This window comes from Oryza glaberrima, chromosome 6 (assembly GCF_000147395.1).
Source record: "Oryza glaberrima chromosome 6, OglaRS2, whole genome shotgun sequence".
NCBI lineage: Eukaryota > Viridiplantae > Streptophyta > Magnoliopsida > Poales > Poaceae > Oryza > Oryza glaberrima.
This window is the reverse complement of record NC_068331.1, coordinates 25,955,979-26,008,822: the sequence shown is the minus strand read 5'-3', so window position 1 is coordinate 26,008,822 and position 52,844 is coordinate 25,955,979. Positions and strand designations below refer to the sequence as shown.

General features: G+C 40.3%; 7 protein-coding genes and 1 long non-coding RNA gene across 12 annotated transcripts; 6 read left to right on the top strand and 2 right to left on the bottom strand.

Moving 5' to 3' along the window:
- Positions 1 to 1,265: 1,265 nt before the first annotated feature.
- On the top strand, positions 1,266 to 4,631 carry LOC127776041 (uncharacterized). The gene is made up of 4 exons (XM_052302357.1): positions 1,266 to 2,189; positions 2,297 to 2,440; positions 3,431 to 3,616; positions 4,390 to 4,631. The coding sequence occupies exons 1-4, from the start codon at positions 1,281 to 1,283 to the stop codon at positions 4,468 to 4,470; spliced, it is 1,320 nt and encodes a 439-aa protein (XP_052158317.1). The 5' UTR covers positions 1,266 to 1,280; the 3' UTR covers positions 4,471 to 4,631.
- A 525-nt stretch (positions 4,632 to 5,156) lies between these two features.
- LOC127776040 (vacuolar-sorting receptor 6-like) lies at positions 5,157 to 12,278 on the bottom strand. Its single transcript, XM_052302355.1, has 14 exons — positions 11,541 to 12,278; positions 9,499 to 9,988; positions 8,764 to 8,981; positions 7,772 to 7,860; positions 7,526 to 7,595; positions 7,247 to 7,330; positions 7,067 to 7,143; positions 6,875 to 6,956; positions 6,670 to 6,752; positions 6,523 to 6,586; positions 6,221 to 6,349; positions 5,846 to 5,949; positions 5,643 to 5,748; positions 5,157 to 5,538 (listed from the first exon to the last, which is right to left on the bottom strand). The coding sequence occupies exons 1-13, from the start codon at positions 11,857 to 11,859 to the stop codon at positions 5,644 to 5,646; spliced, it is 1,914 nt and encodes a 637-aa protein (XP_052158315.1). The 5' UTR covers positions 11,860 to 12,278; the 3' UTR covers positions 5,157 to 5,538; position 5,643.
- Positions 12,279 to 14,349: 2,071 nt separating this feature from the next.
- On the top strand, positions 14,350 to 16,582 carry LOC127776042 (fructose-1,6-bisphosphatase, chloroplastic). The gene is made up of 3 exons (XM_052302358.1): positions 14,350 to 14,778; positions 15,199 to 15,595; positions 15,911 to 16,582. The coding sequence occupies exons 1-3, from the start codon at positions 14,389 to 14,391 to the stop codon at positions 16,309 to 16,311; spliced, it is 1,188 nt and encodes a 395-aa protein (XP_052158318.1). The 5' UTR covers positions 14,350 to 14,388; the 3' UTR covers positions 16,312 to 16,582.
- Positions 16,583 to 17,621: 1,039 nt separating this feature from the next.
- Positions 17,622 to 26,005, top strand: LOC127777749 (aminopeptidase P1-like). Its single transcript, XM_052304365.1, has 16 exons — positions 17,622 to 17,897; positions 18,070 to 18,133; positions 18,759 to 18,898; positions 19,547 to 19,831; positions 19,955 to 20,077; positions 20,190 to 20,444; positions 20,767 to 20,853; positions 20,996 to 21,063; positions 22,243 to 22,306; positions 23,346 to 23,480; positions 23,564 to 23,644; positions 24,273 to 24,327; positions 24,862 to 24,966; positions 25,072 to 25,143; positions 25,294 to 25,418; positions 25,694 to 26,005. The coding sequence occupies exons 1-16, from the start codon at positions 17,634 to 17,636 to the stop codon at positions 25,859 to 25,861; spliced, it is 2,091 nt and encodes a 696-aa protein (XP_052160325.1). The 5' UTR covers positions 17,622 to 17,633; the 3' UTR covers positions 25,862 to 26,005.
- A 2,028-nt stretch (positions 26,006 to 28,033) lies between these two features.
- Positions 28,034 to 32,818, bottom strand: LOC127776793 (receptor-like cytosolic serine/threonine-protein kinase RBK1). Its single transcript, XM_052303342.1, has 9 exons — positions 32,286 to 32,818; positions 32,042 to 32,089; positions 30,550 to 31,185; positions 29,834 to 30,088; positions 29,220 to 29,374; positions 29,042 to 29,121; positions 28,799 to 28,934; positions 28,448 to 28,597; positions 28,034 to 28,351 (listed from the first exon to the last, which is right to left on the bottom strand). The coding sequence occupies exons 1-9, from the start codon at positions 32,308 to 32,310 to the stop codon at positions 28,184 to 28,186; spliced, it is 1,653 nt and encodes a 550-aa protein (XP_052159302.1). The 5' UTR covers positions 32,311 to 32,818; the 3' UTR covers positions 28,034 to 28,183.
- Positions 28,237 to 28,749, top strand: LOC127776795 (uncharacterized). The gene is made up of 2 exons (XR_008018232.1): positions 28,237 to 28,372; positions 28,462 to 28,749. It is a non-coding gene; the product is annotated as an uncharacterized LOC127776795 (long non-coding RNA).
- Positions 32,819 to 42,459: 9,641 nt separating the features above from the next.
- Positions 42,460 to 43,735, top strand: LOC127775990 (peptidyl-prolyl cis-trans isomerase FKBP13, chloroplastic-like). The gene is made up of 4 exons (XM_052302304.1): positions 42,460 to 42,878; positions 42,992 to 43,084; positions 43,239 to 43,299; positions 43,442 to 43,735. Exons 1-4 carry the CDS (start codon positions 42,537 to 42,539, stop codon positions 43,588 to 43,590), a joined length of 645 nt encoding a protein of 214 aa, XP_052158264.1. The 5' UTR covers positions 42,460 to 42,536; the 3' UTR covers positions 43,591 to 43,735.
- Positions 43,736 to 45,628: 1,893 nt separating this feature from the next.
- Positions 45,629 to 49,099, top strand: LOC127776197 (uncharacterized). Of its 5 annotated transcripts, none has more exons than XM_052302555.1 (9): positions 45,629 to 45,744; positions 45,875 to 46,044; positions 46,119 to 46,395; positions 46,798 to 46,860; positions 47,159 to 47,198; positions 47,463 to 47,527; positions 47,671 to 47,787; positions 47,901 to 48,029; positions 48,123 to 48,947. In XM_052302555.1, exons 2-9 carry the CDS (start codon positions 45,971 to 45,973, stop codon positions 48,174 to 48,176), a joined length of 819 nt encoding a protein of 272 aa, XP_052158515.1. In that variant the 5' UTR covers positions 45,629 to 45,744; positions 45,875 to 45,970; the 3' UTR covers positions 48,177 to 48,947. The 5 variants fall into 5 exon arrangements, 3 of the variants coding, with proteins under 3 accessions (XP_052158515.1, XP_052158517.1, XP_052158514.1); XR_008018113.1 differs by adding an exon at positions 48,972 to 49,099 and having other exon boundaries at positions 45,638 to 46,044; positions 48,123 to 48,235; XR_008018114.1 differs by adding an exon at positions 48,955 to 48,970 and having other exon boundaries at positions 45,638 to 46,044; positions 48,123 to 48,235.
- Positions 49,100 to 52,844: the final 3,745 nt, after the last annotated feature.

Sequence of the window (52,844 nt, the reverse complement as noted above, 5' to 3'; positions counted from 1 at the left end):
GGCTGACGCGGATGAAAGGAAGGCCGTCGACAAAGCGCGATACCCATGCTATAGTGGCGCTTGAGCTCACTGTCGTCCCGTACACTCCCCAACCCTGTCGTTGCCGTGGGCTTCCTCCATGCCAGCGGAGGCAAAGGCTGTAAAAATCGCCGTTGAGAGGAGACGACGAGAGCTGAGGGCCCCCGAGTCCATGCAGGGATGGAGGCTGTGAAGGTCGTGTGGGGTTGAAGACGGCAACGGCAGAGTAGAGGCCACGGTGGTGAGGAGGTATGTGTAGGGCGTGACGGTGGAGTAGAGGGGGAGGTGCGGGATGTGGCGGTGACGATGGCGGTGGCAAACGATGAAGACAATGATTGTCTCGTTGGGGGGATTGCGAGCGGGAAACCATGGTGGCGAGGAGGCGCGCAGCAGCAAAGTTCCACTTAATCTGCATCGCAAGTGGGAGGAAAGATAATAGGAGGTAGTTAGACCCACATATGGCAAGTGTAGTTGGCTTACCAAGTCTGGTAAGTGAGGGAAGGAGTTTGTCCAGTCGGATAGCTTGAAGAGTGGGATGAAGAGAATATAATTTTTATCCACAGTTGCTAAACTTTGGTTTGAAGAGTAAAATAGAAAGGCCGTTGAAGATGTTCTTACGCTGTTACGCGTCCATGCCCATTTTTCTCTCTGTCAAGATTCACTAGTATGCTTACATCAATACACTTTTTCTTGTTATATGTTTGTTACCTTATTAGCTATAGCCAATATTTATTTTTTTAATTTAATTTTGAGTTTTTTTACCATAATTTATTTTCTTCTTTGGCTTTTAAATCAACAAAGAAACATATACATAAAATTGCTATAAATCATTTTAGTTTCTTTTCACTTTGTTCATTTTTGCAGGTAAAACGATCATAACAATGGAAAAATCATAGGGGAAAAAAAGAAAAAGTAGAGTCGTGAGTGCATGATTCTATCCACGAAGATTGAAATTTTGGTGCTTACGAATATTACACACGTATAGATGATTTTTTAACAGGATTTTCATCTTTAGAGCATATGTTACGAGACGTATTCACGGGTGTGAGTGTGGTGTTATGCGTCTGCCATACAATCCAAAAAAATAATAATCATGGAGTAAAAACCTGATTCACGAATCAACGGTGATGATAACGCGCAAGAACAATCCGTACGATCCAACGGCCCAGAAACCACCGGATCGCACCGGACCAGCCCAACCATTTCGTCGAGCACCTCACGCACGCGCTCCACTCCAAGCCCTAAACCCATTCCCCACCACCATGCGAGCCATCGGCGCCGCCGCCGCCGCCGCGAGGCGGCACGCGCACCTCCCCACCTCCTACGCCGCCGCCTTCGCCTCCTTCTCCGGCATCGGCGGCGGCGGCGGCGGCGCCGGGCGCGGGCGCGGGCGCGGCCTCCCGCCCTCCGCGACGCCGCCGCGCGCCCCCGGTAGCCCCGTCCCGGACGACGACGACGGCGGCGGCGCGGATCCCTTCTCCTCCCCGGCCCCCATCGGCCGCGGCCGCGGGGAGGCCGTGATCCCGTCGGTCTCGTCGCCGCCGCTTCCCGGCGCCGGCCGCGGCCGTGGATCGCCGCCGCCCCTCGGTGAGGTCGCCCCCAAGCAACCGGTCCCCGCCAAGCTGTTCGACGCGCCGGCCGCCGAGGCCTCGTCCTCCGAGCCACCGCCACCGCCGTCGCCGCGCACGCTCCCTTCCGCTGGCGCTGGCCGCGGCGTGCCGCGGATGCAGCAGCCGCCAGTGGAGATGCCGCAGGAGGAGAACCGATTCATCCGACGCCGCGAGGAGAAGAAGAAGGCCGCGTCGGCGGCGCGTCCCGCTCCCAGCGGGCAGCCGAAGCTGTCGCCCGAGGACGCCGTGAAGCGCGCCATGGAGCTCCTGGGCGGTGGCGGCGACGACGATGGCGGGCGTGGCGGCAGGGGTCGTGGTGCCCGTGGTAGGGAGCGTGGGCGCGGCAGGGGACGTGATGGCGGCCGCGGCCGCCGCTCTGCTGATATGGAGGAGAAGCATGGGATCTACTTGGGGGACAATGCCGATGGCGACAGACTCCAGAAGCGGCTCGGCGAGGACAAGATGAAGATTTTTAACGAAGCGTTTGATGAGGCCGCAGATAACGCGCTGCCAGACCCGAAGCAGGATGCATATCTGGAGGCTTGTCACACCAATAACATGGTCTGTGCAGCAATGCGGTTGAATCCGCAAAATTGTTAGAGTTGTTAGATCTGGCCGTTCATGCAAGGTTCCTGAATTATTTGTTTCCTGTGGGTTTATGTATGCAGATCGAGTTTGAGCCAGAGTATCATGTGAATTTCAATAATCCAGATATCGAAGAGAAGCCACCTATGTCATTGGAGGATATGCTACAGAAGGTGAAGCCATTCATAGTTGCGTATGAGGGCATCCAGAACCAGGAGGAATGGGAGGTGATTTCTTTGATGGACCTTGTACTATATTATTTTTCTCCACAGAAATGTTTGTGCGAGTAGATGTTTTGGTACATATGTTCTCTTGCAGCATTGAGGAACCAGATTGCATTAGAAAATGCCGGAGAAAGCCTGCATAAATAGTGTAAATGATACTTTGTTTTTCCAGCAATAGGATTATAGCATGCTCAACGGGTGCAACGCTGCAAGTCTATAGTTGGATGGCATTAGAATCCTAGCTGCATTATCAAGTTTTCATAAATAAACTGATGAACTCGAGCATGTTAATAGACTTGTTCCCTGTTTGGAATAATCATTCAGCCTGATTGAGGCTTCAGAAATAATTCTAATGAGTTTGCAGATGCATATTGCCATGGTACGTAAGTATGTTCACAGCCAGATTGGCCTAGTTTTGCACTGATATACCTATATCGGGCTGAAAATGATATTAGTAGATTTTGTGTTGTTTCACCTTTCAGAACATGTTATTCGGTAAGCTGATTTATGCATTACAAATGGAGCGGATATAAGGTTTATACAAAGGATTTATTATTTTTGTTGCATGAACGCTGTCCAGCTGATTACTTAGTAATTGTGCCTGCTCCTTTCTGATGAGGTTAAACTGTAATCTCCAGATAAGTTTCAACTTGTTCTAAAATCCAAGTAAAGAGCGACTGTTGGCTACGTTAGATTAGAGATTTTAACAGGATTGGGTCATTCTAGCTTTTATGTATATCCTGCAGTTCTGGACTTATTGAACTAAAAGAATATCTATTATTCCGCTTCCATGTTTCTGCTAATCAGCTTTAAGTCCCTGTTTGGAAATTCCTGTATGACACCACATTAGACACTTGTCTCATAGGCTTCTACTATTACATGAACCAGTACATGCTTGAACTTGCAGCTGTATTCGCCTTGCTGCTAAAATGAGTTTTTTTTTTTTGGGGATGTATACAACTGACCCAGTATAATGTACTGTATCACTAATAGGAAGCTGTGAAAGATGTAATGGCAAGGGCACCCCATATGAAGGAGCTGATAGATATGTACAGTGGCCCTGATGTTGTAACTGCAAAGCAACAAGAAGAAGAGCTGCAAAGAGTGGCCAACACTCTCCCAGGAAATATACCCTCTTCAGTAAAGCGGTTTACTGATAAAACTCTACTGTCTCTTAAGGTTTGTTTTCTTGTTATAATTGATGCTCTGAACAGTATACACATTTTTATAGAGAACATTATTCATAATATTAATGGTCTGATATTTGAATGTTGTCATCTTTATAATTCAACTTCTGATTTCTGAATCTCCAGTGGTGATAGAATAACACAATTCCTGTCTAATTTTCTAACTTGATAGACATGTGAAATTATAGTATCAACCTTTCTAAGCTTGCTTTCAAAAATAGAGCTGTATTCAATTAGCATTTGAAATTTGAATTCTAGCTACACAAATGATCAATTTAGCTTTTTTTAATGCAACGTATCTACAATTTAATGGTTCGTTCCAACCATCAAGGCATAAAGTCCCTCTGTAGTCTGACATGCCCTGTGGTCTGGTCTTACTAAGCTAGTTCTATAACATGTCTGTGTTTATCATCACTTGCCATCTGAGATGATATATTTGATAGTTTCTTATCCTATTGCTCTCAAAGATGGCGAAGTGCACATGCTTTAAGTTGGCTAGTTCACCTGACTGAAGTACTCTACATGTTGGAGATTCTGTTATCATCACATGTGCAAAATTTACCATACTGGTTGTCATCATCTTGTTTGATAAAATATTTTCATAGCCATTAGAACTTTTTACCTGTATTCATATTACAAAAAGAAGTCTGGAGACCCTGTTCAGTGTGTTTATGTATTCCTATTAGTTTCACCTTCCTTTGAAGAAACGCAAGGTGCTGCTTATTGAGATGAATTCGTTCTTGTTTCTCCTTATATCTTTTGCAGAACAATCCAGGCTGGGGTTTTGACAAGAAATGCCAATTCATGGACAAGTTTGCTCGTGAAGTTTCAGAGCTATACAAATAGAAAACTCCCATACACTGTTGTAAGATCTCACTTAGCCCCAGGAAGATTTTGTGGTTTATTTTTTCTATTTTGAGAAAAGTGAGGTTTTCTTTAGTCTCTGCACTTCTTTTCCTTTGTATTGGTATGCTAATTAGATAAATAAAATCACTGATAAACATGTACATTTCTTTTGGGAGATGTTTACTTGGGTGCTCTAGTATGAGATCTGCTATGATCTCAGCCCTTCAATTCCTGGGCCATCCAAACAATGCTGATTGCAACTCCCCTACCCTTTTTGTTAATGTTTTAAGTTCTTAAGGTGCTATATCGACTGGTCATATTTTGAATTGACCATGGGGTTGATCTGATTCCTGCCTCATTTTTATATTTGGGGTAGTCTAGCAATAGATGGAATTTTGTGCTCAAGGCCAGCTCTCTGCAGGGAGTGCTCCTTCAGTTAGCAAGTAATGGAAATGTTTCCAACAAAACCTAATCTGGTAATATTGTCCTGCCCAATAAGTGCCACTGAAGAAGGAGGTTTTATGATCACTCCACATGGCCCTGATCAAGAATCTTTTATTAGATACTTGGCCGTCGGCCGATATCATAGCCCACAAGAAAACCAGCAAGTGATCAACTCTCTTATCATGGATTTCTGAAAACAAGAGCCTGGTGTTTTCAGGAAAGCATGCCAAAACAACTCCAAATAGACAGAAACACCTTATTTTATGGTTTTTGATACACCGCCATCCATATTTTTCTTAATATGGTTATCTATGACTATGATACACCGCCACCTGTATTTTTCTTTTCTAAAAATTCTGTGTGTATTGTATTGTATGTCGTTCCACATGAGAGCAGAAATGCCTACCTAGCTACTTCTCTATTGCTCAATCACTGTGGCTCGGTACAAACCATTTCTTTTACTATACAAAAATGAAGCTAAAATCATTGGAAGCACACTTAAGTATCTGCTGAGTATGGTCTGGGATCACCATAACTAGTTCCCTTGAACTCATAGCCCATCTTTGTATCAATCTCTTCACAAGGTATATAGCTAACCAAATTCTCCATCAAATGGCCAGGTCCCTAGATCACAGACATTTTAAGAGATCACTTATTAGCTTATCTGGTATTAAATTTAGGGCACAATTGTGCAATTGTATTGGTTGGGAGTAAATTGCTGGAGTTACCTTAAGCCTCTGAATCATGCTGTCGAAGGGGTTGGTTCTCGTTGTTCTGGCTGTCAAGCGGCATGTACTGGGACATGATGGCCATGATCTCCGAGTCCATGTACGACTGCACAAATCACATCAAACATTTTTCTTTTTCAACATCACATACTTGCAACAGTTTCAGTTTAATTATATTCCTTTTCTTGTTAGAAAAAACATACCCTGAGTCTGTACTTGTAGAACACATAGCCGGCAATCCCCACGCCGGCTACGCACGACACCACCAATATAGTGATGAACCAGCCGAACCTTGACATGCTGTTGGCTGCATTATAAACCCAAAATTTAGCTATGTTTCATATTTTCATGTCGAAAAGCAACGTGTTTCATGCCATCGTCACATGAAATTGGAACTATCTTACTTTATCCGTTTCATAATATAAGACTTTTTAACATTACTCACATTCGTATAGATGTTAATAAATTTAGACACGTGTGTGTCTAGATTCATTAACATCCATATAAATGTGGGTAAAAGCTAGAAAGTCTTGCATTATGAAATAGAGGGAGTAGATTTTTATGTGATGTATTATCACCTATGCATGTGTCCTCTCCTCTTATGTAGATCTGGTTGCCCTTGCACTTGCACTCGTAGTTGCCCCAGGTGTTCTTGCAGTGGCAGTCAGGGCAAGTGCACGCAAGCTTCTCCTTGCATTCATCCAAATCTGAAAGGGTAACACATGGAGCACAGAATTTTGTTCAGTATTTCATCAGTTCTGTTAATCTACACCCACCACTACTAGCCCATCAATCACTTGATAGTCCAGTAGTAATTGTATGCCAATATGTCAGTTTCAGAAGTTATTTTTCTTCAGAGAAGTTTCAGAAATATGTTTACCTTCACATTTGTGGCCATCTCCTTGGAAACCCGGGGGGCATCGGCATCCAGTCAATGCAGTGTCCTATGAAATTGTGCAGAGAGTGATTAGCAAAGATCATAACAAACAACGAGAGGTTTTTCTGCAAGTGAAGGCTAGAGAGTTACAGAGCAAGCAGAGAACGTCTGATGACCCCTAGTCTCTGACCAGCAGCCTCCGTTGTCCACCGTACACCTGCCTGGCCCAACAGCTGAAACAAAAAGAACAAACATGCAATTACATTAAAATTCAAAACATGGTGAGCCTGAAATCGAGGTTCCTTTGGAATGCATGAATTTTACAGAATTTTCATGGCCTATCGACCAATTATACCTTTGCAACCGATGTACCCGTCGCCCTCGTACTGGACGCCATTCACCACTGGGCACTCGCACACCCTACCCCTGAACGTGTCCTGCGCATTGTTGTGAACACGACGCCAAAAAAAATCAGATTAAAAAAGCTTTATCAATATCAGACAATTACATCGAGATGATACAATTAATCTATAAAACCATGTAGTACCTTGCAAGCCGTAACGTTGGTTTTCTCGTCTCTCCAGCAACCGCCGTTCCTGTGCAGGCACTCGTTCGTCTCGATATCTACAGTTGAAGAAATGAAAACAGAGATTTCATTAGAATTTCATTCCAATTTTTCAGAATTCCACGAAACAAAACAATATGTTTCTCTGCGTTTTCTACGCACCATTGCTCAAGCAGACGCGAGGTTCAGTGCCCTCCTTGAAGCCCGCACAGACAGCTTTCAGCACGGCCGTCCTCTCCAGTTTCCCTTCATTTTTCACAACCATTTTTGTTTTTTTAGATAATGGAATATAACATCTCGATCTTTACTCAAAGAGCTACAGTCAATTATTACAGAAAGCTATTTTTGTTGTTGTTAGGAATCTCTAATCAGCTTCAGTGTTTGCAAGTAACTAATTTGTTCTTAATTATCATTCTTGGCGAAAGAGATGTGCCAACCAACCTCTGTACTGGACGTTGTTGATGACGAGAGTAGGCAAGATGGTCACATCCCCTCGCGATCCACGGCCAATCTGATCAAAGGCACCAAAACCACCGACGTTAATGGCTTAACACATCATGTAATGCAAGAGATCTGCGAGATTGTGACTGGCCAACATCTCTGACACCTGAAGATTAAAACGCTAAAAAAAATTCTTCTCCTAATGACACCATGAACAGTATAGTTTCAGTCACTTTGCATATATACCTGATCTTCCTGCTCTTTGGCCAAGACGGCGTTGTCGGTGTCGGCCTCTGGATCGCCCATACATTCCAGCACCTTGTCAAGCGACAGACCTAAGGAAAGAAAAAGGTCAAGAACAAAAGAACATTTGCTATTATAAAAGCACCAAATTCAAATCATAGTGTCTACAGATAATACGCATGTGCGGATATGTTTTTAATACGGAGTTAGGAAAGTGGATCTTTTTTAAAAGTTACATATGCACAATTGCACATATGTTTTTAATATGGAGTTAGGAAAGCGGATCTTTTGGAAAAGTTGCATATGCAGTATGTTTTTAATATGGAGTTAGGAAAGTGGATCTTTTCTAAAAGTTACATATGCACATACTACATCCGTTCTAAAATATAGTAACCGACGCATCCTAGTATTCATATTTATCCAGATTTATAGTAGTAAGATGTGTTCAATTCAGCTTTAGTTTGATACACGAAACGATTTGTCTATTTTTTGATGAAAAATATGACGTCATAAATATAAACCACTCCCATTAGTGAATTTAAGTACTTTTTGCTGGCCTCTATATCTTTGTAGACATACTCAAGGTACATGCCTGTGATATGTATAATACTCCCTCCTTTCCAAATTGATCATCATATAAAGAAATCTAAATTATCTTAAATTGATCATCATATAATTGCATGGACATGAATTTCTCGGAATACAATTAATGTAGCATGGGAGAATCTGTACATACTAGGGTGTAATTGACATGGTGTTTTAATTGATACATACATTGTGAGAGAATGTGTATATGATGTCTTGATTGATGCAATTTAAATTATCCTTGGTCTTGATGCATAAACATATATGATGATCATTTTGGGATGGAGGGAGTATAATACTCAAGGTGCGTCTTTCGTGTAATGGCAAATTAGAGCAAGTAACGAAGAACGATGAACTGATCGATGAGCATATGCACACTGAATGTATGGTACCATGGATCTCATTCTCACCTAGGGCCTTGACGACGTCCTCGGCGCAGCCCTTGCTGTACTTCTTCTCCTTCATGGAGCACCTGATCTTGTAGTCCATGACGTAGTCCCACCACGCCCATGGCCGCCCGGTCTCGTTGGCCACCCGGTGCACGCACAGCTGCCTCAGGTTCTCCACCACCACGTCCTTCCCCTCGTACCCCTCCCCGAAATCCTGCTCCGGGTCCGGCGCACAATACCTGCACGCACCCATCCTCACCGGAGCTCGATCAACCACTCCATCGATCCATGGCGCATGATGGTGTCCCCACCGGAGACGAAGAAGAGGATACTATGATATTCTTTCCGTTTTTTTTATGACGTCGTTAACTTTTTTTTATATGTTTTTGGCCATTGAAAAAAAATGTAATCACCATTTATTTCATTGTAACTTAATTTGTCGTCAAATGTTTTGTAATTAAGCATGTCTTATTTTTTTTATTTGCATAAATTTTTTTTGATAAAATGAATGGTCAAAAGTTTGTAAAAAAAAAGTAACAACGTCCAATATTTTTTAAAAAAGAGGTACTTCATATTATAAGTAGACTAAGTTTAACCAAATTTATAGAAAATTTAGCAACATTTCCAACAAAAAGAAAGATATAAGAAAAGTGAAAACGACTTAATAATAATATAAAATGAAGGAAGTATGATTTTAAAAAAAAGAAATTGAACCGATTTATAATCTGAAAGGAAGGAAGTAGCATGTTCACTTGCCTGCCATGGTTGATGCACTGGGACTTGCACTGCTGGGTGAGCTTGAAGGCCTCGGGGCAGTACCAGGTGATGTAGTGCGGGGTGAAGAGGGCGTAGCCACCTCTCTCCATGATCTGGGCGTGGCCGCGGAAGCCGCGGACGAACTCCATCTGCTCGTCGCACCGGGCGCCGCACTCGTCGTTGCTGTTGGTCCACAGCTCGTACTCCACCCGCTCGTCGGGGTGGGGCATCGACTCGCGCCAGTCCAGCTTCACCACCACCTCCACCGCCGCCTCTGACGACGGCGACGGCGACGACATCTTCTTGAGGGACTCGCCGAACGCGCGGTTGACCAGCGCGGACGGGATGCTGATCCGGTCGATGTACTCCGTCTCCGGCGACTCCTCCGGCGTGTCCATCGTCAGCAGCTGCTCGTCCACGTTGTCCGCGATCAGCACCGCCGCCGCGCCCGCCTGCTGCGCGTTCCACGCCTTCAGCGCGAAGTAGCACTCTGAATATCAACAAACGGAACAGTTTGTCAGGCTCACATACATACAGGGGCGTAAGTGGCTAACCCGGCGTAAGCCCACTTATAGGACAAAATAAACGGGCTCGTGGTTTACTTTGATTTACTACAGGTGGGTTTCGCGGGTTGGTCACTTACATCCCACATAGTCATAGTATGTAAGGTTATTACTGACAAAAGAAATTAAACCATAATGTTTATTAGCGATTAAAAAATAATTTATTGGTAAATTTTTTATATACATGTTCTTAGCGATTTAAAAGTTAATGCTGAAAAATAAATTACGGTAAAAAATAACCAAAATATACTTAAAATAAAGATTTAAAATTCAAATAGTTGACCGATAAGTTAAAGAATAAAAATTCAAACGATGAAGCTGATTATCTGCATTAAAAATATTAAAATTGCTTCTTCTTTATTGCAACTAAAATGAACTGAATTGAGTGAGAATTTCAGTATATTAGTACAGAATAAGTGGGTCAATTTGCAATTCCTATTTCATAATCTGATGGTAAAAGTGTCCTGGTGCAAAGTTCAGAATCTGATGGAGAGTGGCTTGGAAACGAAGGATGAACAGGTTGTTCAGTGCTGCCTTTGGCTTGAAGGAATTGAGAGACACCTACTAATTGGTAGTGGAGGAGTTGTGATCAAGTGCGTTGCAGTGGTTGGATCAAATACCGAATCAGGTATGAGATTCAAAATTCAAAGTTGCAATGGATAAATGTACGGCATATGTATCAAGAACCTATTCTCGCTTTCCTTGGTTCAGAGTTATCTGAAACTCTGACGGAAAGAAAGGAACAAACTCGTCGAAATGCTTAAAGTTGAGCCGAATCCCGAAAGTAATTAAACTAAGTGTGTGTTTGAATCTTATAAGTAGTGAATAAGAAGTGGTTAACATGTCTTCAATAATGGCTCTGAACTAAGATTCCGTCCTAGTTATTGATATTATGTTAGGTAGTATTCTGCAATATTGGACTTGTTTTCCAGGCGAAACAAACAAAACAATTTGATTCGGAGTAAGTGATCTCAGTTCTCAAACAATTTCAAAAATAAATTAAAAAGTTTTGGTCTACCATCGTTCAACTCTGCTTTCAGAACTGAATTATAAATTCCCTTCCCTCGCCACAATAAAAAAAATATATATGAATGCAATCTTTCAGACTTCTAAAGTTGGACAACAATCCACATCAAAGAATTAAAATACTATACAACTTAACCATCATGCCTACCTTGATACTCTCTTACTAACCATTTCTTTTGTTGTTTTTTTAATCAGTGGACTAGCTAACCATTGGATTGACACAATCCATTAACAGAACAAAAATTGGCATGACTTAGAACATTGGAATCAAATCATCACCAAACCAAACTCTCAAAATCCAAATAATCATCAAAAACTAATACTACTTCTCAAGTTTGTTCAGTTCAGACTTGCAGACTTTGGAACACAAATTTCTTGAAAAATACTTATGCAAATCAAAACAAGCACAAACTAATTGAATCAATCATTGGAAGTTTGAAATCAATCTCCTACCTCCACGGTCGAGCAGGAGGATGACCGGGCGGCGAGACTTGGACTTGAACTTGGCGTCGAACTCGGCGCAGCCGGTGGCCTTCTTGTCGGGGTAGACGACGACGCCGGTGAGCGTGCCGCCGTAGTCCGGCACGCCGAAGTTGCCGATGGCGGCGTCGTGGTGCCCCCGGATGTGCTCCGGCGAGAGCACCCTCACGCTGCTCTTCTCCACCACGAACCTCCCCATCGCCGGCACGGCGGCGCCCACCACCGCCACCACGACGATGATCAAGAACGGCACGGCCCCAATCCCGGCGAGCCATGGCGCCCTCCTCGCCATTGCTGCAACTCGATCACCTCTCTCTCTCTCTCTTTCCAAGAGGCGACGAGAGGAGGAGGGAAGAAGACGACTTCAAAGAAGAAGAAGAAGATGATGAAGCTTATGCTTGGTGGGCACCAAGATTAGGTGGCTCTCGCTCGCAAGTAGTAGAAATTAAATAGAAATTTAAGGAAAAAAATGTTCTTGTGCTGTTAATTAACAACTGTGAGACGAGCTCAACCGTGCAAAGGGGAATGGATGGATGGATGAAAAAAAAACAAAGGATATCACGAGAAGAAGATGAAAAAATTGTGATCTTTTGAGAGGAAAAAATAAATGGGATTGGATTGCTTGGGTTGTACTGAAATCCGTTTGGTTCGAGAGGGGCAAAGGTGTCAACTTTTGTGACGTAGAAGAGAAGGTGAGAGGAGGAGAGGTGTGAGGCAGCATCCAACTACTAGCAGATGGGGTGGTATATAGAGTAGGAGCGCGAAAGCGACAATTTTTTTTTTGACAAACTGATGAACTGGAAATTTTGGAATTGAGACTGTTTTGAGATGAAATTCACTTGGGGATTATTAATTGATGATGCTTTCATGATGTTAAGAGTTGGAGTAATATCTACAAGATGAGGTCAACATGACCCTGACCTGTTCTCTGATGATAGAAAAACATTTTTTTTCCAGGATGCAGGTATCTATCAGAACTGCTGCTACACGCCGGGGCGGGCTCACATCAAGAATGCTTACTTGTAATTGCAGCAAAAACAAGGAAAAACAAGGGAAAAAATAATTAATTAATTTTGCATGTCTGATGGTTCACAAGTTCGATCATATTGTCCATATGGAATATATGCCTTGTAGTGATACGATATTTCTTCAGATGTAACACTGCACTTGTTCTGAAACTATATTATTTGTGGGGGTGTTATGTGGGTGATTGCTTACCTTAATGGACACATCATGCCCAACTAAAATCCGTCTCTGAACTTTCAATTTCTTGTTGAGGACACAGTACGTACTTGCATTGCTTGCTTCAAAGACAACTCTTGTCTGAGAGAGAGAGGAGATCCAGCAGCAGTGTTCTGCAATTCTATGCGTATGGTAGAAGGGAAAAGATCAACACACTTCCTACTCTGTTCTTCTGGATGGGCATATTGCAGGAATTGTGTGGATTTCATCAGAAACAGTAGGTGAAAAATGTTGTTTTTTTTCTGGTAAAAAGGGTCGCTTTGGTAATTAACTTGGTCGGCTGAGTCTTGATCGGGTTTGGTCTCCTGTTATTAGTGCAACCGGGCAAAGCACGGCAGGTTAGAGTCGAGACTGACCGATTCTTCAGTGGACACGAGTGGGTTGACGGTCACGCGTGCTCGTTGGGTTTGGGTTTGTACTGCTCCGTATTCACTATCTATTGACATTTTAGGAAGACTTGCAAAAAGTGATAGTATACTAGTTGCTGAGTTGAGTTAGGAACTCCACCTCCACATACGGAAAACAAATATTATTATTAACTCATGATTAATTCAATGTTAGTCTAATAAATTTTAAAAAATGGATTAATATGATTTTTAGAACAACTTTCTTATAAAAAAAACTTGTGAAAAAAAAACATATCGTTTAGCAGGTTGAATAAACGTGTGGGCGGAAAAAAAGTGTGTTGGGAAAGAAGGACGACCACAGCCTTAAAGGAGATTTTCTTCCTTCTTTCTCAACTTATCTCCCTCGTTTTCTATGCGCGTTCTATGCGCGTGCTTTTTAAACTGCTAAGCAGTGTAATTTTTTTTAAAAAAAAGTTATATACGAAAGTTGCTTTAGAAAATCATATTAATCTTTTTTTTTTTAAAATAGCATCGTGCGTTAATGATTCGCTCTGTTTTGCAAGTTGGAGGGAAAGAACATAGTCTTAGGATAACTCCGTCTGACAACGCTTTGCAACATGTGGACAAATATAAGCCAGCTCTCTTGCACACTGCTATTTCTAAAAGTCTGGTCTCATTCTAAATTTTAGGATTTGAGTTTAAGATTAATTTTTAGTGGATTTTTTCGGCGCTCTTAAAAAAATTCTACCTAAACTTATTCTCAACAATCACATTTAAAAATGTTAGCATTTGAGAAAAAACATTGTCAAGTGACGCCAATGTTCTAGGTATGATTCCTTATAATGATCGAATGGTAGATTTTTAGATATTTTTTTAAGAATGGTTCTAACTTCGAAATTTAATTTTAGGTCTAGAATGAAATTTTGAAGTTACCTAAACGCAGCTATGCCTATCTAATTCATTTTGTGAGAGCTCTTCAGTCAACTCCATTCTATTTTTGAGTGAAGTTTGGTTAAGCTTATGATCTAAGAGTGATGGAGCTCAAGATAAAGCCGTGCAAAACGGGCCTAAATATATCTTAAAAAATACTACAATGAAACGTCTTATTAAAAAATAAAATAAATTTTTTTAATATATTTTTCCAATTTTTGCAATGAAACGTGGAGGGCAATATCCACACGAGCCACGCATCATCCAGCAACCAACCAACCACTACTACCACTGGCTACACTATGCCGTTATCCTCTCTCTCCCTCCTCCCCCTCCACCGCGCTCCGCTCCCGCCAACTTCAAATTACCCGCCACCGCCGCCTCCCTCTCGCGCCCTCCTCCTCCCCCTCCTCCGCCACTCGCCCGTCTCCCGGGCGCGTGCCGTAGCAGCCGACGGCATGGCCGCGGCGACCGCGGCGGCGGAGACGCCGCCCACGCTGCTCGAGTACATGGGCCAGGCTGGCGCGGCCGACGACCTCGTCGTCCTCGTGGCGCACGTCCAGAGCGCGTGCAAGCGCATCGCCGCGCTCGTGGCGTCGCCCGGGAACGCCGAGCTGTCGCGGGGGAAGGCGGGGGGTGGTGTGGCGGTGGCGGCCGGGCGGGACGCGCCCAAGCCGCTCGACGAATTGTCGGTGCGTGCAGTGTCAGGGTTGCGTGGGTTATTATTGTCTGCATTCTGGTTCTCGCATCTATCTACATGCATTTCATCCTTCTTCTTTTTTTTTAAAAAAAAAAGAATAGGTCCATTTTTTGTGAGATTGTTACCACATCTCAGTCATACGCTTAGCAGCTGGAGTAGCACTCATTTGGAGTGTAAAATGTTCATTTACTAATTAAGTTTACTTGAGGTAAGTTGTGCAAAGTGCACACAAGAGACTTTCCCCACATTTTCATTCTTGCATTCTCAACAAAATACTACTTGCATTTGTGGTGAACCATCAACAGAAGCACTTCCTATTTGCAAAAAAAAAAAACAGTTATTGTTTGTCTGATGCTACTAACTTGCATTATAGCTTCCAACAACATCAAGACTAACATATTTTTCAATTTAGAATGAGATCATCTTGTCATCACTCCGAAGATCTGGAAAGGTTGCAGTGATGGCTTCTGAAGAAAATGATCTCCCCATTTGGGTTTCCAACGACGGCCCGTATGTTGTTGTTACGGATCCGCTTGATGGTTCTCGCAACATTGAGGTATCCATTCCCACCGGAACAATATTTGGGATATACAATAGGCTGGCAGAGCTTGACCATCTACCTGAAGAGGAGAGAGCTCAGCTCAATTCACTGCAAAGCGGCACTCACCTTGTCGCTTCGGGGTATGTGCTGTATTCATCTGCCACCATATTCTGTATCAGCTTCGGTGCAGGTACCCATGGCTTCACCTTGGATCACTTGACTGGAGAATTTGTTCTAACACATCCTTCCATCCAAATACCCCCAAGAGGTAACTAATAAGCTGTAATTCAATAATTTGCTAATTCCCTTAGTCTTCATTAAATGTTAACCAGATGTCACCTAAATTCACTTACACTAGTAGCGCAAGTTTTCTCAATTTATGGATTGGTGGATGAACAGTTTATCAATGTCAGTAATTTGAGGAGATGTTTTAGTTGAACAGCGGCAAGAGTGCTTGCATTGTGTTTGAGAACATGACGTAGAGAAATTTCTTATAACTGAATGACTGAAATATTAACTGTGTTGAACTTAGAAATGCATGCTTTCATCTTTGCTGAAAAGCTGTAATCCTGAGCTATGCCAGGACAGATATATTCGGTGAATGATGCACGGTATTTCGACTGGCCTGAGGGCCTAAGGAAGTACATTGACACGATCAGACAAGGCAAGGGACAGCATCCGAAGAAGTACTCGGCACGGTACGTGTGCTCGCTGGTTGCTGATTTCCACCGGACGCTGATATACGGTGGAGTTGCCATGAACCCCAGGGATCACCTTCGGTTGGTCTATGAAGCAAATCCTCTGAGTTTCCTTGCTGAGCAGGCAGGGGGCAGGGGTTCAGATGGCAAGAGCAGAATCCTCTCGATTCAGCCTGTGAAGCTGCACCAGAGGCTGCCATTGTTCCTGGGAGGCATGGAGGACATGCTTGAGTTGGAAAGCTATGGAGATGTGCAACAGAAGGTTAATCCTGGATATGAGGTGTGAAGATATAACCTTAGATAATGAGGTCTGAAGATAATGTAGCATGCGAAAAGAGAACAGGGGGACCTACTGGAGAACTCTGTATTTGCAAAACCGATGTTTTTACCTGTCAGGTTTTCTGTTTTTGTCTCCGCGACTATGCGGTTTCACTGTGTAATATAGCAGAAAAATTAGGCTGCATTTCTCCCGGTACGAAATGGAAGGGACAACACAAATTTATATGTAATGCATCCTTTGGCTACATGGACACTTTTATCTGCAATGTGTTCTGAAATTTCTTTTGTCTCTGCAGTCTGTACACTTCTCTGCAATGTGGTCCGGTTAGTTCGATTTAAGAGCAGCAATAAGAGTAACTTTTACTATGAACCCTGCAACTTTGTAAAGCCCTTGCTTACTATAGAACTTGGTGTGATTAGCCTTCAGTTGAACTGGTCCTACCTATGAGGACAACCTGCAGCCAAATTGCTGTTCTTATTAGGCAGTGTAAAGAACTCTCTTATCCTGAACTTGAACTGTTTTTCTCAGGCAGGCTGGCTGACAGAACAATCAAAACTAAAGGGCATTTCCGGACGTGTGATGCGATGAGACGTGTTGCAATATCCAGACCAGTGGCTAGACGTGTTAATTTTAACTTGATGAAACGTAAAGAAGGCTGTATCCAAACTTGAGTTCTTTTCCATCACATCAACCTGTCATACACACACAACTTTTCAGTCACATCATCTCCAATTTTAACCAAAATCCAAAATTTACACTGAACTAAACACAGCCGAAGTTTGAGTTGGAAAAATACTTTATTTGGATTTGTTGTGATATGCCCATTAAACAACTTAACCAAGCGATCAAAGACTGCTGCTATTCGTGTGATCCAGTTGTATGATTTATGTATAATTAGAGATATACAATCATATAATTAGAGACACCGTTCATTTTTGTCCATGGGTCATAAGCATAGTAATTTTCGGTGATTAATCGCTAATCGACTAAGGCGATCACATTAAATATTTGGACACATGCATGAAGTATTAAATATAGAAAAAAAACAATTACATAGATTACGTGTAAATTGTGAGACAAATCTTTTAAGCCTAATTGCGCCATGATTTGACAATATGATGCTACAGTAAACATTTGCTAGTGACGGATTAATTAGGCTTAATAATTTTATCTCGTAGTTTTCATGCGGAATATGTAATTTGTTTTATTATTAGACTACGTTTAATACTTCAAATATTGTCCGTATATCCGACGTCGCACACACAAACTTTTCACCTGAACTAAACAGTGCCTAATTTATCGGACTAATCGGCCGTTTTATTGCGTCCATGAAACAGAAACCGTCTGAACTGCCTCGACTCCCGTCTCCTCGCCGGAAAGCCGCCGCCGCCGCCGCCCTTCTACTTCCGCCGCCTCCTCCTTCTTCTCGAGAAGGCTCTGCACCACAGACGAGAGCTGAGCCGCGGAGCACAATGTCGGCGGACTCGGCGGCGGCGGGGAGGGACGCTCTCCTGGACGAGCTGCGCGCGCTCATGGCGGCCCACTCCCCGCCGCTCCACGCGCTCGTCGTCCCGTCCGAGGACGCCCACCAGGTCCGTCCGCGCCCGCTGCCACCTCCCGCGGAGTCGATCAGATCAGATCGGGCTTGGATTTTTGTTGTTGTTGTTGTTGTTGGATTTTCCGTTTTGCGCGATCTCTTCTTCCTCTCGATGATGGTTGAGGATTTGGGTGTGGTTTTGTGGGTGATTGATTGATTGATTGCAGAGCGAGTATGTGTCGGAGCGGGACAAGCGGCGGCAGTTCGTCTCCGGCTTCACCGGGAGCGCTGGTATGTTGCTTCCTCAATTCATCCCTTCTCGTTTCCCAGGCGATGAGCGCTGTGTATTGTCCTAGACCACCAGCCGATGAGTCTGTTGCGATGAGTTCATTATACAATAGTGCAATTGGATTATGCAACGTTGTTCAGGGTTGCAATTTTTACCATTTTGGTGATACACAAAGTGGAGTTCTTTTTGCTCTGCTCAATATGTTCCATTGCCTGACATGAATCAGAAAGCAGTTGACTAGTAGTAGAGGCTAATGGTTGAAATTTTAGGAGCAGTTATGATTTATGACACTGTTATGTTTTTGGAAATTTAGGTGATTAACAGACATTTTTGGACTGGATTATTTTATACATTGCTGCGACCAAGCAAATCGTAATAAAATTATTGATAGCTTCGCTACCATTTATAGTTATGGTTTAATCTAGCTGGACTAAAGTATGGAATGATAACCACCTTTGTACTGGGAGGAGCTTAATTGATTCCTATTTTGTAGTAGGATGGAGTTGAATATCATAAAATGTGGATGTAACATATTGAACTTGTTGATTTCTTTTGTTTTCCCCCAGTTGTCGTAATCAGAGAGTTGCATTAATTTCTCAGACCGATCTATATTGCGTTGCTACACAGGTTTGGCGCTTATCTCTATGAAGGAGGCGCTACTTTGGACGGATGGGCGTTACTTCTTGCAGGCAGAGCAGCAACTCACTAATCGCTGGAAATTGATGCGCATGGGAGAAGATCCCCCAGTTGAAGTTTGGATAGCTGATGTAAGTGTTGACATCTCTTCTTGATCATGTTCATGAGTTTAATTTCCCAAGTCTTACATAATAAAAATATTGGTTCACAAAACTTGTCCATGGAAATGAATTTATTTGGTTATACCCTCTCATTTTTTTTTGAACAGCCAGATCAAAGGTTTATCCTTGCTTTTTGAATTCTGCCACAGTTTTTGTGTTGTGAAATCCCAAAAGTGGTTTTATTCTTGTTAATTTTAGCTAGTTTTATCTCCCAAATATGGTCCTTTTCATTTTGTCAACCATATTCAGTTGTTTTGTTAATACCCCAAGCCTACTATCTTTCTTCCTGTCTGCTGTAGATTCAAGGAACTGCATGATAGTTGGTTTGATATATGGGAGTTCCTTCCAAAATTATCAGAACTACCAGAATTTTGGGCACATTAATTTATTTTGATCATACCAAATGCAAGCAGAAATTTAAAGATCTACTTGAGGCTTTTATTTTGCTAGGGAGAAAACTAAGAATAGTCATGCCAATTATTCAATGATTAGAGAGAATGGGTTTAGTTATTTGTTGATCTGCATTGCATAGCAATACTCATGATTAGCGTTTAATTTTATTCTGAATAATGTTGTTTCTAACTAACTTTTGTGGCTTGTTTGTTGCTGTGCAATCAGAACCTGTCAGATGAAGCTGTCATTGGAATTAATCCATGGTGCATCTCTGTTGACACTGCCCAGAGATATGAGCATGCATTTTCAAAGAAGCACCAGACACTGTTTCAGCTTTCTTCTGACTTGGTAGATGAAATATGGAAGGATCGTCCTCCTGTTAATGCTCTACCTGTATTTGTGCAACCTGTAGAGTATGCTGGGTGTAGTGTTACCGAAAAACTTAAGGAGTTAAGAGAAAAATTACAACATGAAAAGGCTAGGGGCATTATAATTGCTGCGCTTGATGAGGTACTATTAGACTTATTTATTTCTTGGTTTCTTATCCACTACCAATATATTCAATTTTGATTTCTTGAGAATTTTGTCAACTTTGCCAGTTTTAATAGTTGTCCTTTTGTTATTCTTATTTAGGTTGCGTGGTTGTACAACATTAGAGGAAATGATGTGCACTACAGCCCAGTGGTCCATTCTTATTCTATTGTAACCTTGCACAGTGCTTTCTTTTATGTGGATAAGAGAAAAGTATCTGTTGAGGTCAGCTAATCCACTGAACACATTTTCTTCAATTATTCCATTATGTCGTTCATAGAATCGTAGTCATGATTTTGAGGGGCATGTAGTGAACTGTGGCTCTTGTTTGGTCCAGGTCCAGAACTACATGACTGAGAATGGTATTGACATCAAAGACTATAATATGGTTCAATCAGATGCAAGCTTGCTTGCATCTGGACAGCTAAAAGGTTCTGCAGTCAATGGTAGCTCTCACGGGGAAAATGATATGAATGAGAATTCAAAAGTTTGGATTGATTCAAATTCATGCTGCCTTGCACTCTACTCAAAACTGGATCAATATCAAGTTCTGATGCTGCAATCACCTATTGCTCTTCCAAAGGCTGTGAAGGTTTTTTTTTTCTTTTGTTTTTAATTCATACCACGCCTGCTGAAAGTTTCAGAAGAACGGGGATAGAACATTTTACACTAGAAGTGTATTTTGTTCAAGTATTCCTTTTGTTTCATTCTATTTATTTTAGGCTTTTTATCTATGGAAAATCTGCTATCTGACATTAAAAGCTTTATCATTTATTAATCTATCTCTTTTTTTATTTCTTCTAATGATGGTATACTAAAATCCTGTCGAGCTGGATGGTTTGAAAATCTGCTATATTTGCAAGTTTTATCATTTATTATGCCTATATTTTTAATTTCTTGTAATCATGGTACAGAATCCCGTAGAGCTGGATGGTTTGAGGAAGGCACATATTCGAGATGGTGCGGCTGTCGTGCAATACCTTGCTTGGCTTGACAAGCAGGTCAGTATGAATTTGTCTCTCATGCGGCGTATTAGTCTTGGACTTCAAGCAAGTGTTCTTTTGCAGCTGCAAATTTGTTTAGTTGTGATGTAGTCCTTCTAATTATTTTCTACTAGCTCAGATGTTCTTGTTTTAATGACAGATGCAAGAGAATTATGGAGCTTCTGGTTACTTTACTGAGGCCAAGGGATCACAGAAAAAGGAGCATATGTGAGTATGCACTGATATTAAACTTATGGTTCTTTTGGGAACATACTCCCTCCGGCCACAAATGTCATTTGACTTTCTTTTCCAGTCAAACTTTTGAAACTTTGTCGATCAATAAATTTTAAAATACATAGTTTGAAAACATAGAAATGGTATGCATAGATATTGTCTTTTTAATATTATCATGAAATTATTAGAATTTACCATAATAAAAAAATCATGGTCAAAGTCACACCCTGAAGACAAAAGAGTGTCAAACGAAATTATATCATCATTGTATGGAGTATTGACCTTTTATTCACCTATACAAATTGGAACCATCTATTATCAAAAGATGCCCAGCTTTTCTTTGTAGCTTAGGTCTATTATCCTCGTTAGGCCCAGCTTTTGGCTGTCAGAACTGTCTAAATCAGTGGTTTCATGCCTTCCTGATAATTATAAATTTTAGAATTTTTTTCTAAGGAGGTTGTGATAGAGTTTTCTTGAACTTCATGTGCAATACTGCAACGTAACTTGGTTGCAAACTTGAGACGCATTTTTTTTAATATACGTTGTTACTGTCATTGTTCCTTTTTGTATAATATTTAAAATGTAGTTCCTTCATTTTTTTTTCACTTCTGCATCTCATAGTGTGTGCTTACTCTGAACACGCTTTCAGAAAAAAAAAATCTTCTGTATTCAGATCATAGACCAAGGTTGACATGTTCCCTCTTTGTTTTACCTATCTGGAATTTTTGTTTGTCCAATTTTCTCATTTACACTGCCCATTTATTTCCTTTGGGAGGTGTGCACATTGTTTTGTTGTTTTCACTGACCATGATAGTATGACACCGTGTGCTCTGCTCAGACAGTTGTATTTCCCTGCCCCCTTGTGTATTTTTTCTAAAATTCAATGTTGTACCAAATGTACTTGGTCATACTTGTGGGCTCTTATACTATTGCTACGATAATACATATGGAGTACGACTTTTCCATTTGGCAAATCCCCTGAAGTCTGAAGTTTCAATGCTCCATGATTCCTTTGTTCTTAGCCTGATTTTTGTTATATATATAAAGAATCTTACCATTTTCTTGATACGTCATTTGTTCTATGCATTATATTAATCAATTATCATCCACTTTATTAATTATGAACAATAGTGTGCATTTGGTTGTGTTAATGTTTTTGTTTCACTCCTGTAGGAAAATAAAACTTACAGAGGTTTCTGTGAGCGATAAACTTGAAGGTTTCCGTGCATCTAAAGAGGTATGCTGCTAACGTGACCTTTTTTCAAGCTTAAGTATACTATATTACTAGAGATCTTTTATAACTGCCATAAACAGCTATAGTTACTGCCGTTACCATTTTTAAAAGTCAAAAGCCAGTAAGTGCACTTTTGGTATTATGGAAATTGTTAAAATAAACAAGTTCCTCATACTTACCTATGACTTTGTTGTAGCAACCCCAAATATCCATTGAAACTTTGGAACTGATATAGCCAAGGCCCATCGGTTTCATTTGTATCCGTTAAAGAGACAATGGAAAAAATTCTACTATACTAACTATTTTGTATTTCTTGTGCAATTTTTGAGAGGAAGTTTTTACTGTTCTTTGTAAGCATATTTTTTAAATAAAAGAATACTCTCTGGATGACATTATATGTATTGTTACTATCACGTAAACACATGGTAAGTGGAGATAGAGGGAACCATCAGAGGCTCCTCAATCTCAGTGCAGAGCCCAGAGTGAACGCATAAATCTTTTGCGTAAACAGTCCAAAAATAAGGCCTATTTTTTGCACAAAAAAATTCTACATTCACTGACTTCGCTCTGAGCTCTTCATTCAGGAATCAGGACATTGAGGGTCTTGAGTCGTCCCCTCTTTCTCTGCTTACTGTGTGTTTATGTCAAAGTAACCAAAAAAAAAGACTTGTTTTCGTGGAACATCTTTTCTTTGGTTGCTAGATGAATATAGGCTGTGTTCAATACCATGGGTTGGGAACCCAAATCCTATGCACAGAAAACAGAGCGGTCTATTAGCACGTGGTTAATTAAGTATTAGCAATTTTTTTTTTCAAAAATGGATCAATATGATTTTTTTAAGCAACTTTCGTATAGAAACTTTTTGCAAAAAACACACCATTTAGCAGTTTGAAAAGCGTGCGCGCGGAATACGAGGGAAAGGGGTTGGGAACCTCCTCATCCGAACACAGCCATAGAAACTACAGAGCCAAATGAGGGCATTTTGCAGTTCATAGTCTCCTGCTATACTACATCTTTTGACTAACTGGTAATATTTCTGCAGCACTTCAAAGGTCTGAGTTTTCCTACGATTTCATCCGTGGGACCAAATGCAGCAGTGATTCATTATAAACCAGAAGCAAGTTCATGTGCTGAACTTGATGCTGATAAAATATATCTGTGTGACTCTGGGGCTCAGGTTGAGTACATTTCAGTCAAACTCAAATTTTGTGGTAAAAGACTTGCTTGAGTCTAATTCTTTCTGTGGTGGTATGTTTGCAGTATCTTGATGGTACTACAGACATTACAAGAACTGTACATTTTGGCAAACCCTCTGAACATGAGAAGTCCTGCTACACAGCTGTAAGTTTATTTTTTCGTCACTTGCTAAAATTTTCTTTTATTTAGAACAAATGACATGTCAAATACTAAGTTCTATTTAGAACGAACGATATCTTAATAGTGTAATTGTTGGTCAAAGTAATATGCCATATATTTTGAAATGGAGGGAGTATATGAGTGTCCAATAATCAGTTGACTTGAGCTGGAGCCTTACCAGTGTAACCGCTTCATGTGTTTTACTAAACACGGTAGACCAGCATGCAGGACATAGCTACATAACTGCTAGCTATCTTTATTTGTTTGACAACTGTAGTATTATTTTCCATGAATTTAAGAGCTTAGTGGCTGACATGCAACATGTTGAAAGTTTGTTTTCTGACACGTTGCAATGTTATTGGTTTCCTCATTTCCTGTATTGCATTACTTGCCCCTACTTAATGGAGCTGAAAATTCCATTGTTGAATATTATGTCAACAGTGGCTGGTCAAGTTTTCTTTACACACTTGTTACTTTATTTCTCTTGTAGAAATAAACATCATATTAAATGCATGAATCTAATAGTTTACAAGATATTGTCTGTGAGGTTCTAATTTTCTTTGCTACTATTTAATCTATTTCTAATGCAAGTGATATCGAACATTGGAAATAGGTTTTGAAAGGCCACATTGCACTGGACACTGCTGTATTTCCCAATGGAACCACAGGTGAGTGAGTGTTTTGAGCTTTTATACTTCCATCTATATGAACTAAGGAGATTTAACATTGATCATGTGTCCCAATGATAAAATAGCTGCCAGATGTACCATGGAGTTTTAACATCACCTAATAGTGTAGTATGTGATAACATTATTGTTCTTTATGAGTGCATTTACTTATAAACATGCGACATCATGTTTTCTCAAAGCCTCGTTGCCTCAGAGATCATGTCCATCGTTTCTTTAACATTTAGAAACTGTAAGAAGATTCCACTAATCACAAATGTTATTTAGTGATAGACTCCATTGTTTCTTTAACATTTGGAAACTGTAAGAAGATTCCAGTAATCACTAATGTTATTTAGTGATAGACTATCTCACTAAATTTGAAAAAAAAAGATGACAGAAACTAGCAAGTGATGAAGAAAATGATTTATACTACCATGTTTTGACACCAATTTATGTTCATTGTGTTATACTTACTTTTGCAAGTTATATTTCAACAAAATCCATGATATTTGTGCGTTACTTAAACCTTAACAGGGCATGCTATTGATATTCTCGCACGAATACCACTTTGGAGAAGTGGTCTTGATTACCGGCACGGTACAGGCCATGGTATTGGATCTTATTTGAATGTTCATGAAGGTCAGATACTCAATTGCTGGTTCATCCTCTTCTATGACAGTAAATTATCTGATTGTAGTGCTACCTTGAAATGTTTAATCCATTCTGTTTGTGCTTACAACCCAGGTCCTCATCTAATTAGCTTCAGACCTTCTGCTAGAAATGTACCACTACAAGCATCGATGACTGTAACAGATGGTCAGTAAATATCCTAAATTAACCACTATTTATTTTAATAGGACTATCAACAGTTTAATGTGAAACTACTTTGTAATTCTTACTTCGATGATAGTCCCTCTTGCTGCAATGATCAATGTAAAGTTCAACTTGCACAATCTTTTCTTGCAGAACCTGGTTACTATGAAGACGGAAGCTTTGGTATAAGGTTGGAGAATGTTCTGATAGTTAAAGAAGCCAATACTAAATTTAATTTTGGAGATAAGGGTTATTTGGCATTTGAACATATAACATGGGTAAGTTTCTTCAATCTCCATTTTATTAAATTATTAACTTTCTCTTTGGTAATCTCCAAGTCTCCGTATCAATTTCACAAGATATCCCGGTTGATAATACATTGTATTCTTGTTTTGTTGCTCTGTTTATACCTGTATGACCATTTTAAAGTCAGCCTTTGTTGCCAGTTCGACTGGCATTTCATGATCTCTAAATACAAAATGCTGCTCACCATGTATCTGCGTCATTTGTTTTGCTCATGTTCATGTATTGATGAATTTCTTGTGCTATGCAGACTCCATACCAGACAAAACTGATAGACACCACCTTACTTACCCCTGCTGAGATTGAATGGGTAAATGCGTATCACTCGGATTGCAGAAAAATTTTGCAACCTTACCTGAATGAGCAGGAGAAGGAATGGCTGAGGAAAGCTACTGAACCTATCGCTGCGAGATGTTAAGCCATCAATCAACTAGCTGGTTGACGCTACATGGACACATGACACAGGGTCTCAACCGGTTGCAACTATTCGTGCTAGATGTGCAGATGATTTCTGGCATGCCATGCGCGTAGATAAATAAATGGCTATCCCTCAATTTAATTACTTGCAATAAGTGTGAATATATAGCAGAAAACATCACAATCGATTCTTTTGCGTTGTCATTCTGCTAAGGTTGAATGTGAGGATGGAAGTAGAAATAATAAGGCCGAGTTTAGTTCCAAACTTTTTCTTCAAACTTCTAACTTTTTCATCACATCAAAACTTTTTTACACACACAAACTTCCAACTTTTTCCGTCACATCGTTCCAATTTCAACCAAACTCTAATTTTGGCGTGAACTAAACACACCCTAAGGCCTTGTTTAGTTCTAAACTTTTTCTTCAAACTTTCAACTTTTTCATCACATTAAAACTTTTCTACACACATAAACTTCCAACTTTTTCATCACATTGTTCCAATTTCAATCAAACTTCTAATTTTGACGTGAACTAAACACATCCTAAGGCTAGGACTGAATCTGCAGGTTGCATTTGTACAGTTATTCAGATGCTTGCTTGAATGCCCTGAGCAGTTTGGTTGGACTAATTAACAGTAATCGCATCATTTCAAAGCTTAAAATTGAACACGGTCTGTTCGGAAAATTCCTATCCCAGGGGCGGCATCACACTGAAGTTTAATAAAGAGTAAATATCACATTGGAATTTGACCAACATTTTCACTTGACACCACATATCTTTACAGTTGCAGTTTGGAATATCATAGGTGTTTGTCAGAGAATGTCAAAGAAATGGTTCAAACCATCATTCTTAGTGTTGTAGTATCACGATAAATATCTTTAGAAACTCAGAAAATCCCATCAAATGGTCTTTTAGAAAATCAGAAAACAACCCTTTTTTAAAAAAAAATCACACTAAAATGGTGATGTGAATATGTTTAAAAGTGTCACAAATTAATCTATACGGAGGGCAACTGAATAAAAATAGAATAGAAAGTATAACTTAATTAGATACCACTCAAACTAAATAGAATGTAAAAACATAGTACAATGCTTTGTTTTTTATATGTATCCCTGTGTAAATCTCATATGAAGTTCCCTCACATATTTCGTCGGTACCCTTACCCTTAATCCAAACAAAATGATGCATAGTGTTAAGTGAAAATGTTAGTTTAACTCTTGGTCAAAATAAATGACCAGATGTGAAATTTACCCTTTAATAAAAGATGAGCCTTGGCCCCATTCGTTTCTAATAAAAATGAAAGTTAGGATATGGATAAAACAAACCAATAACACATGATTAATTAAATTTTAACACATAATTAATTAAATTTTAATCATTACAAGCTTAATTTGAAACAGATTTATTTGATGTTTTAAAGAAATTTACATACAAAAAGTTTTCGCACGCATAGAATCTGTATCCTAATCAGAAGCTAATGGGGCCTTTACTTGGGCCGATATTTGCACGACTGACCCTCCAACTATTCGCATTTTGCATTTCGATCCTCCTTTTGCCTTTCCTCTCTCCTCTACTCCACACGGCGGCGGACCTCCGGCGAACCCCGCCGCGCGAGGCCGGTCCACGGGAATCGATGCAGCCATGCAGGGTTAACGAGCGCACTCTTACCTGCTGCGCCTCGCCTGCTCGTCCGCCGGAGAGGCTTCCAGGCGACGGGGGAGCCTCCGCCTGCTGCGCCGGAGTCCGCGGGGCAGCTGGGGGATCCGACGGCGGCGACAAAAAAAGGTACAGTGGAGTACAGGTGCAACCTAGGATTCAGAATATCCATTCGAAATTGGTGTTGCCTGTGATAATCATGGTTGGTTGATTAGCATTCTAGAGAATTGAAATCGAGAAGGAGCTTTTTTATCCAATAATTAGAAGAAATTATGAGTGTTTAGAATTAAACACGGAATCACCCCCTTACCGCTACAATATCAAGTGCATCTCTTCTATTGAACTGATTTACCTTTTTGAAATTCAGGTTACTTGATTGGATCTAGGAGCTTTTTTTTTTTTTTTTGACATGGTGAACAAGGTTCATGCAGAGATAGAACACACAGGCGAGGGCTGAAATGGTCCATCGATCGAATAATGGTATCACAACATGCATTTGGCCAAAATGACACCATGGTGATCAGCAACAAAGGGAGCAACTGATAAACTGAACCCTTACATCCATCCATACAGCCTGCATACTACTACACCTTTGGAAAGGAGGAGGATCACAATGTTGATAATGATGATGATGTACAAAAGATGGCAGTCAAAATCAACTCAAGTATCACTGCTCCAAGGCAAGCTTCTTGTGCCGGTCGAGATCGTTGAGGTAACTTGAGCGAGTATAATCCTCTGAATCGCCGGAGTCGAACATGAGGGGTTTCATGAGTTTTGGTCTTTGCATTTGCATCATTTCGAGTGATTCCCTATCCCCCTTCAAGAAACGGACCACCTACAGGCATCAAACCAACAGGTCAGTTTACAATCCAAATTGTTTCTTTTTTAGCCTTTACAATGGCCGTATAGTTAGCGTGTTCATCGCACTCACCGATTTCATGCTAGGCCGCAAGCTTGAGCTGTGGTGAATGCACATGGATGCCACTGCTAGGATGTGAGCCATTTCTTCTGGATCATATCCAACATCAAGAGAAGGATCCACTAGTTCCTTCATGTTGTTCGAGTCGAGCAATGGTTTTGCCTATGCACATGACAAACAACAGCTTGTGAATTCAAGGGCTTCAGATGTATGTGATTATACCAGTTCATGTTATCCATTCAAGTATTGTAGAATTAACTTTTGATCATCACTTGCCTCTCTCAATATGACCAGACAATGATATAAAATGAGCTGATTTGAATTTTTGTATAATGGAGCATATTAGAGATTTGCTTTTATTACCCATATTACTAGGCTTTGTCTGGAGGAATCCACGGCTTTCCGTCCTGTCACTAGTTCAAGAAGCAAAACTCCATATGCAAACACATCAGTCTTCTCATTTATGATCCCGTGCATGAAATACTCTGGAGACATATACCTAAGAAAGGGTGTAAAGTCTAAGTTAAAACCAACAATGGCATTGTTTCTTTTTCTGGGTACGATTAAATCATTGTGATGAAACTGAAAAAAACTTATCGAACTCACCCGAATGTCCCTTCAATGGGGAACACAACATGATGAGTCCATTTGTCAGGAAGCCACTTTGCAAGTCCAAAATCTGAGATCTGTGCAATGAGGGAGTAAAAACTGTTGCATTTAAAAGAACCCTAGGAATCATATAACAGATAGGACTACGGCAAGAGACTGGTAGTAGAATACATACCTGAGGTTGGTAATCTTCAGTTAGAAGGATATTTGATGCTTTGATGTCTCTGTGAATTATGCGTCGATGGCAGCCTTCATGTAGATAAAGCAGTCCTTCAGCAATTCCAAGAGCAATATTGAACCTAGCCTTCCACTTGAGGGCTCCCTTTGTGCCTGTTCAGCTGAACTCCATTTTATCACCAGACTAAGGGTATTCTAAGTATTCTCTTATATTGATTTTTTTTTTTTAGAAAGAGGATGATGCTTGAGTTCAGATATGTGATACGGCCTATAGTATATGCATTTAAGAGGCAATTGAAATGAGGGCTACAAGAAGTGATAATGTAAAATTTGTATGAAGCCTACCAAAATGGAAATCACAAATTCGCACATACTTATTGGAGAACTACATTTCATAGTTCAGATACTGCCTAAATGAATATGTTGTACTACATGGTAGCATGAATGTCAAGAGATATCTGTTCTCTAGTTGATTCCTAATAGTAAGGTCTATATATTTCTTACTTTTCTAAAAAATGATATATGATGTAACATGCCACCACATAGCAGCAATGCAGCATATCTCTCAGAAATTGGATTCATTAAGTAAAGAATATTTAGAGGAAACCATACCATGAAGAACAGAAGCCAGGCTTCCATGAGGTGAGAACTGAAGAACCAAGTGCAAGCCCCCTTCCACACTGAACCCCAAGAGCTGTGCCGCATTTGGATGGTTAACATGAGCTATTATTCCAAGCTCAGATAAGAAATCGCTAATCCTGTCCTCTTTGTTACCACCTTTTGTTAGTCTCTTCACTGCTACAAATTGTCCATCAGCAAGATGTCCTTTGTACACCTCAGCATGCCCGCCTTTTCCGATCAAATTTTCTAGTAATATCAAGCATGAAGCAAAAGATTCAGAGAATATTTAACATAGATGAAGATAATATAATTAGGCCAAAAGCTGTACTTTGTATCACATGACCCTTGGAGCTATGATATAGAGGCAGAGCATAACAGCTAAGATTTCTGTATTATATGCTAGAGTTACCGCAATGTAGAACAAAATCAGGCCCTATTTGTTAATGATTTGGTATTACAGTGTTATGCACTTATACTTTAATACTTCTCACTTTTCTAACTTCTCATCAGTAATCAGTCATCATTACACTAAATAACAGTTCATGATTTGAATCTCAAGCCCTATGTTTCCTTGGTGAAATTATACTGCTGCAGTTATAAATTCATAGCTGTGTTAAAGCTACATCCCATAAGTTCTGCAATGATAGTAACATGGCCTAATCGAGTGACAGCATTGCAGCAACAAAGAAGTAAGTTTTGCATATCACCTGAACTGAATTTGTCAGTTGCAGCACAAAGCTCACTGTAGTCGAAGCTTCTCCATGATGGCCTCCACTTGCTGATCTCAGGAAGGATCTCAGGAGCAATGGCGCCGCAATCGATCTGGTTCTTGCCGCTCCGCATCCTCTCCAGGTACCTCTTAAGCCCTGTGGTCTTGGTTCTCTGAGGGAATGTCCCCGCTCTCGCCATCGACTTCCTCCTCCTGAGTATCAATCCACTGATCAGGTTCCTCCACTGCGTATTGTGATTCGACTCCGCTGGCTGCTCAACGGAGGAGCTCTCATCGGAGTCGACACTACCGGATACCGAGATGTCTAGCACCGCGCGAGGAGAGCTCTGATCGGTGCACTCGCTGCTGTCATCGTTACCGGCCTTCGAATCCATCTTAGGCGCCTCTTTGCTACCTCCATCAGAATCAGCAGATTGGCTGCTACTGTCACCACCACTACTACTGTCACTGGGTTCTTCAGTACTGCTCCTGTCACTGGGTTCTTCAGTGCTGCTCCTGTCACTGGGTTCTTCGCTTGATACGACGGCTTCGGTTACTGACCCGCTATTGCTGCAATCCTCATTTTTCGCTTCGTCGGAATCTCTGATGGTGTTTTCTTGGTGCTCCCCTGGCCCTGAACACAGCAAAGGAGATGTAGACATAGCATGGGCTATTATCATAGGTTTGTTATGCTACAAAACTGAATTTTATCAAGAAGACAAATTAACTACCTAATACTACAAACATCAAGACAAACAAAGTGCAAAGCAAGTCAAGGCAAGAAACACATCATCATCACACACACAAACACAGGCTCTCAGATCCCTTGACAGTGGATGATAAGGGGGGAGAGGCTTGTGTTTGTCTCGTTTCCCATGAAAACCACATGCTGCCAGTCGACAGTATCTGAGGCATTTCTATAATTCAGAGATTTGCACCAAGAAAATTGACATGCGCACCACCCTCTGCACCCTTCCAAAATTGATGCTTTCTTTCTATCTATCACACACAGACAGACACACAACTAAGTCTGAAAATAACCTATGCATCTCTGTGATTTGCTTGCAATTTGCGAAAGATCATCAAGAGGGTGCTTAAATCAACATAAATGTCGATTTCAAAGATTTTGGTTTGGTGAGAAAAATTGGAAGAACTTGACAATCTACCCATCTTCTATATGATGATAGGGAATGGAAGCCTGCCCAACCTAATAGCATATTTAAAAGTTACAAAGAAGACCAGAATCCAGCAGCTGACATCTCTCTTTTTTTTAATCTCTTGTTGCCCTCTTAGAAAATGACATGTTAGAGCTTCAAAGCTGTGAGCATGCCTGGAAAAAAAAGCCATGATTTTTCCAGGACTAATGGAGCACTTAGACTAAAGCAAGAAAGAAAGAGAAGATACAGACAAGCACTAATTGTGCCACACATGCAGCAAAGAGATGAGGAAATTAAGCAGTAAAAAAATTAATCAAAATCACCACAGCTAACCTTCCTTAACAAGCAGATCCTCCTGCCTCCCATCTTCATTACCGACCTCTGCAGATTCAATCACCAAATACTCCTTCAGTTTCGTCATCACCAACAATTTCTTCTTCTGAATTTCTCTCTCTCTCTCTCTCTCTTCCCCAAGACGGACAGAAGAAGAAGAGAGAAGAGAGCAGAAGAAGAAAGAAAAAAGAGGAGCAAACTTGTATGCGAGAAACAGAATATTTGAGAGAGAAGAGAAGAATACCTTCGTTGGAGGCCATGGACGACATTAATCCCTCCTCCTCCTCCTCGTCGCCGTCGCCGTCTCCTTCGCTTTCAAACGACGACGAAAAACTCAACGGGAGGAGCAATTGCTGCCGATGCTTTCTTGCATTGAAGTCGACCAACCGTTGAAGCAGAGAAGAAGCAACCAAACCAACCCAACTGAGGCAAACAGTGCAGAGCTAAGCTCGCACGGTGCCCAAGAAAATGGAGGATGGAAAGAAATTAATACTGGAGCTAGAGAGAGAATTGCTAGGACAGTAGAGAGAGAAAGAAGATGGCGGGTTCTTTTGAAAACTTGGCTGTGCCTGCACACTGCACAGTGCAAGCAGTGCCTTCCTTTGTGTTGCAGCTATTCCTCTCTTCTCTCAAAAGAAGAGAACATTTGTAGATAGAGAGAGAGAGAGGGGCAAGCAAAGCAAGCAGCCTAGAGAGAGAAAGCAGCAGCAGCAGTAGGAAGAGGAGACAATGCAATGAGAGCAATGAGGCTGGTGGTGTGGTGGTACAACCTTTTGTAGGAGTGTGTACTACTAGTGACCTCTAGACCTTTGTAGGGGACCTACAGCAACATGCCAAAGGGAGAAGAAGAAAAATTATTCAGAAAACATAAAAAGAAATGGACTTTGTAATTAGAAAAATGAGCTTTGTAATAATGGAATGGTTTCTCTTGGAGAAGAGAAGAGGAGATCATCTGGTTGGTGGTGGAGAAAGAATGGATTTGGATGTGTCTTTGTCTGTGTGTGTTATCTCTGTACTCTACTACTCCTCCTCCTGTTCAGTAATTAATCGTCGTGGTGCATGGGATTGGATGTTGCTGTTAGGGGACAGTGAGGTTGATGTCGTGTGATTAAGTAATAAACTATGATTTATTAGTGACAGTAGGGTTGGTAGGTGTGGAGGATAAATATCTCTCAAATTAGAGAGCCTCTCTTCCAGTGGAGTATTTATTGTCCTTTGCTAATTTTGCTATGGCTCTATTTTAGGTGAGGCCTTGGAAGATTTTGTGATGATCTGGTTTTTCTCACAATTCCACCTCTTCAGATTTTCAATTTTAGAACCAAATTTATAAGTTTATTCGCTTGTTTTTTGTTACCCAACTCTCTTTTCATAATTGCGATGAAGACGAGTAAAAATTATACCTGAAATTATTTTTAAAAAAATCAAATTTCAAAATTATACTCAAGCATGTGTATTGAAAGGAACAATGAAAATGCAGTGGACTATTTTATTGTAGAAAGTCGGCAAAGTTTATGGATCATGATTTGCTCTAAAACGTGGCAGCAATCAAGGTTCAGTTGGAAAGCTTGCCTAAACCATTCCATTCTTTGAAGATAATGTATCATACTACGGTTTTGTCTAAGGATTTCATGAGAAAATCGCATGAGAATGAGATACTATCATTTTTTTTACTTGGATATGCCAGCTTATTCCCAGTAATTTTTTTTTTGAATAACCTAATGAGTGTGTATCATAACAGCGATACCGTTGAAATTGTAAGTGAAGTCACTTTACAGAATACAGATACTTTAGATTTGTAAACAAGTCACGAGCAGGAAAAAAAGATTCACTCCCTTAGGTTTGCTTGTTGGCTTAGAAGCCGCATCAACCTTTAAAATTTCAAACTTAATTTTAATTTTAAGTTATCCTAGATGTTTTATTTTCACCATTTTTTTTGGCTTCTGAACCGTTAAAAATATAAATATAAAAAGTTTTATTCTAATTGTTTTTAAGAAAAATTATATTCTATTTTTTCGTTACTTCTTTTTTTTCTACCGCTTATCAACCAAAATCAATCAATGATGCTGGGAAAAAGAAGAAAAGAAAAACTGGTTCCGTTAGTACAGGAGTTGTTCGGAATATTGGGCGCGGCTACAGTAAGATAACGTTTATCTCAAACTCAAATTCCACAGTTGGGAACATCAAATTCCAAATCTTCGTATCTCAAAATTCCAAATTTCGAATCCCATGGGAGCATTTACCCCACAGAAAGCAGAAGCAAGGACAAATTGTAGCATTCTCACCGGATCATCAGAATAAATCCTCATCAGAATAACTCCCATATCTAATTCAGATATGAGAAGATTCACATGTCCTGCACAGTGCAGATCGCCGACGTTTACCTCGCGGATCCATTGAATACGTCGTTCATACCACAAGTATACACTATTGATTGCATCCGTAGCACTGTTCCTTCTTCTTCTACTTCTTCTTCTTGTTCTGATATCTTCTTCTCATCAATAATTCACAAGACTGGTTCTTGAAATGTTCCCATCAATCTCTGTCCAGATGCTCACCCAGTTCGAAGATTTTTGTTTTTTGGAAGAATTTGGGTGAAATGATGCTGAATGCGAGCCAGAAAAGATTATTTCGCACATTGATTCCAGCAATAAATTTCACAAAGATCACGTATGAATGATGGCAAACGGCCCCATCTTTTCGCTTAAGCTCATGCTTATCAGCCAAAATTCAAATTTTCAACCTTAAATTTAAAGCTGATTTTGAGGTTTTCTTATTGAAGTTTATTTTCAACCTTTATCTTTAGGTCGCTAAAAACACGTATATAAAAGTTTTATTCACAAATTAATTCTCGTTTGTAAATATGCTGTTTGGCCAAATAATGGGGCCGAAAGCTTCTTCGAGAATACTATTGAATTGTGGATGAACGAGTATTCAGCTATAGTATCAGACATCGATCCATGGTTTGGTGTCCTGCCGTTTTCAGGCTCAAAGCCAGTTGACAGAGCTCCCATTCGAGGACGAAAATCAACGAAACTCCTTAAATAACCACCGTTTCGAATTGACACGTGCACCATGAACACGACACAAATTCTAATCCAAATCGCCTCTCCCAATCTCCATTCTCCGAGAATGGATACAAATTGCTGTCCATTATTCAACTCTGACGGCTGACGATGGCAACGATGCATGCATGGCAATATGGCATGCAGAAGAGGCAAGTTGGATTAGGTAGGTAGTTTAGTTAAGTTTAACAGTGCCATCAAGGCATCAACTAACCTGAAAAGTAATTAGTATGCAGAGTTAAGCAAAGGGATTATTGTACTAGTACTGCACCTTTTGCTGTTCATTGTTGATGTTGTACTGCTTGTACTGAACCTGTGTCGCCAATTAACTGAAGAATCATGTATGGCAGAGAAATTTTTTTCCATTAATAATAATAGACATTCATAAATAGATATACATACATAGTTAAAGTTATAATTGGAATACTTAGACCCCAAACCTTGTAACTAAGGATAAAAAAGCTACTACAAGACTAAGCTATATTTGCTTCAACCTTACTATGTTCTTATGCAACACCAACCCATTACATCGCTCGTCTACGTAGAAACCTGGATATTAGAATTGTTGCCAGAGAAAATACGCAGGGGTCTTCCGGCTAGCTCCACAAATTAGTGGGCTAGACGACCTGCGTTCAAAGCCTCACCCCCTTCTAATTATTTGATAATGATCATTCCTTAATATTAGCGTTTTATTAGAATTGTTGCTAGAAAATTATCATCGGTTGCTACTCGAACCATGTTGAATAGAAACCACATTGAGGCACGTAATCGATTGGCAGTGAAAAGAATGGAGTTGGCGGACCGAATCCTCGCCGTTTTTAATCGTGTCGATGCAACTCGCCAACTGAAACTGAATCAACCTGTGGTATCTTCAAGGGATCTCCACTCCATCGAGCAGCATATTTTCTTTCTCCTCCTCTTCTTGGTCTTTGGTCCCCTTCTTTTAAGCGAAAAGTAGCATCTTTTATGTTCTGAAGAAACATGCTAGGAAAAGACAAACAACAATAAGAAAAAAAAAGTATTACTAACTGGATGCTAAACTGCTAATGTTTTTCATTGCTCAATAAATTATCCATGAGAAAAAAAAAAGATTATAACTGTCACTAGAATGCAATGATACCCCTCTATTCTTTTTTACCTTTAGTTTTGGACATGGACATGGACATGGTTCTCTAATGTATATGTTTCATTCATCATTACGTTTTCTAGTTATATGTTTATAAAACTTGTTAAAAATATTCCCATATAGTGTTTTTTATGAAAAATATATTAATACCATTTTTTCCATATCAAATACTAATGTTTTTTAATCTCTGAATGTTCTAAGAGTTTAAGATTTGACTGCATGCATTTAGGACATCATCCTTTTAAAAACAGAGTGTTAAAAAAATTTCCATATTAGGTCGCTGGTTTGTCATTGAAGTGAGAGGTAAGTTGCAGCGGCAAAGGAGAATTAGCTCGTTTTTTACAGTAGAAAATTAGCCATTCCAACAAATCCTAGTCTCAGATTGTTTATGCATTGAAAAACGTCGAGAGGTTTTCCAGCTAGCTCCACTAAGACATTGCCTGAGTTCGAAGTCTCACTCTTTCTATTTATTTGATATTATGTCATTTTCTAGTATTTGCGTTTTTAATTGTTTACGCGATGAATGATAAGCTGTACGAAATAAGCGAAACAACAAAAATTAATCTATAGAATTTATTTTCTTTTGTTCTTAAAAGCTGATACTGAAAAATAATTTTTGATGAAAAGCCTCCAAAATTAAGTTTTAAAACTTAAATTTTAGTAACTGCTGATAACTCAAGAAGCAGTGTGCTCGGTGCAAACCACTGTTTTCACTCCATTAACTACATGGTGACCAACGCATTTGAGCGCTAGCTTATTCAGTTGATGGCAAAGCATTAATGCAATGCACGACATATATACCAGGATACAGCTTCCTCTGTCCCAAAGACCATTATGGATAATCAATTTTTTAGGAGAGGACACAATATGGTCCTAGAAAAACCACAATTACAACACGCCCAGCACTAATACTGTCTTGGTACCATTAGCACATGGCTCCCTAGTGATAGGAAAATTAAATAAATAGGCCTCATTTTTAAGGCATCACCCAAACCAAACGGCTCCTTAAATTGCCTTCGTACTGTACTGATCCCCCCCTTCACACGTCAACACCAAAGAAAAAATTAGCTCTCCTGATGGCATCAAAAGAAAATTCAGAAAAAAATTAAATCGAGGGAAATTAGCTGGCACCAGATTTAAAGAAAAATTAAGATGTCAAGAGATGACGCCAAAGAAATCGAGGACAAAAAAAAAGAAGCTTGAGTTTTTTTTTTAGGAAAATATATTGCTAGCAAGCTTCCTAAGCTGCTAAACAGTGTGTTTTGTGCAACAATTTCTATATAGAAGTTTTGCAAAAAAATTCAGCATATCTATTTTTAAAATTTAAAGTAATTAATACTTAATTAATCATATATTAACGATATACTCCCTCCGTTTCAAAATGTTTGACATCGTTGACTTTTTTAGTACGTGTTTGACCATTCATCTTATTCAAAAAATTTAAGTAATCATTTATTCTTTTCATATCATTTCATTTATTGTTAAATATACTTTCATGTACACATATAATTTTACATATTTCACAATTTTTTTTAATAAGATGAACGGTCAAACACGTGCTAAAAAGTCAACGGTGTCAAATATTTTGAAATGGAGGGAGTATCTGTTTTGTGTGTGACTGAAGAGTTCCAGTCATTCGCTTAAACGAACGCACCTTAAATAATGTGTGGTGGAAGAATGTCTTTTTTTAGAAAACGTATGTTTCTAAGCATGTAATAAATAATATGTTTTAATAATTCGGTGAATAAGTCGAAAAGAGCAAATCAAGGGAAACTAGCAGCCTAGCAAGCTCCAAAATAAAATTAAGATGTCAAGAGATGACGCCAGTGAGATCCAGGACCATAAAAAGAAAGCTTGAGATTGAAGTGGTTTGGTGTACTTGGTAGTGTCGCAACAGCAGCCGGTCAAAATACAGTTGAGCAGGCCTGCCGTCTGCACTGCACTGCGCTTTTGTCCCTGAAAGACTTTTTTTGGGTGCTTCAGTGGATAAGGATAATATAGCTTTGGTGCATCTGGATTAAGTCACCTTCCACTAATTAATCACTGGATTTTGACATGACATACACAATGCTGCTTTGCTGATCACTAAGCTAAAAATTGGTTGTGTGGATGCTCCTGTCATGGTTTCTGAAACATGGAGTTGGAGGGCTTTGGCATATGCAGGAGAAGAGCAGATGATCTGAGCTTCTGACTTCATGTCTGTGTGTGTGGTTAGCAAAACAACAACACTAATCTTTTTGAGTGCAAGTTTTGCATTAGTACAAGCTTAAGATGCAGTGAAGCAAGCAACCTAAAGCAACAGAAGAAGAGAGATGATGGATCATGAGCAGGTGAGCGACTCCAATTATCCATTCTGGTAATCTGGCCCAAGTCCTGGGCTGTGTCACTTGACTCACTAGATGTCAGAGATGACGATATGCTCCTGTTAATGGTGCCGCTGTTTGCAACGCATGAAACCTAACTTCGCAAGATTGTCTCTCCTTCTTTCTTTTCTTTTTATCTAAACAAAGTCTAAAATTGGGAATTAATCATTTCCTACAATTGTCAAGGAGAAGATCAGAAGAGAAGATGAGCATCAATCACCATGAGTTACTTGTCAACAGAACGGTAGTACTGACACCGACAATTACTGGATTTTGGACCACGATCACAGGAGTGATTTGTGATCAAACTGTCTCTCCAATAACAAAGATTTTTATTTTGTTTTTCCTCGCAGACCAGTTCAAACGAAAGTACAAAACCTGACTTATTAACCGATGTATCGATGGATGTGGATCGAGAGTTTGGTCAGGCACATGCTGCAGATCGAGCCATTACTGCGGCGGCGGCGTGTGTGGAAGAGATTGAGAGATCAGAATTGCCTGTGAAAATGACCGAAACCTAACGAGTTTTGCTACGCCATTTGTGCGTGGGGAGAGAGAGAGAGAGAGAACCAAGTGGTGCGGATTTGGAGGCTCACACGCCGAACTCCGGTGGCTCGCCGGCCGAAGCGGCGGTCTTTCCGGCGAGATCGTGCGTTCGTGTAACTGAAGACAGCGACGGTGTTGGATCGCCATGAGTGTACTGTATACGAGGATATCGATGGGTTTTATTATATCGCATTTGTTCAGAATCACGTTGGTTGCCTGCAGAAATTTGATGAAGGATGTCAGGTTTGGGTAGTTGTATGGGCTGTAAGATGAGGTGTGTTGGGTAGATGGGCCGGATAATGTTGAGCAGGCCAGGAAGGCTTTGGCCCAGAAATTTTCAGAGATCTAGGGAGGAATAAGTCCATTTTCATTCCTCAACTTTCCGCCGAGTTTAATTGATAACTCTAAACTGCAATATCAGAAATCTTCAACCCCATCATAGTAAAACCATTCAAGTCAGATCCCATGACAATATGGATGCTTGTTTTTGCTGACGTGTTTCAGCAAAAAGAAAATTAAAAAACAAGTGGGCCCACATATAAGTGGACTTCCACATCTCCCCACCTACTCCATCTCTCCCCTCTCCTTCATAGGAGCTCGTCGGCAAGGAGAGGGAGGTCGGTGACGAGGTGGCTCTGGTGGTCAGCCACAGTGGAGGAAAAGAGAAGGGAGGCGAGGGAGCCAGCCATCCGCGAGAAGGCATCGGTGAAGGAGAGGATCCAATGCCCCAGCAACTCCGCGCTTAGGTACTCCTGCGGTCCTGTGATGCTGGAGTGGGCTCTTCCCCACCACTCATGCTCATCCTCGTGGGACGCTCCTCCCCACCACTAGGGGTGGGCTCGCCGCCTCCACCCAATCATGTTGAGAATAGGAGGAGGAGCCGTGGAGGTGGAACTTGAGCTTGAGTGGTGGTTGCGTCACCATGTCCTAGTTCTCGTCCCGAGCCGCTCGTTCTTCGGCTTATTCACCGACTCTTGGTTCGTCTCCACCAGTGGGACGCGCTCCACAGCGAGTCAACGGTGGCGGTCCGGCCAGGCACCTCTTTGTCGCTCCTCGACTGGTCGACAGAAGTGATGAGCTGATGAGGTCAAAGGTAAAGGTAGCATCGGCATAGTCCGCCGTCTTCCGGTAAGACACTCACACTGTTTGCTAGATAAGTTCAAAGGGGAGGTCCCAACATAGATGACGACCGCGACTTCTCCTTCGATTCGGCAGCCCTTGCTCCAATTTGACCGCGCGCCCCCTTAGGAGAGAGAGAGAAGCTAGAGAGAAGAGGGGAGGACGGTGATGATGACATGCGGGGGCCACTTTTGGTTTTGCCACATAAATTCCTAGTTAGCACGAGTGGACCAGATCAACTTGCCAATTGCCATGTGTTAACAAAATCTCAGACCTCAGATTATTGGTCGTGGATTACTCATGCCATGCTCCAAAAAAATTCGATTTCTACAAAATCTTTTCGAAACATACATACGCATTTGCTCACAATGCGTGTACTCTCACTGCTTTGAATGCACACATGCACACTCTACCGCTATGACCTTTCGGAAGACTATGTCGACATATCACGAGATTGACGAAGTCACCATGTTGTCTCGCTGTCGGCAGGTACATCACCTACCGCTGAAAGAATAATTAGCCGTGACTGTGAGCACATGTGTCAAATCTAGAACTTGTATCTAGGTAGGCTGGTTCCACCACGAAGAATCTAAACAATTGAGCAATGCTTACTTCATGATTTCTCCGTAAACTTTAAACGTTAGAACTGTTCATTGTTTAGACTGCTTTGTGTTTAAATTTATTTTTAAGGTTTGTAATATATAATATTTGACTAATTCACATAAACAAATCCATCATATTTAATCCAAATTACATGGTTCTTTGAAACGTAGTATTGAAAAAAATGGAATAATGGAAAAAGAGCAAAGGATTTAAACGTGAACGTAAATGCAAAATAGAGTACAACAAAACATAAGAAAAATATAGAAATACTTCCTCTAGTTCCTAATTTGTTGACGTTTTAGACAGGATTACACATACCAATGAGTGATTAATCAGTGTGCCTACTTCCTGTTTTACCCCTAATAAATACGGTTTTGAGGCATACCAAATCATAACCTGCTCTTGGTTTGAGTGGCCATCTCATGCAAAAGTGAAGCTACCAGTCCTGAGTTCGATTCTTGGTGGCCACATTTTTTTGCATGGCACTGTAGACGTGTTACTGTTGGCATGCATGCACTCGCGCGCTGCTAACAAAAATTTTGCCAGGTGCGTTTGCCGCCAATAACTCAAATTTTGGCGCTGGTTTGCAGCAGAATCCCCTTTGCCATCTCCATCTATTTATGCTGTGCAATACTAGCTAGTTTGACGCTCCAACTCCCTACATACTCCATCCGTTTAACATGAACTTGAACATAGAGCCATGACCTGCTCCATGGCGAAAATTGCGAAAGTAGTACAAGGAGGTGAGTAGAAGGCAAAGAGCCAACAAGCAGGCATAGAAGAAGGAAATTACTCAGCGCGTGGGAGGGCAATGGTTGAACAGGAAACGAGAAGGCAAAGCATGCATGATGTTGGAAATAATGGGAGTAGTAATGGCCGGCTGCATGCATGCAGGGGCAAGCAGGTCCAAGATGCACCAAAAAAGCTAAAACGTCAAGAAATATCACACAATGCTTCCAGAGCTAAAACGTCAACTAATTTCAAACTGGAGGGAGTAGTGGTTTGTGTAGACCACAGAAAAAACACATGAATCAAATTAGATAAATAGACTCGCATGAAATTTTTCAAGGGTTTAGAGTTCTTGTAATTTTCCTCTAAATTTTTTTTGTAGAATTGTCCATTTTATATGATTTTAAAACAAAAGTATAGGATTAAATCTTTGTTTCGAAGACTTTCTTACGATTTTCCTATAATATAGAAATTCTCTAAATTTATCTCCGTTTCAGGTTATAAGACTTTCTAGCATTACCCACATTCACATATATGTTAATGATCTAGACATCTATATAAATGTGTGCCTAGATTCATTAATATTTATATGAATATGGACAATGCTAGAAAGTCTTATAAACTGAAACGGAGGAAATATATGTTTTTCTTTTAAGAAGGAAGTATATGTTTTTTTTTAGAAGGAAGTATATGTTTTTGGTACGGTTCAGGAGGCCCTCATGGGGAAAAACTACCAGGACGCGCTCCAAAAGGATGAAAAAGAACATTACTTTGGGCGCGTTGGATCCAATACATATGGTCGAGATTGACCCACGTCGTCCAAGGATTCGTCCACGATTCAGAAGACGTTAAACCTTATCCGTTTCTGCAACGCTACGCTGTGTTTCTCTGGTTTGGGGAGCTTTGGAATGAACTGAGGCAGCAGCAGAGGACGGAGCCGGCAAGCCATGGCTCCCTCCGCCGCCGCCGCCGCCGCCGCCGCCACCGCCTCGCCGCTGTCCCGTCTCCTGCTCAGCCTCCCAAACCCCAGCGTGAAACTTCCCGTTTCTTCTCCGAGCCGGAACGCCGGCGCCGCCGTGGCCGCCAAGAACAGCACCCCCGTCGTCGCCCTCCGCCGGCGCGAGGCCGTGGCCGCCGTGCTGTCCGCAGCCATCCTCTCCCACGTGCTCCCCGCGGCGGCGGAAGCGTCCGGCGGCGAGTGCCCGCTCGAGGTGGCGCCCAACGGTCTCGCCTTCTGCGACCGCGTCGTCGGCACCGGCGCCGCCGCCGAGCAAGGGCAGCTCATCAAGGTCAGCACGACAGCACGCACCTGCCCGCCCACCGGCCGCCGCCGCCGCCGCCGGCGAGGCGAGGTCTCGGGGTTCTTGCTAACCTCGCCGTGTGTTTCGTTCGTCCCTCGCAGGCGCATTACACCGGGAGGCTGGAGGACGGCACGGTGTTCGACAGCAGCTACAAGCGCGGGAAGCCGCTCACCTTCCGCGTCGGCGTCGGCGAGGTAAACACGATCAATCAATCAAGCACACTAACAGATTCTGCAAGATATTCAAACATTGTACTAATCGGCAACAGATTACGCAGCTACACGATGAATTAGACTCATCTCTGATACCAAGATCACTCACATTGCATATTCACTGATAATTCTTCAGGTGATCAAAGGATGGGACCAGGGCATAGTGGGCGGCGAAGGGATCCCGCCGATGCTCGCCGGTGCGTCTCCCTGCCTGAACTGAACCCTGAAAAATGACAAAAATCTGAAATGAACTCACCATACTCGATCAGATTCACCTCGATTTTGTATCAATTTAGAGTGAAATGGTGAAGCTGAATGGAAATGTGGTTGAATGTTCAGGTGGAAAGAGGTCGCTGAGGCTGCCGCCGGAGCTGGCCTACGGCGCGAGAGGAGCCGGGTGCAGAGGCTGGGAGCCCACCTCCTGCGTCATCCCGCCCAACTCCACTCTCCTCTTCGACGTCGAGTACGTCGGCAGAGCAGTCGGATGATCTCTCCCTGCAGATTTGGTTTCTTGTGTTGATTGATGTATGCAGAATGTTCAGAGTATATATCGATACCGAGTTGAGAGTTTCAGACTGAGAACATTTGCAGAGAGATTTAAGCAGCACGATCGTGGTCTACGGGTTTGAAATAGGTTATAGATTGTGAAAATTCCAAAAGCTTTGGTGAGTTTGGGCATGATCATGCACATCATGCCCAAAACTTCAATTCCAAATTACAACATTATCCTTTTTCATTAGCACCGTTTCTCGAGCCACTAAATAATGTGTTTTTGTAAAAAAAATATTTATGTATATAAGTTTTTTAAAAATAAATCAAAGAAATATTTTTTTTTAAGAAAGAGAGCAGAGCTCTCCCATTTCATTTACTGAAATGCAGATTACCCAAAATCAAAGAAATCTATTTTTGAAATTTATAATGTTTAGTAATTATTCATGGGCCGTCTCATTTTATGTGCTAATATGCTATAATCTAATAAGGAGTTTCAAACGGGCCTAAAAACATTTAGGGAGAGAATTTAGGAACACGACCATGCTGAGCGAGTTTGAACAACATTGCCAAAATGCCCAAAAAAAAACTTTGGTGACTGATTTCGGCAAGATCGTCCACACCATCAAGCTTTCATATTCTCTCAATGATTGGTTATACGTACGAGTTCTCATTCAGATGATTTTCGAAGAATTTTATCTGAAAATTGTAGTATGAACGAATCCGGAAACGAAACGATTTTGCTAAATTTTTGCCGGGTGATTTTTTTCATAGTATTTGATGTTTTTCTAGCCGCACGATGTTTTCCAAGATTTGTGCAAAAGCAGGGTTAGTTGAGTCCATGACCGAGTCAACCTGACTTTGTATCGATGGATTCCTGTACATCACGCATGTCAAATTGTCAGTAGCCATTTATTTCTTCTATCTATTTCTTTATTTCTTTTTCTAGGTACCAAAATACAGTGCACTTGTACTAAAATTACAGTGCACTTACATACCATATCTACTGTTATAAAGCACCGTATTTAGTTATAAATGCAATATTTAACACTTCAGATATCTGCACGGTTTCTCAAGCAATGTATTTATACTAAAACGACAAATATTCTAGTTACCAAAATTTACAACACACTTGTACTAAAATTACAGTGCACTTACATACCATATCTACTGTTTTTACAAATGTAATTTTAGTTATAAAGCACTGTATTTAGTTATAAATGCAATATTTAACACTTCAGATATCTACACGGTTTCTCAAGCAATGTATTTATACTAAAACGACAAATATTCTAGTTACCAAAATTTACAGCGCACTTGTACTAAAATTACAGTGAACTTACATGCCATATCTATTGTTTTTGCAAATGTAATTTTAGTTATAAAGCACTGTAATTTTAGTTATAAATGTAACATTTAACACTTCAGATATCTGCATGGTTTCTCAAACAATATATTTATACTAAAACGACAAATATTCTAGTTACCAAAATTTACAGTGCACTTATACTAAAATTACAGTGCACTTACATGCGATATCTACTGTTTTTATAAATGTAATTTTAGTTATAAAACACTGTAATTTTAGTTATAAATGCAATATTTGTGTTAATCTTTACTGAATACTACTCTACTAATAAGTACAATCACATGCTACTTGGACGGTTTCTCTGTATTGTTTTTTTTTTTTTTTACCGTTGGATGCAGATATGAGGGGAGAAAAAATTGGGTGATTTTTTTCTCAAAAATCACACGCCACATGCCTAGACAGTCCCATCAGGAAAAGTTCTTCGAAGTAAAGGCCCATTGTATGACATATCCGGGCCGCAATTGTGGCCCATCCGTCGCAAGTTTCCCGGGCAAAGCGAGATGGGCCGAGATTGCGATCTGTCAACTCTCTTTTGTGGTCCCCACCTGTCAGTCTCCGTGTCTCGCTGACTTCCTCTGCATCTCTCGCGCCGCCTCGCCGGCGACGGTCGCCTCTCCGGCTCCGCCGCCGTCGTCATCACGAGGGCTGCCACGGTCACGAGCAGGCGGGCGTCGGCGAGGTGGAGGACGGGAGTTGCGGTTGCGGGGAGAAGTGGAGGCCGGTGAAGGGGAAGAGGAGAGGGTAGGCTTGCCGGCGGCGGCATCGGGCGACGGCGACGTATCAGGTGAGAGAATCTCGGCGAGTTCTCTCGCCATCCGATTCTTCGATTCTCTTCCCTGTCAGTACGCCCCGCAATTCCACAGTGCTCAAATTTTACGGTTCAAGACAAATCATTATGCTGATGCAGAACGCAGCTAGAATTTTTCAGGTTTGCAGCCGTTTTTTTTTTTTTTTTTGGATTTCCGGACCGCTGTGCAAGATTCTGCACGCTTGTGAGGAACACAAGAGGAATGGATAATACCCCACGATTTTCAGGAGGAGGAGATGATTGTGAGTTGATGCAGCAGAAACAAGAATGGGCCAAGTATACCCTCAGAACCATTCACCAATCAAGAGGAGTCAGTTCACATCTCATGCTGGTTTTTTCCTGTGCTGTAGAACACAAGACATGCTAAAGAGCAAGCTCATTCTTGAGGATGATTTTGGGTGGAATTTACCTTCAATGGGCTCAAATTCAGATCAGAGCAATGCTAATAATAAGGGCAACCTGAAGTATATAGGAGGTGTTGACATTAGCTTCTCGAAAGAAGACCCTTCCACGGCGTGTGCTGCACTGGTAGTTTTAGATGCTGGTACCTTAGAAGTTGTCCACGAAGAGTTCGATGTTGTTCGGCTGCAAGTGCCATATATTCCAGGATTTCTTGCTTTCAGAGAGGTATTGTGTGTCCTCTTATTTTGGCGTGTTTGGTTTGATCAAAACATATGTTTGCTAGATCATGAGCAACAGTTTATCCATGCCTTCTGTATTATTATTCAGGGGCCTAGACATTTTCATTTTCTGTAGTGATGAACAGGCAGACAAGCAAACAATGAAACAAAATCAAGATGGGTACATTCATATTTATTGTGTTTTTGCTAACTATTCTTTCTTCTTATCTGTATAACCATAGATGGGTCTAGCATGTTCAATGCAAAATCAAGTTATGATTGGACGTGGATAAACTGTTGTTATATGCTAACTATTCTTTTAATTATTCTACTTTGTTAGATGGTTTAAAATATACATCAAGTATATTGTTATACAGCTAAAAGTGTCAACATGCACTACTTGTTACAGGCTCCAATTCTTCTAGGACTCTTGGAAAAAATGAAGACAAACAACCAGCATTTCTACCCTCAGGTTGCTTTGTCGTTGCAATTTACCCTTCTGTAAATAGGTTTACTGTGGCTTTATGCTTTGTAGCATTCCATGTTGTCATATGTTGTTTCCATTTTGACTGTGAAAACAGTGTGAATTGTCTGCGCTGATGTATAATCATTTGTCATCATAAATATCATTTATTCTAGAATTTTGATCTGGAATGCTTAATGGCATAAGCATTGGCATTAAATTTTAGATATGTTAGCGTCTTCTAGTTTTACATTTAACACTAGTTATGCCAGTGCCTTCTCTATGGTTTAACTTGATGAACTGACAGGTACTCATGGTTGATGGAAATGGATTACTTCATCCACGAGGTATACCTCATTAGTGATTAGTATCATGGCAATCTTAGTTTGTAAGACTAAGATGATTCATGTGATTAGAAAAAAACTGCAGAATCACACACATAACATGATTATATTATATTCTTTTAGAACGAACTATCTTGACAGTCCTTGTAGTCCCTAGTCAATTGACTTGGTGATTGCGTACAGCATGTCTAGTTATGTATATACACTGCAAGCTGCATCAATAAACTACTTGAATGCATGACCCTCTAACTTACATATGTTCAACAGGTTTTGGTTTAGCTTGTCATCTTGGTGTCCTTGCAGACCTGCCGACCATTGGAGTTGGAAAAAATGTATTAATATTACTGCCATTGCAACTACTCCTATTGAAGTTCTCTCATCTAGTTGTTTTCCGACCATTTCAAGTACTTGATGGTTTTCTGATGTTCTGATCCTCTGAGAGAAGACTAAGTCCTCAGTGTTTTGAATGCCCCAGCTGCACCATGTGGATGGCCTTAACCAATCTGAATTGAGAAGACAATTAGAAGCAAAAGAAAACTGCAACAAGGAGTTAATTTTATTGACTGGACAGTCTGGGACAACATGGGGAGCTGTAGGAGATTCTATATTGGACCTCTGAATGCATCCTTCACTTCATTTCTGTCATATATTTCCTGATAATGGAAAGGTTTCTATTGTTGGAACTAAACTATTAACTTATCCCAGGCAATGCGCTCCTGCCCTGGTTTGTCGAAGCCGATCTACATCTCAGTTGGGCATCGCATTTCACTTGACTCAGCCATTGGGATAGTGAAGTTCTGTAGTAATTATCGCATTCCCGAGCCCATTCGCCAGGTAGAATTTTGTAAATAGTATACCTCAAGTTTCATCTTGTCAGCACTTTGTATCTTGGGTACTAATTTGACGTTTCGTTTCATCCTTCGCTAGGCTGATATAAGATCAAAGGTGTTCCTTCAAAAGCACCAAAAACTTGAAGAGTAATAACAAGATTGAAATGGGAGTTTTATCTTCTACCTGAGTCAAATTTTCCACAGCATGAAGTAACTTTTCCGCAGCTCTTTCTAATCGTAATAGATTGCACATTGCGCCGTCGTTTTCTTTTTCTTTTCCTTTTTTTGTACATGAGGGTGATTGTCACTTGTCAGGTCAGTATTGTTTGTAAAATAGATTGCAGCTCACCTTTGAACAATCTGAAATCTGTTCAGCTGTTGATGTCCGCACACTTGTTAGCTAATTTAATCAAAGATTTCAATTTACGACTGCAGAAATATTGCTCTGTTACAATACTAAACAGTGGCTCATAAACCAGCTGGGGGTGTGTATAAACTTGGAAGTCATTTTAATTCTGTGAAACGCAATAGTAAAACCAAATATTATCGTGCTGATGTAGTGCAGGCGTCTTAATTCCATAAAGGTAATATGAACCTAGTTGTTCTAAAATAAATGTGAACCTAATTTGTTAAATTAAATATAAAATAGGTGGTTGATTTACTCTGCCATGTGTCAAATTGTCAATGAGTCTAAAAACGGTCACAAATAGTCACATGGTAAAAGAGCCCTAGCATGGTTATCTTTGGCACATAATTAAGTGCCTTATCCTTGTCGTATCTAATCTAACAAATAGAGACATTATGGCATGTTAAACTTAGAAGAGTCATAAATGCATATCCTTCTAGAGGCTTAGATTAGCTGAATGCTACTATTCACCAAAATTACCCTCTTTATTTACTATCGTGCTGCTATATATACACATGATCAGAGATGACTGCGATGCAGCATCACTCAAAGTCTCAAACCATCTTGCTTCCAACAAATCCAAGCAGAAGAGCATTCAGCAGTGGGTTGCAATTAACAGCGAGATGGCTGCCACCTTCTCTTCTGTTATGTGGAAGATCCTTGTCATTGCTGTAGCCATTGCTGCTCTCCTTATCCCTTCAGGTATACATTGCAAGATTTTCTAAGATTAGCATAATGCCCGTGTGTTGCAACATGCTTTTTTCTTCTAATTGTCTAATATATTATCATTATGTTTATTTTTCTATCATTTTGTAAAGATGAAAATTTTCATAATATTCTATTGTTATATTTTTCTTTCTATAAGATCTATAGCATGTGGGGGCTAAGAGATAAGCAACTCACCGTTCATGGGTCCCGTATGGTAGTTGGGTGGTGGTGGTGGCAGACTCATCACCACCACTACTATCTTTTATATTAGTATAGATATAGATAATATTGTTCCCCTCAAATCACTATTACGATTCTGATTTTTACGGTTCATAATTACTCAGTATCGAAAGAGAACATCGGAGTTTCAAATTATGATTTACTCTGTTTGGATGTGGCTGATTTGTGAACTATACATTGGCATTTTTCTTTTCTGATGGATGCAGGAGAGGGCAGGTTCGTGTGCCGAGGCAAATGCGAGGATATACGTGACTGCGACAACTGGTGCAAGACGGCCGGAGGCTACCCACAGGGAGGGCAGTGTGTGCCGCCCCTCTACCAATTCTGCTGCTGCATCGAGTAGCAGTATGGATCTCCATCGTCATGGCCTACAATGTTGGCTAAATTGAGAGCTTGATTTGACACCAAAATCTGCAAAAAATGAAATGGAAATTAAGTAAGTATGCCATGATTGAGATTAATTACAAAACGGGAATCAATTTCAGAGAATCGCGAGAATTATTCATGTTTTCATACGAAGTTTTGTTTCGACCCTAGCTGCATTCGAGGGTAAAGATTTGGAACCTTTTGGAAAACGTGGTAACTCATTATCACATGATTAATTAAGCAGAACTTTTTTTGCAAAAAAAATAACCATTTAATAGTTTGGAAAATATGCATGTAAAAAATGAAAAAGTAGAGTTGAAAAGGTTCGATTTGAACACAGTTTTATCGTTAAACCTATAATGGCTTATAAAACGTACCGTTTTTTAGCGGCAAAAGAAAAAAATCTATAAGGAAAAACCTTTTTCATATGTATTCTTAGCATTTAAAAGCTAGTACTGCAAAATGAAAAACATCAAAATCAACTTTATGACTATGTTTTTGAAGTTAAATTTAAGCTACGGCATAAAGCGAAGGAGTCTATACGGAAGATGAGAATCAGCAGCTCATTTGCGTCGCTGGAAATCCGGATTCTGTCACGTTGATATACTAGTTTTTGGTTCTGATTTGCTTCTGATTCATGACTAATTTACTCATAAAAAATGAGCAACCTTGTCTCACCATTTAAAAATGCCCACGAGCAAAATTCACGTGGATGACGTGGTTGCCGTTCATGTCAACAGATCTCTCCGAAGATTCAATTACCGAAAATCGCAATATTTTATAACCAAAATTTGGATCCGCTTACACCTCGGATCTGACCTAAAAGCGGTAGCTGCGTCATGTACACATGTGTTGCCTCTATTGGCAGATTTTGATTTTGCCAAATCAAAGTAGACTCACGTTTCATTGGTTTTCTCAACCAGGCCAATCAAAATTCAAACAATAATGAATTCAAAATGTTCAAATCATCTACACTGGACAAGTGGACGCTGGACAGTGACTCATCAATTCATCATTCCCATTTCAGGGTCTATTTATATATGTTTCTCTTTATGCTTCTTTAGGAAATAATTAAAGTTAGTTTATTGGGTAAGTGGCAGAAGAAACCTAGTACTGCTTTCTTATTTTTCCCTTTTAATATCTAGAATTGTACTTTTCTGGTGCAAACAACAAAATGGTAAGTGTGCAATACTAGGGGCACAAAAAATATTTTAAAACTTGAATAGGTATTAGAAAACTGTAGGGTAATTGAGAAGCAAGGGAAAAACTTGTGACAATGGGTTGATCACCTTATCATCGTCATTATCACACATAAACCCTCCTATCAAAGAATTGTTCTTATTTTTCACGACGAAAAGACAACCGAAAGAAACGGAAAATGACCACCAATGCCTCCTTTTATGATGACAATGATTTATACTCTACTGCTGACATAGGCAATTATTTCTCAATAATCACAAGAGCAAATTCTACACGTTTAAGAAAATAAGAGAAGTCGATCGGCACGATCATTTTCATGTCTCTATAGGATGCATGAAAAAAAAAAGTGGTGAAAGCCCTCTTTCCTAGTATAAAACATGATACAAAACTTGTGCAGAAATTTGATGTTCGAATTAACAGTGTTGTGTTTGACCATCGAGATTATATTTCCATGAAAACCAAGAAAGAGAAAAAAAACAAAAAGACTCGTTATTAATAAAAGAGTAAATTTTACGCAATTACATTTTTTAATTAAAATATCATAAAACTATAGATTATATATAAAAAATGTATCTTAAAATTACAGATTTAGCATTAAATTTATCATTATCACTAAACTAAATAATTGACATCAATATTACCACAAAATTGTAGCTTCTGTAACTTGAAAAAATAATAGCACTATAGATCTAAATTCGAAAATATCTATAGTTATACGATAACTTCATCACTAAATATTTAATTTTATGAAACGATCTAAATCTATAGCTTTGTGATAAATTTAGAGCTAAATCTATAATTTTATAATATACCCGTTGAAATCTGTAGTTTCATGATAATCTAGTCATGAAATTTGCTCTTAATAAAAGCTAGCAGATTTTCATATGTGTCTCAATGATGGTCAAAGTGTTGTATGACTATTGGCCTAACTACCAGTAGCTCATGCAACATTGAGAGGCATACGATCAGCAACTACCAAGTCAATCTTCTTTTCAAAAAGGAAAAAAAAGAATAAAAAATCCTACCAAGTCAATCTTTCGCATTTGATCATGCTAGTAGCTGAACCAGAGTCTCCCAAGTCCCAAGTCCTAATGTCCACCTTCCGTTGTGTACATACTTGTTCGAGGAGTCAAGAAACATCCGAGTTATTGTACCGTTCGAACAGACATTCCCTCCCCAAATTGGTCGTAGCCCATGTACTTGTCATTTGTCAAAAGAATTGAAAATTTTCTCCATCTCTTGATCGGCTCCATCTTAGGGTTTTTTTTGGCACCTATATAATGCAAGATGCATTCCGTTCTCTGAACTTTCTGAGTTACTCCATCCCTTTTTTTTTTAATATATGACACCGTTGATTTATTGAGATATGTTTGATCATTTGTCCATCATTTAATTTATTGTGACTTAATTTATCATCAAATGCTCTTTAAGCATAACTTTTTTATATTTGCATTTTTTAATAACATGAATGATCAAACATTTATAAAAAAATTAATAGCGTTACATATTGAAAAACAGAGATAATATTTAAAAACCGCCCATACGACAAAGAATGGGTTGTAAATCTCAATGACAAATGGGCTCCAACACTAGTATAGGTCAATATATTACACAACCAAAAATCTCTGCTCTCTCATAATGTATTTCATTATCCTACCAAGTACCATTCTCAATAAAAGGTTAGTAGCATTCCTACATAAGGCAATAGGTTCTGAAATATAGCAGGGTACTTTTTTTTATAACTATAGCCATTCCCTAATAGTTGTAGAATTGTAGTTATATACTCTGGGTATTCCATATCAAGTACACGCGCAACCCTAGTTGACAACGAAAATACTAAACCATACAGTTCTGTGTGACTGTGTCTAAATATGAGCATACTGTCTTGTCTACATGTTT

Coding starts and splice junctions, on each gene's coding strand:
- LOC127776041 (XM_052302357.1), top strand. CDS start 1,281: ATGCGAGCCATCGGCGCCGCCGCCGCCGCCGCGAGGCGGCACGCGCAC. Junction 2,441..3,430: donor AGAACCAGGAGGAATGGGAG/GTGATTTCTTTG, acceptor TATCACTAATAG/GAAGCTGTGAAAGATGTAAT. Junction 3,617..4,389: donor AAACTCTACTGTCTCTTAAG/GTTTGTTTTCTT, acceptor TATCTTTTGCAG/AACAATCCAGGCTGGGGTTT.
- LOC127776040 (XM_052302355.1), bottom strand. CDS start 11,859: ATGGCGAGGAGGGCGCCATGGCTCGCCGGGATTGGGGCCGTGCCGTTC. Junction 6,753..6,874: donor CGGGTACATCGGTTGCAAAG/GTATAATTGGTC, acceptor TTTTTGTTTCAG/CTGTTGGGCCAGGCAGGTGT. Junction 6,587..6,669: donor AGACGTTCTCTGCTTGCTCT/GTAACTCTCTAG, acceptor ACAATTTCATAG/GACACTGCATTGACTGGATG.
- LOC127776042 (XM_052302358.1), top strand. CDS start 14,389: ATGCCGTTATCCTCTCTCTCCCTCCTCCCCCTCCACCGCGCTCCGCTC. Junction 14,779..15,198: donor AGCCGCTCGACGAATTGTCG/GTGCGTGCAGTG, acceptor TTTTCAATTTAG/AATGAGATCATCTTGTCATC. Junction 15,596..15,910: donor CATCCAAATACCCCCAAGAG/GTAACTAATAAG, acceptor GAGCTATGCCAG/GACAGATATATTCGGTGAAT.
- LOC127777749 (XM_052304365.1), top strand. CDS start 17,634: ATGAAACAGAAACCGTCTGAACTGCCTCGACTCCCGTCTCCTCGCCGG. Junction 20,078..20,189: donor AGAGAAAAGTATCTGTTGAG/GTCAGCTAATCC, acceptor TGTTTGGTCCAG/GTCCAGAACTACATGACTGA. Junction 22,307..23,345: donor GTTTCCGTGCATCTAAAGAG/GTATGCTGCTAA, acceptor ATATTTCTGCAG/CACTTCAAAGGTCTGAGTTT.
- LOC127776793 (XM_052303342.1), bottom strand. CDS start 32,310: ATGTCGTCCATGGCCTCCAACGAAG. Junction 30,089..30,549: donor AACTGACAAATTCAGTTCAG/GTGATATGCAAA, acceptor TGATATTACTAG/AAAATTTGATCGGAAAAGGC. Junction 28,352..28,447: donor TGCGGCCTAGCATGAAATCG/GTGAGTGCGATG, acceptor TGATGCCTGTAG/GTGGTCCGTTTCTTGAAGGG.
- LOC127775990 (XM_052302304.1), top strand. CDS start 42,537: ATGGCTCCCTCCGCCGCCGCCGCCGCCGCCGCCGCCACCGCCTCGCCG. Junction 42,879..42,991: donor AGCAAGGGCAGCTCATCAAG/GTCAGCACGACA, acceptor CGTCCCTCGCAG/GCGCATTACACCGGGAGGCT. Junction 43,085..43,238: donor TCCGCGTCGGCGTCGGCGAG/GTAAACACGATC, acceptor ATAATTCTTCAG/GTGATCAAAGGATGGGACCA.
- LOC127776197 (XM_052302555.1), top strand. CDS start 45,971: ATGGATAATACCCCACGATTTTCAGGAGGAGGAGATGATTGTGAGTTG. Junction 46,396..46,797: donor GATTTCTTGCTTTCAGAGAG/GTATTGTGTGTC, acceptor TACTTGTTACAG/GCTCCAATTCTTCTAGGACT. Junction 47,788..47,900: donor CTGGGACAACATGGGGAGCT/GTAGGAGATTCT, acceptor AACTTATCCCAG/GCAATGCGCTCCTGCCCTGG.